We start from the raw sequence: 54,780 nt of genomic DNA, 5'->3' as shown, positions 1-54,780 counted from the left end.
CAACAGGCAAGGTTGGGGGGGGGGGCTTTGGCTTAAGGGGGCCCGTAATTTTTTTTTGCATATGGGCCCGGGACTGACTTGCTACGCCACTGGTTATAGCATAGTAAGCATGTCATTATACACTATTCATGTCCCGGTAAACCACATACGCCAACCCCCCCCCCCCCCCCACACACATCATTTTATAAATAATTTATCAGTGCATCTAATTATATTCATTTTTAATATTTTCCCAGATTCCTGATACTTTTCCTAGGTTTTTTCCAATGTGTTATATCAGTGTGCCTAATTTTAATTGTTTGATCAGTATTTTTAATATATGTGATATATGTGTCTGGAGGTTACAGTGTGTTACACTGCCAAAAAAATCAATTACTTCAAAACTTGAAAATAAGCATGGAAAATTTAATACACTCGATCTCAGTCTGTTTACAGCGTCTGTCTACCCACTGCTGCTCTTTTCTTCAGCTGAAGCCATCACTTGCTAATTGTGTTGTCACTGTCAGCACACTTCAGCTGGCTGCTGCATTGACTGTTCCTATATGTCCAATGCAATTGCAAACATGCACCATATTCAGCATGACAGACAAGATCATTAAAGTACATTTTCAAGAACGGTACTGTAAATCTGTAAAGTACTATAAGTCTTGGCTGTCTTTCTTAGTACACATTAATGTAGTAGATTAAAATGTCCAAGTGAATGTCACATACGCTTGATTATGATAAATACTTATAATGGGCAGAAGTGCAGCTAATACGTTTTACAATTACAACCATTCATCTCTTCTGTTGCTATGGACTACCTGACCTTGAATGCCTGCAACTCACACCAATTAAAGTAAATTATGTTATACATATGTGCCTAGTCTCATTCCATCCATCTCCAGCTGACAGTCTATACGATTTATGCAAAAAATAATCCATATGCTTCAATCATCCACAGATTGTTCTCATTTGGAGGGGCACTTGAGGAAAGGACACAGGTACCTAGTAGTGGGGACCTTCTCAAGATAACCTTTCTTCTACACTGATCTACAGAAGTGTGTAGAGGTCATGCACTCTGTTTGGTTTAATCAGAGCCAACCAGCCCCCCTGCTGCCCCCCCCCCCCAAAAAAAAAACCTGAGAGGTTTAATCAATTCCAAACCATCTCATTTGTCGCGTTCCTGTCCATAACAAACAAACTTAACCCCTTAGTCTCATGTTTAGAGGAAAACACAAGATACTACTTTACTTGAAGAATTAAAAATGCACACTAAAAATACAAAGTACAAAAGTAAGGTCATACCAGGGTGTTTGTTTGAAAACAACAAATCTAAATAAATATTTAACCCTTATATCAATGAGGATTTTTTGTTGATGTTTTTCCTGTTTAGAATTAGACATTACAACAATATCAATAAATATTTTTGCTATATTTAAAATAATAAAAAAATGAAAACTTTGTTGCCTCAAGGCAATATTGTACCAAAAAGGACAAATTTATAAATTTGACATTTTCATGCAAAATATATAAACATATATTTATCGAAAACATAAATTTCTTTAACCAAACACTTAAAACAGATTTGCTGTATCTATTTTTTATGCATTACATATTTCTTATTAAATATAAAGTAACTTATTTTTCAGCTGTTGCCCTCAGGCAACATCGTACCATCGTGGAAGTACTGTATTGGCAAATCATCATATCAAATTGATGACATAACAACTTAATATGATTACGATCAGTGTAGTAAAACAAGGTTAAAAAATAACCATAACCTTATACTGCACCTTATCCTTACAAGCATTCACATACAGGGATGGACATCTCCTGTCCTGGAGGGTCACTGTCCTGCAGAGTTTAGAACCAACCATTATTAAATACAACTAAGATTTTTTACTAGATATCTAAGGATTCTAAGTAAATTACAAACAGTTTCATTATCGTCAGAAACTCTGCAGCCCATTGGCCTTTCAAGACCCAAGTTGCCCAACACTGACATACACACGTACACATGGACAATGCACATACAAAATCTGCATCCTCACTCTCGACCTCTCTGCCAGATTGTAATTATGATTTCATATTCCTCATCAATACCTCACCCTCACTTTCCTCAACTGGCAATGCTACCTGATTTATCTCCTGCATTAAATCATATGTGCAGATATACAGTAGTAGCCTATGTGAATTACTATTCTTACAAATGCATTAAAAAGCATGCAAAAATGCAAATATATTTAGATATAGACTCTTAGACTCTTTCTTTACAAATAAAATATACTTGTATTCCAGTATGCCTGATATGCCCTTATGTGATTCCATTACGGTACAATGTTGCCTCAAGGCAACATAGTTTTTTAAAATAATTTTCTAACACGTGTTCATATATAATATGATGTACTTTCTTTACATACTAAAGGTGACACAGATTTTTTATAGGAAATCATATCAACGAAAATGACTAAATGTGAAAAGGCACATTTAGTTGGAGAATATGCCATGTGACACGAGCTAAAAGTAGCAGCAAAATAGACTTTGAGTCATGTGACCACATTTTTTGCATTTTCATTGTATTTGAGTTTCTTCTTCCTTGTTAATTCATATATAATTTAGTATATAAAAATATACTAAAATAAGATATATTGCCTGAAGGCAACACGGTACCATAGGGGGCTATGTATTTTCTATCAGATAATGCAAATTACATAGGCTACATATAAAGATATGGGTAACACTTTACAATAGTTAACATTAATGTATTAACTAACATGAACAAACCATGAGCAATACATTTGCTACAGTATTAATTAATCTTTGTTAATGTTAGTTAATAGAAATAAAGCTTTTAATTGTTTGTTCATGTTAGTTCACAGTGCATTAACTAACGTTAACAAGATTTTAATAAAGTATTAGTAATTGTTGAAATTAACATTAACAAATATTAATAAATGCAGATCATTATTAGTTCATGTTAACTAAACTAGTTAACTAATGTTATATAATGAACCTTTTATTGTAAACTGTTACCAAGATATGGAACGCTGTGACAAAGCAACACATTTGACATGATGCTAGAGTTCCCTCCTGTGTTTAAAATGTGCTCCTGCAGCTTATTTTACCACAGTGAAAAGTCTTAGCAAGTCTCATATCTTTGATCTTTTTATTATTTTACTTTTACATTACAGAGCTGTGCTTGTTTTTAAATATACTACAAATAAAATAAATTAACTATTATACCATATACTTTTTTAAACAAAATCCGTGCCACCAGACCGTAAAATATTCTGTTATTTCAAGTTTTGGTTAATTTGTTCATTTTTTTAATACACACACATAGGTGATGTAGGTCACTCGTTTCATAATTTTCAAACATTTAGCCCAAGACTGTTATAAAACTCACGCGACAGCTAACGTAACGTTAGTGTGTTTCAACGTTAATGACGCTAAGTTACTTCCCAGTTTCTTTCACTTTCTGTTGGGACGGGTCAGTATGCTGAAGAAGTGGCGATAGACGATCATGTGTTGACGGTGTTTTCGGGTTTTAAGGTAAAATAAGGAGACTCGATATTAGACATCGGAGTTACACGGAGTATCTAAGACATTTATTTGCGTGTTTGGGTCGCACACAACCTCCTCGAGTTTCAGATATGAGCCCATGTCATAAGTGAAACTCGAGTATGTTATGGTGATACTGTAAATACAACACAATTTTTACAACCTTTATAGTAATGGAGACACGAGGTTTTCTGGCTACTTCGAGCATGTGGAGTAACGTAATGTTTAACATTGACTGACGTCGGCGGAGCTAGCGCATTGATTAAAGGACATTTTAGCAAAACTTACGTATATGTATAAAAGTTTTTAATTCAGCAATCCAGACATGCGACGCATGTGGACATTTCTAAGCGACATCAAATGCGTATATTTATTTTGGCAAAATATATAAGGGCGGAAACTACGTTTTTTATTTGTGCAACAAAGAGGAAACGTAACTTACCGAGCACAGAGATGTACTGATTTTTAACGGTTGGCAGCGATTAAGGATGACTATAAGTACTAATCGATGACAGGACATACATAAATGGTATAAATGGTTCTACTTCATTCTGATTCTACCTGGTTGCTCTGAAAAAAAAATCTGTTTCATTATGAGCTCCCAACAGCTGATCGTGAAACAGAGACCAGTGCTTCTGGAAGCACTGTATGCTGGAGGCAGTGCTGAACCTCTGGACTGTGTTCTGGACCTGCTCCTGGCCTGGGAGGTTCTGGTCTGGGAGGATTACCTGAGCATACGAGTCTCTGAAAAACCTCTAAGTTCAAATGCAAGGCATCTTCTAGATGTGGTCTATGAGAAAGGTGAAGATGCTTGCGGCCTTTTGTTGTCAGCTTTCAAGCAGGTCTTACCTGAGGAGCAAAAGGCTGAACTGTGTTTTGGGAAAGAATGTGCTGTTTTGGAAAAGAAAACAGCTGGCTCTGCAGCTTCGGCATTACTGACTGACAGGCCAGAGTTAGTAAGAAAGCTCCGAGATAATATTGATGGGGCACTAAATGTTTTGGTGAAAAATGGCTGCTTCACCATCAATGACTGTGATGGGGTGCAACTACCTGTATACACACCCTCACAACAGGTAATGTAAACACGTTATTGCTTTTGATTAGTGTTTTTTATTTTATTATTTTATTTATTATCTTTATTATCTTATTATGACATACTGTGATGTATTTTCAATAAAAAATTCAATAAATTTTACATAACATTGCCACTGACCATTTCAGACAAATGCTAAAGAAATTTGAAACAAATTCTTTTTTTATTGTATTTTGGTAGGTTCGGAGACTCCTCGACCAAGTGAGGTTTAAAGGGGAAAAAGCCGCGAGGACATTATTACAGTATCTTGATCAAACAGAGCCAACCAAACAAAATCCTGAAGTTGAGAAACATCAACGCCTTGACAGAATGAGAAATTTCTCAGGTGTGTTAACAGGCTGTCTTTGGTTTCGCTCACTGTAATAAAAATCTGTCATGAGACTATATATTACTACTGTCTGACAACCTAAAAAGATGGGTAAAAATCATGAATAAAAAGATTACTGTACATAAAATTTAATTTTTGGTAATAATTTGAATTTATTTAAAGGGGACATTTCACAAGACTTTTTTTAAGATGTCAAATAAATCTTTGTGAAGTTTTATAGATAATTTATTAAAGCATGTTAAAATTGGAACTTTGTAGGCAGTGGTGGCTCTTGACTCCTCATCGGAGGGGCGCTAATTCAAAATAAGTGTTCGGAGTATCATGTGTGTGGTTCCCTTTTCCAAAATATGTGTCCTGCATGTTGAGAGATCCTGTGCGCATCACGTGTTTTGTCAAAATAAGTGCCTGCTGCACACGCGTCGAAACCGTTTATGATAAAAGAAACGCTCATGTTCACAAAATACACGCAAGACACTCCCTTAACATTAACTCTGATTACGCATGAGATTATGTGAGTATCTGGCAAATGCGAGCATCTTTTTTATCATAAACTGTTTAGACACGTCTGCAGCAGGCACTTATTTTGGCAGGACACGTGATGCACACACGATCTCTTAAAGCGCAGAACACATATTTTGAAAAAAAGAACCACACACATGACGGGCTACATACATGTTGTGACGAACTTCGCATCATGCGTCCTCAAAAAAAGAAGTCACCAGCCGCCACTGTTTGTAGGTGAGAGCAGAAATGTGCCGTTTTTGGGTGTGTCCTTTAAAATGCAAATGAGCTAATCAGTGCCGTGGTTGGATAGTGCAGATTATTAAGGGGCAGTATTATCCCCTTCTGACATCACAAGGGGAGCCTAATTTCAATTACCTTTTTTTCAAATGCTTGTAGAGAACGATTTCCCAAAATTAAGTTACTGAGTTGTTTTCTAGTTTAATACAAGCACTGGGGACCCAATTATAGCACTTAAACATGGAAAAAGTCAGATTTGAACCCCGTCTCCCTTTAAACATTTTATTTTTATATAGTACATTTACAATTATGTTCTTGATATATAGCTGACTATAGAAGTTTCTCTTTCTCTTGATAGCTTCTCCCGAAATTCTGCTTTATCAGAAGAAGCTGCGGAGCTCTGTAGCTTCCCAGTCCCACTTCCTCAGCACCTATGGTGGGACAGGACGTTTCTCCCTGGATGACATTTACACGGATGGACTTCTTGAAGTGATGGACGCCTCTGGGGAAACTACAACATTAGAGCTGAAGGATGTGGTGGGTCCTGTGGGAATTCTTAATAAGGATGCTGACACTGCGCTCGTGTCTGGGGAGGCAGGTAGTGGCAAAAGCACGCTGCTTCAACGACTCCACTTGCTTTGGGCGCGAGAAGCTTTGCTCACCGACATTTACCTGCTGTTCCCCTTCAGTTGCCGCAAGCTAAACGCGGAACACCGAACGCTGTCTCTAAAAGACCTCCTTTTCCTGCACTGCTGCTGGCCTGATCGAAGTCAGGATGAAGTGTTTCAGTTTATCCTAGACCATCCTCATTTGGTCCTCTTTACATTCGATGGGCTTGATGAGTTTAAACAGGGGTTCACAGATGAAGAACGCCACTGCTGTCCCACACAGCCAGTGCCTATACCCACACTGCTTTTTAACCTGTTGCAAGGTACGCTAATGAAAGGTGTTATGAAGGTAGTCGCCAGCAGGCCACAGGCTGTGGGCCCATCGCTGAAACGTTACCTCAAAAAAGAGGTGCACCTAAAGGGCTTTTCTCCAGGGGGCATCGACTGCTTTGTTAAGAAACAGTACAGTGATCCTGCTATGGCTAAACGTGTCATTGATTCCCTCCAGGGTAACACAGCATTGCTAAGCCTTTGCCATATCCCGGTCTTCTGTTGGATTGTGACCAAGTGCCACCAGGAGCTTCTTGGTGCTGAGGGTGCCATTCCCCAGACCATAACCGATGTATACCTTCTGGTTTTACAACATTTTTTTCAACGGAAGTCATCTCAGCCCCAAGGAGCTTTGAGAAAGGACTGGTTGGAGGAACACTTGGACACGGTGTTAAAACTTGGACAACTAGCTTTAGAGGGTTTGGAAGCCTCCTGTTATGTGTTCTCAGGATATGAACTGCAAAAAAGTGGTCTTACAGAAGACGATATCAGCGTAGGTTTTCTCATTTACTGCAATGACCTATCTGTGACAGACTGTAAACGCTACGAATTTCTGCACATTACCTTACAGTGTTTCTTTGCTGCTCTGTACATCATTCTGAATCAATGCAATAATCGCTCCGCCATCCCCAAACTCTTTCAGTCTCAGCACAGGCCTCAAAAGTGTCTGGGACACTGTGTTAAACATACTGTAGACGAGACAGAGTCCCACACAGCAGAGAAACCAGACCTCCAGATTACAGCTCAGTTTGTGTCTGGACTTTTGTCCAAGCAGCATCGCAATCTACTATTACACTCCTGTCCAGCAGCTTTGCGTGAACGTAAAGTCAAACAGGTTGTTAAGTCAATATCTAAAGCAATGCAGAGACATTTCAAGTCCATTCCTCGTCCTGTAGAGGGTGAAAAGAAGAGCATGCACGCCATGCCAAGCTTTGTTTGGCTAATCAAATGTATTTATGAAATGCAAGACAACAGCATTGCTCAAGATACTATGGCTAAATTGGATGTCGAACACCTAAAACTCACCTACTGTAACATTGGACCTGTGGAATGCACTGCATTGGCGTATGTGCTAAAGCATCTGCGGAATCCTGTTGGGCTCCAATTGGACAACAATTGTGTTGGAGATGTGGGCGTGGAGCAGCTTCTTCCGTGTCTAAATAATTGTCATTCACTATAGTAAGAACAGAGGTTTACTTTGTGTGGTAGTGTTTGATACTGTATGAGCATTTTCATCAGTAAATACTTCTAACATGTGTTTCTGAATCCCACAGTTTAAGGAACAATAACATAACAGATGACGGTATCCGGAAACTTGTGGAAAAGGGAGTCTGTTGTGAAAACTTTCAAAAATTAGCGTGAGAAAATCAGCTTTTTAATCATAACGATGATCATGCATTATTTGATCAAATGCTGTACTTAAAATTCGAGAATTCATTACTACTTCAATATCTTCACAGTCTTTTCAACAACAAGCTTACAGATGCCTGCACCCAGTACTTTGCTTTGCTGATGAAATCAAAACAGAATTTCCTCTCATTGAGGTCAGTGATGGCTTATAAGGTTATTACTGTACAAGCCCTGATTCCCATCATTACTTCACATTTTATTTAATTGATTTGATCTGTACATTAAAAATATAATTGCTGCGCAGGCTTGGAAATAACAACATCACATCGAAGGGAGCAGAGCAGCTGGCAGAAGGCTTAAGTTTTAACCGGTCTTTGCAGTATCTGGGGTGAGGTCAATAATAAGAGCAAATCATTTCTGTATGTGCCTAAAGGCATTGTGCCCTAGCAATTATCAGTATGATACCATTCCCAATGTATCGTCACATAGAAATGAAATTGTACTTTAATCCTAAAATTGTGTCTTAATTTATTCCCAGGCTATGGGGTAATCACATAGGGGACAGGGGGGCAGAAGCATTGGCAAATGCTTTGAAAAACAGCACAACGTTAATATGGTTCAGGTAATATTATATAGTCCTGTAATGACTTTAATTCTGCTTTAAATACATGAATATAAATAATACCCAACTTGTAACGTTTATGCTTAAAGTTGCAATCGGTAACAGTTTTTGTAAAAAAAATAATCAAATGGCAGTTTTTGAAAGTACATAAACATTTTGTGCTTTAAACTGTCTTCTCTTACCGCACTTTACAACAGTATACTGTAAAAAATTTCTGTAGAAATTGCAGTGTTACTGGCAGCTGGTTGCCAGTAGCTTAGATTTTACATTTATGTTATTTACTGGCAACAGTTTGATTAAAGTTAAATGAACATGAAACATTTTCAATCTTCTACAGTAAGTTACTGGCAACCAGCTGCATAATTACAGCAATTTTTTAACAGTGTAGCCTTATAAAAAGATTTATAATTTGATCTGTCAAGTCAGGCAATAAAAGTTTGGTGTCACAGGGTCTCAAATTAAACATTAAAAGTAACCTGAAATTTTGTTTGAAACAGAAAAAGATCTGTAAAAATTATGGATTGCAGCTTTAATTAGGGACATTTTTAAACTACAATAGCAAATGCATAGGTTTTGGGTACTGAACATGTTTTTTTTGTTTTGTGTCAGTTTGGTTGATAATGGAGTCGGCAGTGCAGGTGCAAACGCTCTTGCAGAACTTGTCAGTCAGAGCAAAACTATGGAGGAATTGTGGTGAGTGCCGTACTTCGTACACCTATTTGCATGTTCACAAGTTCTTAAGATTCAGGCTTGTGGACAATTCAGAATTTTAGAATTGGCCTCCATTCAATTCATGAATTGGAATTGGAATTGAATTGGCTCCGCCCTACAGGAAGTTGAATTTGAATAACAGGAAGTGGAATTAAATTCATGGCAATTCAAAGAAATTCCAGAGTCACACAACAGAAAGAATCTCACATACATTCATTGTTAGGAAAGTTACTTTGTTTGGCAACCATTTTAAATACTTTGTTAAAGTAAAGCATTCTGGGAAATGAAGTCATGTTCCATTGTGTTCCACAAAATTACAATTACAAAAAAAATCAAACTTAAAGGAACAGTATATAAGAAATGTATATCAATGAATCATTAAATGGCTCTGATATGTCACTAGACATGAAGAAATCATGTTCATTTCAAATACTTGTATCACTGACAACAGTGGTCCGGACAGGATATTGTCATTTAAAAAGTGGAGTTGCAGCCCTCAACGGATGTTTATGTTGTCATGTTGTGTATTGGCCACCCGTTGTGTGATTGCAGTACCAGTTTTAGCCACAAGTTTTGCGATTGCAATATCAGTTTTGGCCACAATCCTACATACCGTTCCTTTAATTATTTGTTATGTGACTAGAGTTTTTAACATTAATTGCTGGGGGAAAACATTTCCTGTTAATGGAATCTGTACAAGTAGTTCAAACTAATATAATTTATAGAATATGTAATGCAATCATATCTGACATATACTGAAAGTTTCATGTTTAACACTTCACTTACTGTATATGTTTTTGAATTTCTTTGAATTTCTATTGAATTCTAATTCTGTAATTCTAGATCCTGTTTTTGACATTAATTCAAATTCAATTCAAATTCAAGAATTGAATTGGAATTCAGGAGTCATTCTCAATTAAATTCTGAATCATGCACAAGCCTGCTAAGATTAACATTCTCTTAATCTCTTTTAGGCTAAACAAAAACTCCATCAGCAGGGATGGGGTGGAGTGTCTGATAAAGGCACTTAAAACAAACTCTAAGGTTAAGGAAATTTGGTAAGAATATTTTTTACACTGATATAGCACTGTTTTAATAGTTTATTAGTACAGTAATTAGTAGTTATTGTAAAAATGACTTGAACAAAAAGAATGTCAGTAGAAGTACAGAGGTCTATAATATATGGTGATGTGTGTGTGTGTGTGTGTGTGTGTGTGTGTGTGTGTTTTAAATACTATTAATGTACAGGATTTTTGCTTTTTGCTCCTGTAGGCTGAGGGGAAATAATCTGACTCCAGAGGAAGAAGAGGAGCTGAGTAAACAAGAAAGCAGATTGACCTTCTGAGGGCAAGAATCCTCTGTCATCAACTACTAGATCTAATGCACAGCACTGGATCTATCTACTGTAGTAACAAGTAGCGAACTCCCACACTCCCTCACACACATTTTGTAGACGCCTGTATGCAGTGTACCGCGGCTTTGCTGGTCAAAATCGCTGTCTTGTAAATTGTGATGTGGAGTGGAGACTAGGTCAGTTTGCAGTATAGTCACGGGTTGAAAGAACAGTTGAAGCTAAAGAATTGCTGGGATCCCCATTTATCATTGTGCCTCGAAAAAGACTTTCACATTTTCAATGTGTTAATATTACTCAATTCCAGTATTGCATTAGCAGTGCAAAGGTCATGGGTTCAATCTCCAGGGAACAAACAGATAAAATACTTAGATTTAATGCACTGTAAGTTGTTTTGGTTTCAAGTGTTACAAACACACTGAAATTCTAACAGATGAAACTGAAATTCTAACAGATGAAAAAATAATACATAACATCAACAGGATATTTTGCAATTATAGTGCTATATTTATGTGAATTGTATTTTTGTATTGTATATATTTATTGTGTATTTGTTTGGGTTTGTTCAAATGCAAATGCCTTTTTTATGTTCGTTATTCTTTGAATAATTGCTGTTACTACTGTTACATTTAAGACAAAATGAAGTGTTGCTGTATGGGTTAAGATGTACTTACATAAAGAGAACATTTGCACTGTACAACCTGTCACACAGCCAGTTATTGAAACTCCTCAGCCTAACTAGTGGGAAAACCCCAGGGCGGGGTTTAATAAAAGACAATCAAAACGACCAATGAGAGCCCCGTCTGTCATTCTTTGGCCAATAGTAGAGCAGGACGCTCTCTGAGAACACAGCACGTTTGGTTTACTGTCACATATACAATCACACACTGTAAATAACACTCGCGCCCCGATTTTAAACGAAACAAACGCCGTCGGCTCTGTCAATATTATCGGATTTGTTCGCCTTTCTTTTGGTCTTTCGCTTGTCAGCATTATTTCCAGCGGGTTTAAAGTGAACGGAGCAGGAGGCTGTCTCATCTTTAACCGGTAGTCATGAACAGTGGATACATCTCTCATCCCACCCGACAATGTCAAATAAACACCGTCATCGCTAACAGTGCCACGAGATCTTTACAACAATAATCGCTTTTCACTGTTTATCTACAGTAACGTACGTCTATACGACGGACGGGGAAATACTGGAATATTTAAACATCAGGTAAGAAGAGTTTGACCAGATCAGTCCAGGCTGATGTCACCTGTTTACCTTCATTGTTACAGGAGCAGCTTTAAATCTGTATGTGTATCAGAATTCACGGATTATACATGTCAACACGTTATTTAGTGACAACTTTGTCTCTAAACCGAGCTGTTACAGCAGATCAGTCTGTGTCGCCATTGTCATTTAGTGCAAGGCCTGTACATCTCTGCTATAACCATTCATTCAGCTTTTACATTATGTGATGGTAAATGCTGGACTTAAGTTTAACACCGATGACCTTTTTAGTATCAACATTATGTGTACTGTAATAACAGTACAATGTCAATGTTGTTGTAACATTGGCATTACAGGTGGACGTTGTCTACATGTATGCTGGCCATTCATGATGAGTTGTACACATTGTGGCACTTCACAGATCACTGTCTCATTTTAATGTCTGTCTATGAAAGACATGCAGCATTGTTGCTTTGAGCTGGAGAGTCCCTGCATTATTTAGAGAGGTTGGTGTTTGTAGGTCAGAATACAAATAACATGGGGAACTACAGTGTATTAATGGACAATTTGGAGAGTTTTTCAATGCATAAATGTTAAGACAAGAAGAACTGGGTGTACATTCACTACCTCATTATATGTTTTAGACCGAATGTGATGACACGTGCAATACCAGTAATATGTGCACATTACATTCCTGATATTAGCTGTGCTGCAGTGGTGTGTTTGAATCATTGTTGTGCATACAGGAAGCTCTGAGTGTGATTTAATTTACTCTGTGAATTCCCCTGCTGCTGGGGAAAAACCAAGCAGTCAGACATTTACTTGATCTGTGTATGTGTTCGTTTAGTTATTGTACTAACTTATCTTCGTCATCGATAAAGTGTCCTGCTTATCAAAAGTATTATTTATAACAACATTCATTCAGTGAAATGTTTTGTGCTCATTTCATTAGCATCACAACACTAGAGCCACGAAGGCCTACCTGTAGATGACAAATACATGGTTTAATGTGGATGTCATCATGACCCCTGTAATGCCGTTGGTGACAAATTATGGGACTAAGACACTAAAACCTTGTATTTTGTAGTTGTTTATGGCCTCTAGCCTTTAGCGTGGTATAATATGTGCATGTGAGGCAGAAACACACAGCTCTTAGTATCTGACACCAAATATTTGGCCTGTATAATTGTCTGGCGCCATGGTATTTCCATCTTTCCAAGATGTGTTTCAGTTAAAAACAGAACATATCTGGTTAAATTTAGTATGTGCAACGCATGCATATATAGACACAGTTTTGCTTACTTTATTTGGATAAAGGATGCTGAAAATAGTTTTCTCAAAAAGGCATCTGTGTATAATCTTTGTACTGTCTTTAGCTTTTTCATTTTTTAAAATTTAATTTAATTTGACTAACACCCGGTTTCACAGACAAGACTTAAGGCTAGTCCTAGACTAAAACACATGCTTGAGGTGTCTCAACTGAAAATAACTTGCACTGACAGATCTTTAAATATGCCAGTGACATTCATTTGTCTCAAGATACACACCAGTAATGCCTTTTCTAAGGAACGTTTATTAAATATGCATCTTAATTTAACTACGGCCTTGTCCTTCTAGCTTTAGCTAAGCCTTGTCTGTGAAACCGGGCCTAAAACACATTAAAATGTATAAAACAAAACTGAGCATTTAAGATCAAGTCATATGACCCTCTTTGTGAAATCTAGGCTAAGGTTTAATCATCTAAATTTGGAGATTTGGAGCATCAACTTTAATTTCACTCATTGATTTTACTTTGGCTTAGTTTCACAGACAAAGCTTAGGTTTAAACCAGGACTATGCCTTGGTTTAATTAGGATGATTAAGTTGCTTTTATAAAAATGATTTAAGAAAAACTTTACTGGTGTACATCTTGAGACAAAACAATGACCGTGACATATATTAAGATGTGTCATGTCAAGTTATTTTCCGTTAAGACTGCTGGGACTAACATTAAGCCTTGTCTGTGAATCATTTATTTTGAATATTTGACATAGCCTCTTTCACCGCCAGCGTTTTTAAAAAATAGTTGCCAGCCAGTGCCAGCGTTTTTCATGATTTTCACAAAAGTTTAATGCCTTCCAGAAAATGTTCTTCTTTAAATATATAAGCATACAATATACCAAATGAAAGAACAGACCCTCTGCTTTCAAACAAAAAAAACGTTTCATCCTACCTTCTTTTGTAATCAGCTTTTGAATATGGGTAGGTTTCTGCAAAAACACCACATTTTGAGCAGAAAGCAGAGATATTTCCATTTTTGTGACGGACTTTTCATAGAGTTCCCATTCAGAGCTATCTTTAAAACAGACACGGACATGCAGCCTCTTGCCATAGGCATAGGGCAATACTTCCGGGTTTAAAAAGTTGCGGAATTAATAGCGGTATTGCGGAAAGACGGAAATACTCGTCATTGGCGGGGAAGCATTTTCTCTTGATTGACGAGATATCTCGTCAATGGCGGCGAAAGAGTTAATATTAAACATGTAGGGCTGGGTATTGTTAGGAATTTTACAATTCGATTCGATTTCGATTCTTGAGGATTCGATTCAATTCGATATTGATTTACTTGCTTCGATATCGATTCAATTATAAGTAAATACACAAGCAATTAAGTACCTGAGTATATTTTTAAATAATGTGTGTAGTATTTAGGGATGTCAAAATATGCAATTTCCCATATTCGATGATCATTTAAATTAACGATCAATCAATCGAATAATCGTTAACAGTAATAGTGCAATAAGCCATTACAGCAGAGACATATAGCCAATGACATAAAAGTGTGCGTAAAAATGCCAGCTTCCCCACGCGAATTAAAAGTTTTTATTTTGTCTAAATAACATGCTAGTGGGATTGTAAAATGAGTCAATGTAGTTGGTGTTTTGATAAAAATCATCAATTGAATCTCGTAATGAAATATAATGACTAATACAGTAAACTCCACCTCATAACGGGCACTCCGCACAGTCGGATGAAAGTCTGTGCGTCCATGACAAAATAAGTTTTCATTAACATCAAGTGTTATTTTTCTAGTTGTTCACCTTGCTTTCTGAGTCGTTGATACATCACTTGTTGCAATTATATCCAAGAAGCACACAAAGGGCACTTTTCCCCGTTGTCACCTCAGCTTTAGAGTTTAGACCTGCGGCGTACTTTCAGCAAAGATGCTTATTATGAAGACTTCAACCTTCCATTAGAAAATCCGTTTAGCGTGTAGCGCCTCAGCCAGTAATGATGATGATCAATGATATATGTTGTGGGCGTTCAGAGTGTAACGACAGTCAGTTACAGTTTACATTTAACAGTTTCTTGCCAGAATGTAAGTTTTACATTTTAATCTGTTTATTAAAAACGGCTTCTGGTCTCCTTCCCTGTGTAAAGCAGCGTTAGCAGCGTTGCTATGCTAATCTTGCAGGCTTCCCTGAAGAGGGTCTTTGCTTTCAGTATCCTAACTGTGTTTAGATTTTCGGCATCGGAACCTCTCAGATCCACTGCGGATGCCATTTCGTTGCGTTAGCAGCCAGCCTCGTCTCGAATGAGGTTATAAAGCCCAAGTGAGTGTTTGGCATCAAGTATCGTTGTGATCATGGCTAGTTTAACTTCTTCGCGCTTGTTTAATTTTTTCACTAGCTGTGTATGTGCTTTGCGCAGGCGCCGGACACACGTGCTTGCTTTGTCGACAATCGTTAATTTTTGTCGAATTAATTCTTATCGACAATTAATCGAAGATCGATTAATTGTTAACATCCCTAGTAGTATTACTAATGTTTGATCACGTTGATGGTGCAGGCTTGAAAGAAGTGCTGCTGTTTGCCATCTTTGATCTTTCTGTTTTGATAAAGCGCATCTTGTACAACGCTGAACGCTCTCACTAGAGTGTTGCCCACAGCGCCGCCACTGGCCGGTGGGCTGAGTCGATTCATAGGATTTGATGAATCGATATTGAATTAAGAAACAAATAATTGCAATGCATTAATGAATCAATATTTTTACCCAGCCCTATAAACATGTCAAGGTTATATTTTCACAGAATGTTTTTTACGTTATTTATGGTACTTTTATGTAGAAATCACAAAGAAATGACTTTAGCTGGGTTTTTCACATGCAGGTTTACATTTGCAAAACGTATGTGGTTTGACTGGGTTCTAACCTTTCTTCATTTCCGTATCTGTTCTTTAAAGCCACATGTTCAGCAAACTCTTGAACCATGTCGTATTCAATGTTTACAGCTGTTTGATGAGGGCTGTTTAAAGTTGTTGAGAAGACATTTATGTGGCACATGCATGCTAGCACAATGTTCTCAATTAAGGCCTAGCAGTTGTCAATTAGGGTAATAATGATAATATTCAGGAGTAATTGGCTAGGGCTGCACGATTAATCGTAAAAAAGATCACAATCTCGAATTAATCACCCACATGATCTCATTCCTAACTTTTAATGATTTGTCTGTCTATTAAACCTAACAGAAATCTTACCAGAACATTGAAATATGTATGGACGCTGTTGCAGAGTCATCATGTAAATGTTTTGGGTTGCAATGAAAATTCTTGATTGGTTTATTCACACACCGTTAAAGCATTCACACACTTTGTTTCACAGATTAAGCTGGCGTTCATTGTGCTTTGCTTTCACGGATGCGCAAGCGGCACATTTCAGTCTCATTCACATTAGCAGCGACTAGCAGTAGCAGAGAGACACGATCCCATTGATTTCAATGGAAGCTTGGTGACTTCCGGCGACAAGGGTGACAGTGACCGTTGGCGACTGGATGGGGCGTGTCCAGTTGCTTGACAAAGTTAAGAAAAGTTTAACTTTATGCAAATTATGAGCGACTTTCTAGAGTGACTATCAATGAGAGTGAATCAGAGGAGTTCATGTTATTCATTCATCTCTTGTCAGTAACTGAAGTGGACATTACTTATTTGTTTATGACAACCAGATTTAGAAACACCTCCTTACGACTTCTTTCAAAGAGACGAGTGACAAAAAATGACATAAGTAGTTTGCTTAAAGGACAAGTTCGGTATTTTACACTTAAAGCCCTGTTTTCAGATTGTTTATGATGAAATGGTTTTGACTGAAATTTGGACATATGATGCTGGCCCGAGAATTTTTCGGTTTCTGTTGTATCAGCCCCCACCTCTAGAATGGGTGTTTAGGTGCACTGGAACAATCCTTCCTAAAATGCATTAAACTTTCGTTTACAAAGACGTGAAACTCACCGAGTGGTCAGGGGTGTTCACTGATATGCTCACAAAAAAATGGCTGCAAAAGATGCTTTCCAACATCTGTTTTAGCATTAGTTGTTAACTTGTGGACCTATTTTTCCAAACGCCTCACACCCGTATATTCTTCCATTGAGAGCTTGAATAGAAGACACTCCAGCCCAGTTGGTGGCGATAATCCGCCTTTGCCAATTGCAAGAATACAAACAAAGTTCCCGTCGGCGGAGTAATACCGTACCTCACAACTCATCTAATACAAGTCAATGGAGTTGGACAAAAACTACTTGTCCTTTAACTTTATTTGCAAACTGTGTTAAAGTTAACAACTATGGAAGCCTCTTTAAAATGCTTATTTTACTATTGCTTTGTTTTAAGGAAAATAAAAATGACTCTACTTAAAGGGATTTATTGTTTTTTCTTCTTATACTTTTTAAAATAGATGTTACCTGTCTAGGTGGGTCCTGGATCGAAACAGTTTTTTTAAACAGCTCTTTTCAACCACACAGTATCATTATTTCTTTCTGCATTATATATTCAAAATATTTAAATTATCAAAGAAGAACTGGAATTATAGTTTACAGTTTACATATAAACACTAATGTTTATAATCTAGGGCAAACACAGTTCACAGTTTACATATAAACACTAATGTTTATGACCTAGGGCAGACACAGTTTACATATAAACCCTAATAAGTAAGTCATTGAATCTTTCAGATTTAAAAAAAAAATATTCAAACCAATTAAATATTTTTTAAAGAGATTGCAGCATTTCATATTTGAAATTCGGAATTATGGGAGAATCGTAATCTTCATTTAAAAACTAAACGATTGTAATTCAAATTTTTCCAGAATCGTGCAGTCCTAGTCGGAGCAGATAGTTTTAGGAGCATCTAAGAAGAGCGGTATTCTTCATGTTAAGTAGGCCTTCTCTGTGATAGGCTGTGCAAAAGACATTATTCGAAAATGTTATACAAATCTGTGGTCTTACACATACATCAGACCATGTCAGGGCTCAACGCAAATCATTTTTTATACAAATTTTCACTTGCCCTGCCAAAATTTTCACTGGCCCCAATAAAAAAAGTCAGTGTCACATATTTAAAAATAATAATTCAAAAGTCAAATATAAAGGTATACATACAACAGACATTTTCCAACGGAAAAAGGCTCCCAACTTTTCTGCTTTAGATGTAAACTGACAGCAAATTGTGCAAAATATTGCATTGTTTCTTCGTTGTGTTTTTTTACCCAAGTAAATGTCTGCTTCCAAGATGTAAAATATAATATACATTGATGAAAATATATTTTAGTGACTGAGGGTGAAGCACTGGCCCAATCGGGCAAGTGACAATACTTTTTACTTGCCCGAACGTCTCTCATGCTTGCCCCGGGCCACCGGGCAGTCCTTTATGTTGAGCCCTGCATGTGCTCAAGTTTTCTCTCAGGTGAATATTGAAAAAATGTGCATGTCAGAAAAAAACAAACTTTCTTTGTAAAACTTACTGAAAGCCTTTCTTAACCCTTTTGTGTTGTTTGGGTCTGTGGTGGGACTCGTTTTTAATGTTTACTAAAATAAATATTATACAATTGTTGTGTCATCCTGCAATTCATTGGCCTTGACTCATTTTCTATGAAAAACATAAAAATAAACAACTTTATAATGACTGTACACTGTGCACCCCATACACGTTTATATTACATATGTGGTGTTCGGGTACACTGGACCTGGGACTAATAAGAGTGTGAAAATTTTATGTGCTATGTCAGTGGTTCTCAAACTGGGGGCCGCGAGATGGTGCCAGGGGGGCCCCAGTTTTATGACATTTTATAAAATACATTATTTTTCATGAATTCTGTGTAATTAAACCTAAAACAAAATAAGGCTTATAACTAACCAATAGCACTATTTGCATAATTTAATATGGTTTGTATAATTAAAATATTACGTTTTAGAAAAAAATTTCATAAATTTTCTTTGTGGTGCGCGAAGGAATGCACCGTACATCGTTACTTTCTGGGACACCTGTGAGTGCATGAGTGTGTTTATATGTCTATACATATGTGATGGATGCATGTCAAAGTGTGTGTGTGTGTGTGTGCGTGCGTGCGTGCGGGTGTGTGTGATAGAGAGAGAGAGAGAGAGAAAATTACTTATTTTCATCATTCTAGGTTGTGGCCAATAGCAACTAATTGTACTGCAATGTGTGTGGCATAAGATGGACAGGAAGACACAGTTTATGTGTATAAATGCAAGAAATGCATATGCAACACAGCTACACAGTAAAAATTTGCTTCTTATGTGCTGTGTAAGCTGGCATGAACAGGTTTTGTGTTCAGTGTGGATGATGTGTTATGAACGGCATCTGTTGTTCAGTAGGGGCTTGTGCTGTTTAGACTGACACAAATGTGTACAATTTCAAACTAAAAAACATCAACAGTGATGGAAAACTTTGTTTCATTTAAATTTATTTAAGATAAACATGTTTTTCCCCCAATATCTGGATCAGAATAGAATTTTCTTATTGTATTTCATATTATCACAAAAACGAGTAGCATTTTAATTTATGAGTAATCCCCTACTACTAGTGGTAAATGACAAATATTAACTATAAATTCTGTCTATGTTACTTGTTGAAATAAGGCTAAAGTAAACATCTGTAAACAATATTACATGAATTGTATGACTGCATTGGTTTAAGATAGAAATAATGCTGTGGGTCCACTAGACCCTCAAACATCATAACAAAAATATAAACATCACACGATGGTTAAATTCTTTCTTTTTTTTCCAGCTTTTCATGCAAGTTCAGCTCATCCCTCTTTCTGAAAAGATCATGGAAGCGTCTTCTTTCTGGTCCCACTGACCCATGACAGCTTTTTGAGATTTGAAGCTGTTCCTGTAATCTTCAACCCACTTCTGCTATGCAGCCATGAGCTCTGCGCTATGGAGTCAGGAAAAGCCAGCAGGCGGTTTCCGGGATGACTGGCGCTTCTACATCGTGGTGAAGGAGTGCACCGTGGAAAAGCCAGGCCAGAAGTCCCTGCGCATCCCACGTGGTAGCCTTGGCCAGGCATGCCAGGAGCGCAACAGCCTCGGTCGCACGATCCCGGCCAGCAAAGGTAAACGCAGCCTACGCATCCTGGACCAGACGAATGTGGTGGTGAGCCTGGATGAGCGGGACGTGATGGAGCTGGAGGAGAAGCTGGCAGAGCTGCTGTTTCCCATAACCAACTGTGAAGAGCGTTACAGCCTGCTTTACAACAGAGCACGTCTGGACAGGGCCCGTGACATCAACTGTGGATCCAAAGTCAGAGTGCAGCTGAGATCCGGCGATGAGCCACTTCCAGGGGTTGTCCGCTTTAAAGGAGCTTTACTTCCTGACCGAGCACTGAGTGGGATCTGGTTTGGTGTTGAATTGCTGGTGAGCAACACTGTCTTGTTTAGTGCTGTTTTTTGGTTATTGTTTCGCTTGAGCATATGAGATTGTTGCGGTGTTTGTGAATTAGACGTAGAGTGCCTGTTAGATCATTGTCTGGCATGACATGTCAACAATGACTGTTGTTCATATGCACAATGATGTGTATATGAGTTGTGAAGTTTATGTGGGTGTATGGCGGCTGCTGAAAACGTCTCTGTTCTGTATGTTTCAGGAGGAGGGCCGGGGTCAGGGTTTTACAGAGGGCTCTTATCAGGGCCAGCAGCTGTTTCGTTGTGAAGATGAATGTGGAGTCTTCGTGGCATTGGATAAACTTGAGCTCTGGGAAGATGAGGAGCTGGAAGTGGATCGTGTGACTTTAGTAGATAATGAACCTGAAGTAGAAGGCGATGTCCCACCACTGGAAATTAACTCTCGGGTGTTGGTGCAGACACGGGAGGGCCCAGAACGGGGCACTGTAATCTTCTGTGACGTACTGCCTGGCAACGAGAGTCTCGGATACTATGTGGGTGTTGATATGGTAAGTGAATTGTACTGTTTAAATGGTTGAAAAAGTTATTGCTGCAAAGATGTATAATCATAATACTACTTTTTTATTAAGCAATGCAATGTTGAGCCAGAGCGATGTAGGGCTACCAACGTCAAAATATGAATATAAACTTATTCATGCATCTGTGTTTACTATTTTTGGTTTCTTGGGTCATGCTTTACCCCTTTAGGATGAAAGGAAAGGATGCAATGATGGGATGTAAGGACAAAGGATTTAAACAAATATAAAAGCATCCTCACTCTCTATATAACATTCATTCTCAATTTGATTAAATATTAGGAGCATTCATTTTGAACCTTAAGACACAAAATGTCATTTTTTTTCATTAAAATATCCAAAAATCACTAGCACTGGGTTAAATTTTTTGTTCATGTGCTCTTACATTATCCCAAATGCTTTCAACCGTGTTTGAATCCAGAGAATTAGCAGTTTTTATAAGCACCCCACCCTGTTCTCAGGATTGCTTGTCAATGGCGTTATGCCCGGGTTATCCTCAGTTTTTTCCTGTTGTTGCCATAATAACTGTCAGTGTCTTTGACTTGATGAAGCACTTTGCTGGGTGATCAGCGTATGATTTTAGAGTGATTCGAAGCAGTACTGTATCTTGCAGTACTTTGAAATATACACTGATCAAACTATGCCTATAATATTTGGAGTATAATAGCATGCCACTTTGTTGTTGCAAAATACACCTTTCACTGAACGAGTCACTGTTTTGAGTGTGTGGCTGTTTCTCAATGTCAAGGATACTTCCTTGGCAGGACTGGTCTTTCCAAGTCACTTCCTTCAGAGGCTAGGCGAGGCTCCTCTTTAGAATTTGGAGAACACATAAATGGAACAGGCTAGCAAGGGCACATCATTGCATCATTACGTCAGTACAAAGGTGTCCTTTCGGCGCTGCACGCATAGGATTGTGGGTCATTTGAGAGCGCGAAGGATATACATATGCATCCTTTCCTGTATATGGGATATTTTTAGAACAAAGGACTTAGTCCTTGCTTGTAATTCCGAGGATCCTCGACATTGGAACAGTCTTTCGACGGATGTTCTGGCTTCCGAGGATCCTTCCTTGACATTAAGAAACAGCCAGAGAGTGAACTGAATGACCTTTTACATCTTGATCATAAATGAGAAGGGGTCACACACAGAAAGTGGATGCAATGCAAAAAGAAACTTAAGACTTCTTAAGACTTTGTCTTAAGAAACTTAATCATGTGGTTTTATTTGGGTAAAGTTATAGAAACCAGTTTTTTTGCTGACTTCATTACATTACTTTAGTAATACAAATGATTTTACAACAAAAATCAAGGTTATTTACTGTAATAAAACAGGATAAATTTGTGTTTATTATATGGTTTTATTACAAATCTAATATCCACTATGGTTACATTTTGGAAAAGTACATTTGGAAACAGTACATCTTGATGGAAAAGCTAATCAAACCAAAGTGAGGTGAGCTGACCTGACCCAAACCAAATCGTGGGGTACTATGCAATGGAAAACCGCTATTTGTGGCTATTGTGTTTTCACTACAGCATGATGACGCTTAAACATGTGAAGGAGGTGATCTGGTGTCGCGTTGTGTTTTACATCCAGAGGTGTAAAGAGTAGCTGAAAGCCATACTTGAGTAAAAGTACAGATACCTTACTGTAAAAGTTACTCCACTACAAGTTACAAGTCACCAATTTAAATAAGACTTGAGTAAAAGTCTTAAAGTAACCCAATTTAAAAGTATTTTACTCATACTGAATGTTGGCTCAAAGATGCACTAGTTCTCAACACAAAGAGATATTGTAGGTCAGTCAAAAACAAAAAGTTTATTCATGAGGTTTTATTTCCTAATATAGAAAAGAAATCAAACACCTCAATATTTCGACATGGCAGAACAAACATACACTGTAAATGTTATTGCAGCTGGGTTGCCGATAAATTACCGTAGATTTAAATTTATGTTATTTACTGGCAAGAGTTTGTTCAAAGTTGAATAAATTTTAAATATTAACAAGTCTTTATCTTTACAGAATAAAACTATACGATAACAGCCTCATGCAAAGCATTCTGGGAACCAGAAATCATCATCAAACTTTTTCTGTTTTTTGCTTCAGATTTTATTCCCAGAATGTTTTGCTTGATGCTGTTTTTCTAGTTTTATTCTGTAAAGACAAAGACTTGTAAATGTTTAATGTTCATTTATCTTTGAACAAAATGTTGCCAGTAATAACACAAATTTAAATCTACGGTCATTTACCGGCAACCCAGCTGCAAATTTCTACGGAATGTTTTTACAGTGTAGTCATAGTATTTTGACTAAAATTTTATTTAGTTTTAGTCATATTTTAGTCATCTGAATTGATTTAGTCTAGTTTTACTAAAAACGAAATGCCCCAAGATTTTAATAAACAAAATCTACATTCAATTTAAACCCATTTAATTTTAGTCTAGTGTAGCCTAACTGTTGTGATATAAATTTTATATAGGCCTATTCTAAAAAAAAGTTATAATCTTAATATTTAAAAAATTCCAGAGTCAGCTCAGGTTAGCTGATAAACATCAGTATATAAAACATTTGTGCTTGCCTTTGAGTTGTGGGATGACCCTTCTGCAATCGCGCTTCACGTTTGTTTTGATTGTAGCATCACAAGTTTAACAAAGGGTCCCTTAACAGAATCAAATGTGATATGCATGCATATGTCTGCTCTTTATCTCTTCTCTCAGACCAGACGCCAACTTTTCTGTAAAGTTTATAACATACGCAGCAAGCTGCTGTCCCGAGAAGTAGATTTTTACCTCTGCCTTTGCGCTACTGTGGCTCAGTGCAAGCCGTTCAGCGTTTGACATCAAAGTACCGCAAGATCAGATTTCTCCATATGCATTTATATATTCGCTCTCGCAGTACTTTGATTTTATATGATTGCCCTGCGTAGCGCCACATGAAGTCCCTCAGTTATGTGTGTGCGTCTAACCTCGTTTTTATTTGACGAATAAACGATGTAGCGAGCGAGTAACGATAAGTGTCAGTTCAAATGTAGTGGAGTAAACAGTACAAATTCTCAATCAAAAATGTAGTTGAGTAGAGAGTAAAAGTTGCTTATAATTTTGATACTCAGTACAAGTACAAAGTAGCCCAAAAAATACTTAAGTACAGTTACAAAGTACATTTACTCAAGTATTTTACACCTGTTTACATCTAACACATCTTGTAAATGCTCGTTGCTGATGACGTGAGATAAACGCAAGTGAACCAAGGTTTGATAGAATCGAATGAGTGTGAAACCACCAGACCGACACTGAAGAAGGGGGGCCTGAAAACATCCGCTCTTGGGCTGGACCTCAGCAATGAGCCTAGTGTAAAAACTCCCTAAGTCTGCCATAAATAAACTTTCTCTAGCTTGATAAAGTTTTGCTTAATATTTCACACTTTGATCTGCATGTCAGACATCTGTAGTTTTATAGTCACAATACGTTTTTGTAACACGTCTATTTTATTGTCATAAATACCATAATACCACATAAGACACTCGTGCTCGCCACCGATTGGCATGTTTGTGTAACAAAGAAATGGTCTTAAGCATTGTTGACTTTAACACATTGTGGTTGTTCTATTAAAAAATGTAAAATCCATCCAGCAACATTTAAATCAATATTCAAATGAAACATACTGTACATGTGGCTTATTAGTGTTAAAAGCAAAAGAGAAATCAATAAATAACAGTCTGGCACAGGTCTTTGGTTTTTCCAAATATTTGTAAACCAAATTTAAAAAGTGTCAGCCGTAACAGAGTTCTCTAATAAATATTCATAACCGCAGTGGCGGCCGGTGACTTCTTTTTTTAAGGGCGCTCAATGCGAAGTTCGTCACAACATGTATGTAGCCCGTCATGTGTGTGGTTCCTTTTTTCAAAATATGTGTTCTGCGCGTCGAGTCAACCCGTGTGCATCACGTGTCTCGTCAAAAAAAGTGCCTGCTGCAGATGCGTCTAAAGGGTTTATGATAAAAGAGACGCTTATCTTTCCCAGATACTCGCATAATCTCATGCGTAATCAGAGTTTACTGTTAAGGGAGTGTCTTGCATGTATTTTGTGAACGTGAGCATCTCTTTTATCATAAACGGTTTTGATGCATGTGCAGCAGGCACTTATTTTCACAGGTTCACATGACACTCCGAATATATTTTGGATTTGCGCCCCTCGGATGAGCAGTCACCAGCCGCCACTGCATAACCGTGATAAATATCTGTGGAAATTCTTGTGGTAGATAGAATGGGCTTACTGACACAGCTAATAGCTCTATGTCAGATAGACCCAAAGTTTATCTTACTGTAATGTTGGTGCACTAGCATCGATTTATATTAAGACAAACTCCCCAACCTCGTTTTTTCTTTTTACCTCTTTCTCCCTGTCCAAATAAATGGGCACCAAATCCACAAATCCTCAGATTAAAATCAAGGCCTTGAGAGTTATGCCTAGTTTCTGTCAATGTAATTAAATAGGCATTCTTATACCTATAGCATTTGCCTTTGTTTCTTAAAGATTGCACATTTGCCGAAATCATTGATTGGAGTGGCATATGGTTCCTCCATTGCAATTGTTCAACATGCTCCTGAACACCTAATTTCCTTTCACTCTTTCTTGGCATCGCTCGAAACGGACTTTTCCCCGTCTCCACTTGTACTCCATCTGCATATCAGCTCCTTCTTAACCCCCCAGTCACATGAGCTACAAGAGACAGAGACAGAGCGACAGGCTACCATTCATTTTCAATGGGAGTGGCCGTTTGCTAGCGACAAGCGACGAGCTCGCCGCTACGCGAGCAAGGTGGGGCCAAAATAGACAAGCAGGCTATTTTATGCAAATGCTGAGAAATGTGACAAAGCGACTGCCAATCAGAGTGAAGGAGCAGCGTGACGTAGGTCTGTGGCCGAGTCGGAGAAAATAATTCAAGATGGCGAAAAATGCGTATATCTGTATATATCTTATAAGTTTGGCATTTTATCTCATATATTTTGTTACTTTTATCGAGAAATAAATATTTTTAAATCCAAAAACACCTTTCTTGTAACTTAACAATACCTCTAAAGTGACTTTTGATACCGCTTTTAGAAACTAGCCAAGGAACGCCCATCAAGCGAGTGCGTGTCGCTCACTTTTGTAGCTAATGTGACTGTAGGGTAAGGCAGCAAAAAGTCTTGCGATTCATCTATCGGTAGAACATTCTGTGTACTCGATTAAAGTCCCATAAAGAGCTCATAGGAGTACCGCTAACTTCGTGTTTGGTGTGGGAGACAAAAGATTCCACTGATGAAAAATACAAACACCACCATATAAAATTAGCTTCGCATTTAAAAAAGCAAAATTAGTTTGAATAGGAAATATTAAAGAGCACCTATTGTCCGATTCACAATTTCCTTTGGTGTGTAAATGTGCATTAGTACATGTTAACGAAATGCAAAACTGAAAACAATGTAAACAATGACACAAGTTATTGTCTCCAACATAAATCTCTTTTCTTGGACTACAACAAACACACGGATTCTAGACAACAGTTTACTTCCTGGGATTGGTGATGTAGACAAGACTGACATTATCATAATTCCTTCCGCTTTGGACAGCCTGTAAGTTAACTCCTGTTATTAGGGCTGGGTATTGTTAGGAATTTCACAATTCGATTCGATTTAGATTCTTGAGGCTTCGATTCAATTCGATTTGATTCAATTCGATATTGATTTGTTTGCTTCAATATCGATTCAATAATAAGTAGATACACAAGTAATTAAGTACCTGACTCTGAGTAGCCTATATTTTAATTTTAGCTTTTAGTGCAGACTTGAACGTGACAGACTTGAGTGCAGCTGCTGTTTGCCATCTTGCTGTTTTGGTAAAGCGTGTTTTGGTAAAGCGTGTCTTGTACAACGCTGAACGCTCTCACTAGAGCAGGGCTATTCAGTTAGTTTGTCATGGGGGCCAGTTCATGAAAAGCATCTCAAATAAGGGGTCGAAGATATATCAGTGATTATGATTACATTTATATTTAAACTGCATAACAACAAAATCAGTGCATTGTACAATAGGCTTTTTCTACAAACATGTATTTTCAAACTGCATACAACAAAATTAGTGCATTGTAAGATGTCTAAGTAGGCTTTTTCTACATCCAGACATGTTCATATGTCAGTGGTGTAGTCTACGTGATACGCAGGTATACGCCGTATACCCACTAGAAATTGTCAAGGATTTCCGTATACCCACTAAAAATAGCTTGACGATGCGTAACAGCATGGTTTTCTGACATTTCAAACTTTTAGTCATAATTCAGATGTAAAGCACTGACACTGACCAGTAGCATGCTACACTTGCTATTTTAGCGGGTTGAACTGCATTATATATATTAGGCTATATATTTGGTGTGTTTGAATTCCTGCCGTACTGCGCGATCCGATTCGCGTATGAAATCAAATTACCATAGCGGCGCGAAACTGGGGAGGAGACTGGTGTGGCACCAGAAGAACCCACATGCGAATGACAGCAAAGTACCGCGAGAGCGATTGCATTTATCAGATGGAGAAATCTGCTTTGAATCGCTCTCGCGGTACTTTGACATCACCAAAGGGTCTGCTTAGCGCCAAATGAAGTCGAACCTGCAGTGTAGCTGCTCACGCGACACTGTAAACAAACAATCCATGTGAAGTGAACGAGCTGCTGCAATATAAAATCCGGAGAGTTAACAACGCACATGTGAGTAAACAACATTTAAAACATCAGTCCAGTTTATTACTTTATCTGGAGGTAAGGCTCCAAATGCAATAAAATAAGCCCGTAATTATATCCTGATGGTTTTAGCTTTCAGCATGTTTGCTTGTGCTTCACAGTGTTAAACTTTCCTTCTCTGTGTTAATTTATATATCTACGTTCAAGATGTATATGATCTTAAACTTTTGTGAGGAAAATCATGTCTGCGTTGATGTTCAGTTCAGACTTGCAAATTAAAGATAATTTTCTTCAATTTTGTTTGTGTTTCTAATATTATGGTACATGATGGTGTTGTAATTTTTATTAAGTAAAAGCTTATTTTCATTTTTAGACACGCTTGTATAATATGCATAAAATAAGCTTTTATTTCAAAGACTATGCAAATTAGAGTTAATTCATGGTCATCTTAAATGTGTATTAATTAAAAACATTTACACCAAAAACACACAGTATACTCACTACAAAAATCTAGACTACACCACTGTCATATGTTGTATTTTAAAACTGCATAACAACATAAGTGCACGGTAAGATGCTTTAATTTACATATAAAGGGGTAAATAAGAGCCATATCACACTCATTGAGAATTTAACTTATTTACTCACTTTAGTACACATAAAAAAAAAGTTTACAATATGTAACATAACATTGTTTTATGCTGTTTTTGTCAAAGCTAATTATTTCACTACCTCTATTTAAACTACAACAGCCATCTTAATAATTGGCAAACATTAGTCTAGCTTCTAATAAGAGAAATTATACTTTTAGATTTCGCTAGAGCAGTAAAATCAGGTGTATGTTTGTCAGTAGATACGCGTTCAGTGGTGCAGGTGTTGGGCGCGATGGGTGATTAACTGTTACTAATCGTTTCAATGCGTTTCCTTTTACTAAGACATCTAATGTCATTGTGGATAAGCAAGTCATCATTGAGCCGACATATCAATGTATATGGAAATACAAGGAGTTAAAACAGCCATAGAGTCCGTGGTCTCACCACTGTCGCGTCTTGATATGCGGGCGCGAGCGGCTCGCGGTAGACCAAAGCGCGAATATAAACCCGATATAAACACATGACACAGCTGCTCGCGCCAGTCACGTGACGCGCGCTCTGCATCTCATGCTGTAACAGATGCACGCTCATCAACTCGTAACTGTAGGGCCCGTTGTCCAACTACATTTATTTTAATTCTACATTTATTTCTTCTAGAGATGTCTTTTTCACAGACTACATAAAGGGCCGGATCAAATTACCTCGGGGAGCGGGCGCTAGAGTGTCGCCCACCCACAGCGCCGCCACTGGCCGGTAGGCTGAATCGATTCATAGGATTTGATGAATCGATATTGAATTGAGGAGCAAATAATTGCAATGCATTGATGAATCGATATTTTTACCCAGCCCTACCTGTTATTAACCGAATTTTTTAAACATGGTAAGGAGCGTCACGTTTCCGGCTGACGTCAGAGGTATTCAGGCCAATCACAAAGTACAGATTAGCTGACCAATCAGGAACACAGAGCTTTTCAAATTAGTGTGTTTCAGGAAGAGAGTGAATTCTGGAGCTACAAAAATGTACAAAATGTGGAAATAATAATTTTTGACCATGAACCACGTGAACACATTGTATTATACCAAATACACAAAATAATGTTGTTTAGCAATGAAATATGTGCTCTGTAAACTATTTATTAATAAATAATAAGTCTATTAACTTGTCAAAAGTCAAAGTTGTTTGGATCTGCAGATTTTATACCAGGAATCAACAGAAGGGAATCTTGAGCCGAAGGGATAGCTCAGTTTGCTGTGTGTGTCCACCATAATGGCTTGCTGCCAAAAGCTCACACAAGACTCAACCAATACATGCACACGCCATTCCTCTGTTCTCTCTCTCGCTCTTTCTCTCTCTCTCTCTCCTTTTCTTCTCTGTTAGCCTCCCACTGCTTTCAGCAGCACTGGACTGGACATCTAAACTGTGTAGTGTACATGTGTTTAGGATTTAGATTCTGCAGGTTTAAAGAGCTTTAGATCGTTCTCAGAGCAATACATTGTGACTAGTTTGTTTTAAATAGCATTACTTACTTAATGTTACAATACTTTTGTTAATAGATTGCATATAGTAATGTGGGAGTCTTTAGGTCTATTCAGTATGTTTATGGAAATGTCTGAGGTTTGTTTGAAAGAAAGTAAGTAGATTTGTTAGGATGCGTTAGATCTTATTAGATTGATGCATAAAATAGTATCAAGGAAGAGCAGTACTTTATTTATTTGTATTTTTTATCAAATCAGATCAGGATTACGAGTTAAGGGTCCTAACAGTGTCATGTAAGAGTATGGTTTAGAGTTCAGAGACATTAGTTGTTCTGATGATAGTGTTAATCTAGCTGTTCGAGAACTGCGAGATGGGTCAGCGCAAGATTTCCACTAGGGGATAGAGACAGGCCATCCTTTGTTTGGAAAGTATTTGTTCTGAGGTGATTGAGTTATGAATGACAGTGCTGTGGGTTTGAAGTCTCATGAGATGATCTAGGTCAAGTGCAGTAATAGGGTGCTGTACCTCTCACCCGCAGGACAATCCCATTGGAGACTGGGATGGGATCTTCGACGGTAAACTGCTGTGTAATTTTGCTAGTCTTGAACACACCCGTCTCGTCCCCATCTGTGATGTGATGCCAGGTAAGAGCTCTGTATCATTTGTTTGTTTTTGTCAAATGTGGACATTTCATGTTTTTGTCATCTGTGTGTGAGTGCAAGGTTGCTTGTTTGTATTTGTTTGTTGGTTTTTAGTTTAAAAGTTACCATTACTAGTAGTAATTGTTGTTTTTTCTATAATTGTTTTTATTATTAGAGAATAATGATTAAATAATTGTCTTATATTTGTTATAAACTTCATTCAGGGTGTTTTGCTGTTGCAATGGGCACAGTCTAAACACTACTGTGTGTGTTTGTGTGTGTGTGAGTCATGTTAACACACAGTTAACAGAAGCTCTTTTGTCAGTAGGCCTTGTTTTTGAGAGTGGCGTGTGTGGAGCTTTCTTTGTTTCCTTTATTGATTTGTTTGTTTGTGAGTGTATGCGTGTGTGGGCAAGATGTCTTAAAGGGACAGCTCATAATTTTAAAACTTTTAACACTACCTAGTTACTGTCTTCTCTTTATTAAAACGTTTTTGCTGGTACTGTACTGTATGTGCTTGCAGAATACTCAATGCAGGATCAGAGGCTGCCCAAAGTCTTTGGCTGCAGGAGCGGCAGCGACAAGTCTGGCAGCCAGAGCAAACCAAAGACCAAAGGTATTTATCTGTAATTACTTACACACTCCATAGTCTGGTGTAATATTTTAAGATATCGATTTATTTTATGTCATAAATGCAACATCACATCTTAGCATCACAGATATTTCGTTTGAAATATATAGCTGCAACTGTATAATGAATATTAGCGGTTCAAAAACCTTTTCCTGGAGAAACACCAATTTGGACGTCTCCCTTATCTGAAGAAACTTTTCAATAATGATCTGATGATTTGTACAGTTGTGTACAGTTAGTCGTCCTTCAGGAACAGGTGTTGTTATTTACCAATGCTGTGTATGGTAAGTAGTAAGTGTAATGGTATAGAGAATTTGTGTTGTGGTAGCGAATTACATGAAGGCTCTTTTGTCTTTTTGTTTACATGACAAAGAACTGTTGCTTGAGAAATAATGGGAGATAATGTGTATTATTAAAAATGCTTTATCATAAAAACATGTGGTATTTCTTATCTGTTATCATACAGATACAGAAGTCTAAATGTGTGTCTGTCGAGAAGTGACGTTTTAGAGAAGTTATTTTCTCCTAATCTAACTATGAATCAGAAGAGACATACTGTAGTAAGCTTGGCTGAGCAATGTTTGAGCTGTTTCTCACCTTCACTGTCTTTAATGTTTATAAGCTGTCTGATGCTTTTTTACTGATTTCACTTTTCCCACATATTTTCAAATTCTGTCCTGGGTCATGTGATAGCTTTACCAGCTATTTGTTATCATTCTGCAAGAAACACAACAGCCGTCTCAACGTTATGACAATGTGACATCCACGCACAGATTGTAGTTTACACTTTATCTTCCTATCATGACTCTTATTCAGGGCTAGGCCTGCAGCCTAGCAACAGGAGCAAGTCTGAATTTTATTATACGCTTAATGGCAGCTCGGTCGATCATCCTGCTCAGACCAAAGCCAAAAGCACATGGTACATAGATGAAGGTAATCAATAATCTATATAGATGGAGACTGGGAAGCTTTAATCAAACGTCTTAACAGCACGTTGCCATCCACTAAACATCTAACATCACTTTAGACACTTTACTGTAGGTTGCTTTAATGTTCTTGGCATGAAAAAGTAAATGCTCTTTTGAAGTCTTTGAATGCATCTGCTTTGATTCGAAAAGGCAACTTGCTGCTGAGACGTTGTTTTGGGATCTGGTTCACTGTGACGTGAGTGGTGCATGACATCATAGCATGATATCATTCATCAGAAAACGTAAACAATGCTTAGGGCTTATTTAAGTTCTCTGTACTTCTGACAACCTGGTTAATTTGGCTAATACTACTTATATTAAAGTCTTTTGAAGGATTAGTCAATTTTCTTAAAAAATAAAAATCCAGATGGTTTGCTCGCCACCGTGTCATCCAAAATGTTGATGTCTTTCTTTGTTCAGTCTAGAAGAAATTATGTTTTTTGAGGAAAACATTCCAGGATTTTATGGACCCCAGTACTTAACAGTTTTAATGCATTTTAAAATTGCGGCTTCGAAGGGCTCTGAACGATCCCAAATGAGGCATAAGGGTCTTATCTAGCGAAACGATTGTCATTTTTGGCAAGAAAAATAGTTGTGCACTTTTGAACCACAACTTCTCGTCTTGTTCCGGTCCTGTGATGCGCCAGGGCACACTTAATACGTCATCACGTCAAGAGGTCATGGATGACTTATGCGAAACTATTCCCCAGTGTTTACAAGTGTGGAGAACTGTTCCGACGTTGTTGTATGTCAAATGATAGTAATTCATGTCTTTGTGTCAGTTTATTGTTTAAAATGGTTTGCAAATGTGCGTTTCATATATGTAACTTGCGACCTTTCAACATCATTATGCAAGTACGTGAGGTCGCGCTGACGCGTCGCACAGCCGGGGGAGGATGAGAAGTTGTGGTTTAAATTAAAAGTGCATTTTTTTTCTTGCCAAAAATGACAATCGTTTCACTAGATAAGACCCTTATGTCTCGTTTGGGATCGTTTAGAGTCCTTTGAAGCTGCATTGAAACTGCAATTTAAGTGTTGGGGTCCATTTAAAGTCCATTTAAAATGAGAAAAAATCCTGAAATGTTTTCCTCAAAAAAAAAGACATCAGCATTTTGGATGACATGGTGGTGAGTAAATTATCTGGATCTTTTTAAAGAAAATTAACTAATCCTTTAATGAATAACACAGTCATTTAATCCACACTGTTGTTTAAAAGTTTAGGGTTATTTAAGTGTTCTTTTCACATTTAAGGATAAAAGTAAACACTTTAGAATGGAAATTATATTAAGTCTGAAAAACAAAACAACATGTGTTTTATATTTTAGCATTTGTAATGTAGTCACTTTTTGCAGAAATTTACACAATTATATTATTAGAAACATCATGAGAGCATTATCAGCATTAAATGAGAAGCATGTTAGTGACCCTAAACTTTTAACAGTATTGTAGGTTTTGTATTAAATTTTGTATTACCTATTTTAAGAAAATAAGCATCTTAAATAAAATTATTTTGTTATATGAATTTCTCCACCCATTCATTGTGTAATTGTGATTGTGTGTTTGTGTTATGATATTGTCATGATGGCATGGGAGTTCATAAAAACATCACTTAAACAGTATAATTATTTCTATCTTTCACCTATTGTTACTAACATGCACTGAAGAAAATGATTTTTACACCAGTCTGGGATTAGTTAAGGCGTTTTTATTGTTTCTGTCGGTGGTGCTGATTTCATTTCCATTCACAAGACTCTTGGTCATATTTCCTGTGCTTGATTCATTTTGACTTTTTTCTGAAGTCCATCACAACATGTGATCCCCCCATATTAAATGTGTGGCATCATCATTAAATAAGATGTAATTGTGTGAGCATCAGTGTGGAACAATGATCCTGTCTTTTGAATCTGTTTTTATCAGTATGGGTCTATCTTATGTTCGCAATATTTATTAATCAGTTACTGGTGCTCCACACTGATGCATCATCATGACTTCCTAGAATCGCATCACAGCCTCTCATTTCCCTGAATTTATTTCTTGGCAGTCGGTGAGGATCCTGCCAAGTCCTTGACGGACACGCCCCCCGACTTCAACCAGGCCTCATCCCCTTCTCGAGCTCCGCCTACAACTGCCTCGTTGTCCAATGATAACAAGTTCCACTCCCTGCCCTTCAGCTTGAGCCGCAAAGTGGGTCCCAATGGTAGCATGAGTCAAGGCCCCCTCTCCCTGTCTGCTGGCTCTGTGATGGGTGAGCAGCAGGAGGTCCCTCCACCTGCAACCACACCCGTCCAGAGGCCGCCATCTCCGCCACAAGGTCAGCCGGGGTTAGAGGTCGGGTCAATGGTGGAGGTCAAAGAGAACCCACCGCTGTGTGGGGTTATTCGTTGGGTTGGCCTGCCTCCAGGCCTGCAGGAGCCACTTGCTGGGCTAGAGCTGGTGAGTATGCCTCCTCGAATCAAGAATGGGTTTGCTTTTGAAATGTTTTGCTGATTATTTGTCTTACTGTTGGTGTTAAGGAGGAAGAATGTGTGGGGTGCACCGATGGCACATTTAAAGGGGTTCGATATTTCACATGTCCACCTAAGAAAGCTCTGTTCGTCAAACTGAAGTGCTGCCGGCCTGACTCACGGTTCCCATCTTTACATCATTCACCCAACCCTATAGAAAGATGCAACTCCATAGGTGAGAAACACAAGCGAGTTTTCAAAGAATACAGGGTCGAGCATGAGCTCAGTAAACTAGAGAATCACATTCAGTCACATGCAAACTAACAATAAATTTGTGGCATGGAGTAATTTCGTTCCCCTTTTTCTTCTTAAGCATACTTTTAATTGAAGTGAAACAGGCCAATGTTGTGGAAGGTTGAAAAAAACTTGTTCAACACCATTATTTACCTGTAAAGTTTAAAATGAAAGTAAAACAAATCTATAAAGTATAAAAAAAATAATTCCTCTCTAGGTGAAGTTTGAACAGTTGTTGTCATTCTGGTATAACGTTTAAGTGTTGTATCTGGAATTAAACTGTTTCATCTCAACTGCCTGAAATGCTTTCATTTAAAGGGACACTCCACTTTTTTTTGAAAATTTGCTAATTTTCCAGCTCCCCTATAGTTAAACATCTGATTCTTACCATTTTGGAATCTATTCAGCTGATCTCCGGGTCTGGCGGTACCACTTTTAGCATAGCTTAGCACAATCCATTGAATCTGATTTGACCATTAGCATTGTGCTCAAAAGTTACATCGTGTACTAAGATCGACGGAAAATTACAATTTGTGATTTTCTAGGCCGATATGGCTAGGAACTATACTCTCATTCTGGCGTATTAATAATCAAAGACTTTGCTGCTGTAACATGGCTGCAGGAGGCGTAGTGATATTACGCACTGCCCGCAAAATATTCCCCTGCTATTGAAAGATACTAAGGGGACTATTTTCGGCTGCTGCTGAATATCATTGCATATCGAAACTCTTTGGTTATTTTTTAGCGCAATGCTAATGGTCTAATCAGATTCAATGGATTATGCTAAGCTATGCTAAAAGTGCTAGCGCCAGACCCGGAGATCAGCTGAATGGATTCCAAAACAATAAAAATCACTGATTACAAATTTGAAACTAAGAGCATAACTTTAATGTTATTCATGTGTGTTTGCTGTAGCATTCGGGGGTTACTTGAGTGAAGTAGTTAATGAAAACACTCCTCCTCGGACGGAGAATGATGGCTTGGAGGTAATGGTGGGGAAGAAGAAAGGAATTCAAGGACATTATAACTCATGCTATTTGGACTCCACTCTGTTTTGGTGAATACACATACACACCATCACAGACACACGCACTTACAGTATACACTGTGGCAAAAACACTTGTTTCTTTATCTTACTGATATTTGCTGAGATTAAAAAGCTGCTTTGGAACAGCTTTGAATCATAAATATAAGTAAGATCATCTTGGAAATACCATGCTGTTTTTGCTTAGTTTGTGATTGAGTACAGATGGGGTTTGGGGTAGTACATTTGTTAATGTGTATGATGCATAAATAGATGTGTATTATATTATATATCTGTGTGTGTGTGTGTGTGTGTTCATGACTTGCAGTGCATGTGATACCTTCACTTTCACTTACCAGTTGTTACTTGATAGACTTACTGTTCTGTCTTGCTCTGTGTGTCAGTCTTTTCTCCTTTAGTTCTGTGTTGGATACGGTGCTCCTGAGGCCCAGATCCAAAACTGATGTAGAATATTACAAAGAGACTCAAGAGTTACTGCGCACAGAAATAGTCAACCCACTACGAATGTGAGCTTTTAATTGAAGTTTTAATTACATTAAATCAATTAGCAAGCTCGTAAAACTTGTATACTTTATAGTGCTATCTAAATAATCTATTACTGATTGTCTGTGACAGTCTTGGTTACAGTTCTTTATTCCTCTGTGTATGTATACAGACACGGGTATGTGTGTGCAACAAAAATCATGAAGCTTAGAAGGATATTGGAGAAAGTGGAAGCAGCATCAGGATTCACTTCAGAAGAAAAAGGTGAGAAAGTTCTCATTGTGATTCACTGATATTGTTGTAGAAGGAATGAATTGATGAGACAATTCTGCCCTCTGTTGGCACAAACAGGATCTGATAGGAAGTGTGTATAAATCATTTTCAGGCAATGCTATTTATTCTAGTAGTGTCTACCTACGATTGTTATTATGTATATTTAATTTTAGAGAACCACATAAATTTATATGATTCATTATTAAAGGTGCACTAACTTTTATGATTAATGTTAAAGGAACACGCCCACATTTTGGGAATTTAGCTTATTCACAGTATCCCCCAGAGTTAGATAAGTCCATACATACCTCTCTCATCTCCGTGCGTGCTGTAACTCTGTCTGACGCAGCCCCCGCTAGCTTAGCTTAGCACAAAGACTGGAAATGCATGGCTCCAGCTAGTATACTGCTCCCAATAAGTGACAAAATAACGCGATCATTTTCCTATTTATGTGTTGTGATTTGTATAGTCAAACCGTGTACAAATAACAAGGTGATATGAGACACAGCGATCTTTTAACAGTATACATACTGAGAACTATATTCTCTGAAGACGAAGCACTGCCGCATGGGCGGAGTGATTTGCACAACTCTGACCGAACTCTCTGCTCCTCACCAGGGGCTTCTCGTGTGCTGCGAGCAGATCACTCCGCCCATGCGGCAGTGCTTCGTCTTCAGAGAATATAGTTCTCAGTATGTATACTGTTAAAAGATCGCTGTGTCTCATATCACCTTGTTATTTGTACACGGTTTGACTATACAAATCACAACACATAAATAGGAAAATGATCGCGTTATTTTGTCACTTATTGGGAGCAGTATACTAGCTGGAGCCATTTACTTCCAGTCTTTGTGCTAAGCTAAGCTAGCGGGGGCTGCGTCAGACAGAGTTACAGCACGCACGGAGATGAGAGAGGTATGTATGGACTTATCTAACTCTGGGGGATACGGCGAATAAGCTAAATTCCCAAAATGTGGGCGTGTTCCTTTAATACATCATAAATTAAGTAATTGTAACGATTGCTAAGCAGTCTTTTTATAAAGGCCAATTCACACTGATCCAACAAATGCCAACAAACCTGTCTGTCGGGTCAGGTTGAAACCCCTGTTGGCAGTTGTTGGATCAAAATAAATGAGAATGTTGGTGTTTGTTGGTATTTGTTGGAGTTGGTTGTTGTTGTTGGATTGACCTTAAGGGTAATTGCATTTAAAGCTATGCAGTTCTTTACACTCCAAAAATCTCAATTTTTACTGTTGTTTAATGTTTATATGTATTATGTACTGCTATGTATTATGTATTGCAAGGCTGTCATGTTCATGCATTACCAATTAATTAAATATATTTTAAACTGGTCAGTAATGCAGTTAAAGTAACAAAATCACACAGGTAGGGCTGTCACGATTATGAAATTTGGCTGGCGGTTAATTGCCTAATTAATTGTGATGATTATGACGATTAATGGCCTGTTTTATGGCTTTGGCGGTTATGATGAATTAATTGTCTGTTTTATTGCTTTGACATTTAATTCTCATTCATTTTGTTTGTTCATGGAATAATTTTTTACACGTTGTGATTTATTTAAATTAAATATTTTACAAGGTTTACCTATCAGTGAATATTAAAGGCGGAGTGCACAGTGTTTGAAAAACGCTTTGGAAAAGGAGACGGGCTGACTACCAAAACACACTTATAGCCAGTCATCAGCAGTTAGGAGCATGTCTACTAACCGACATCCTTGCCGGGTTGCGTATGTGTGGGGCGGGTCTTTTAAAAGAAGGTCCAGATTCTATTGGGGTAGGGGCGTCTTTGTTTAGGTGATTTCAAATATCAACATTGGCTTTCAAACATTGTGCACTCCGCCTTTAATACACATAACACATATTTAAAAAGAATTATTTAATTATAATAGTTCATACTGCTTATCAAAGTTTTTCCACTGTATTGAATGGCTTTGCAATGTATTGCGTTACACTATCAGTTAAGGACCGCCATCTGATACTGTCTCGTTTATACAGGCGCTACAGCCCCCCCTTGTGTTTTTTAGAGACATGTGCTATCATTGCGGTGATCTGAAATCATCTCGGTCAAGCAATCATGACAAGACGATTTTTTAATCATTGTGACAGCCCTACACACACGACATAGTAAAGCAGTTTTCATGCAGTTGTCAACAGAGTTAATGCTTATCAGGAAATTAAGAATTTAAGAATAGTTCACCTAAAAATAAAAATCATTTCATCATTTACTCACCTACATGACAAACCTTTATAAATGTCTTTGTTCTGATGAACACAAAAGCCCTATTCGGACGGGATTAGTTTTACAGGGGGACCTCTGAGAAAATCGTGCTTCGTGTTCTTCGGCCATTGAATCCGAATCGGCCATGTCTGTGTTTTTCTCTGACGACCTCCGTAAGAATTCCAGAGCAATTTACCTACTGTTTTTCGCTGAACTCAGAGGTCCTCTGAGAAATGTAATCCCGTCCGGATGCAAATGTCTGTGTTTGCCCGCAATATCTTTTGAAAAAGCGGTTCATTTCGTGTTTTGGCCAACGTGATCTGCCGTAAGGTCTTACTAATGCGCGTATATTGTATTTCCTGAGTCTCACTCATTCAGATATGGATGTTTTTTCCCATTCGGCAAAATAAAATAATTAAATCAAGACGAGCTGAATATCAAACACTGTTAAGACTAGCCAATATAATATCATTAACGTTATAAGGTAAGAAACTCAGTTCAAAGTTGGTTAACTCCGGAATGGTAATGTTAATTAATAAAAATAATAAAACACTGTAAAACTAATGCCGTCTGAATAGGGCTTTTGTGTTCCACAGAACAAAGACATTTAAAAAGGTCTGTAACAACATGAAGGTGAGTGAATGACGAAATAATTTTTATTTGTAACCAAACCGATCAGAAGCCCAATGACTTTCATAGTATTCTTTTATCCTACTATGAATGTCAATAGGGCTTCTGATCAGTTTGGTTACAAATATTCCTCAAAACATCTTTCTTTGTGTTCATCAGAACAAAACAGAAAAAAAGAAAATATATGAAGAGTTTCGTAGCAAAACGAGATAACCACCGTTTTTTTAATCGTTCAGAAATCTAGTTTTTTGGTTGTGCATTCAAATGAATATCAATGCAACTGCAGCTGGTTTGTTTTGATTTAAACCTTCATAACTTAAAAAATACAGCTAAGTAGCACCATAAAACAAAATAATAACATCATAACATAATAATAAACATGTTTTGACAAAAATGTTAAAAAATGGATTTATCTCGTTTTGTATATATATATAGTAAATTATGAATTTTCATTTTTGGGGGAACTATTCCTTTAAGTTTCAATAGATTAAATCCAGATGGAATGGTTGGCATTTGATATTGAAAAATTGTGTATATCACCCTAAAAAATTTATAAACTGCAAAGAGAGTAATTCAAGATTATTTAAATGGATTGACAGAAGTTTTGACTTAATGTGCATTGGACTCATCAAAGTCTCTGTGTTGAGTGAGCTAAGATATTTCTTTCTCCTTAGATCCTGAAGAGTTTCTCAACATTTTGTTTCATCACATCCTCCGAGTCGATCCTCTTCTCAAACTACGGTATCAAGCTTAATCCATGAGAAAATCACTATACCATACAGACACTTGCATAACAAGTTCCTATTTTTTAATACAGAACAAATAAAAGAATAATAAATATACTAGGGATAAATGTATCTATTTGGCAGATTTCAAGTACTGTATATTTAATAAATACCTGCATAATTTAAATTATTGGCTTTCACAGAATATGTGTTATAAACAATAAACATAAATAAAATACAAAAAATGATTTATTGCCAGTATTTGTAGTTTGTTGTATTGCAAAAGAAGACAAGTGATATAATGAAAGTGTTTTGCAGCTCTGCAGGGCAGAAGGTGCAGGACTGTTACTTCTACCAAATCTTTATGGATAAGAAAGATAAAGTGCTGGTGCCGACAAGCCAGCAGCTTCTGGAGTGGTCCTTCATCAACAGTGACCTCAAGTTTGCAGAGGTAAGCACAGTGAAGGTGTGCTCTGTGTCAGGGGTAGGCAACCTTTTTTAAGTGAAGTGTCTTTATACTTGTTAATCCCTGTGTCATCAATGTATACACCAAAATACTATTGTTATTGATTGGTAATGCATTCTTGTCTGTTTGGTTTTCCAGGCCCCATCTTGCCTTATAATCCAGATGCCTCGGTTTGGGAAGGACTTTAAGATGTTTAATAAAATCTTCCCATCTCTTGAGCTCGACATCACCGATCTATTAGATGACAGTGAGTCTGTATTCAATAACTGAATGAACGTGTTTTGTTATTAGGATGACATACATCACACATATATATGTATATTGTTATATCAATGATAATACTCTAGCTGTTTCAATGTTGTGTGTATGTGTCAGCCCCTAGAGAATGTCGGATCTGTGGTTGCTTAGCTCTTTACGAGTGCAGAGAGTGCTACGAGGATAGTGACATCACACCGGGAAAGATTAAACAGTTCTGTGACAAGTGCAATACACAGGTAAACGCACACAGAAACACAACCATACTTGTTTTGCAATACCTTTGAAGTCCACTAGATGGAGATGTTTGCAAAGAATTTAAGACCAGTTTAAATGCATTTACCTAGACCAATTAATGTATGCATTTAAAGTGTGCATGTTTGAATGTCCATGTATTTTCATGTACGTATGTGTGTTTTTATACCTTTAGGTACATCTGCATCCACGGCGCAAGTCTCATCGGTATGTCAAGTTATCTGTCCCTAAAGAGCTGCAGGAATCAGTGTGGAGACAGGGTTCTTACCCTCACCAGCAGATGGAGCTGTTCGCCGTGCTTTGCATCGAGACCAGCCACTATGTCGCTTTTGTCAAATACGGATCTGCAGACTCTGCCTGGCTCTTCTTTGACAGTATGGCTGACCGTGACGGTACGGGAGAAGCCGCCTTTATTTTTTCTCTTTTTAAATATATCTCAATACATGAGCCAAAACAATTGTTGCTCTGAATTGTCGTTTACGAAGGATTTTGTTTCTATTTGTCTTAGTGATCTTTTTTTTGGCAGGTGGTCAGAACGGCTTTAACATCCCACAGGTGTCCCCGTGTCCAGAAGTAGGGGCCTACCTGAAGATGACCCCTGAGGAACTTCACGCACTGGACCCCAAGAACATCCAGGGCCAAGCCCGCAGACTTCTTTGTGATGCCTACATGTGCATGTACCAGAGTCCCACCATGAGCCTCTATAAATAGAGCAGAAGAAAGAAGGATGGAATGGTAAATGAATCAAAAAGCAGAGGGAATAGCAGAGGAATGAGACGATAGAAAGAGGGAACAAGAAGTTAGTACGCAAAAAAAGGGCTGTAGTGGAGTAAAGTGTGACGCCCGAGACGACTGACGCACCCTCGAGAGTGAATAACCCACGTACGGCTCCGGTTGTTTCATCTTCTCTCCTGCATCTCTCTGTACATACCGCAGGGTAAATACGTGCATAAGAGAGAAATCACGAAAGAAAACAAGCTGTTTGCACTGTGTGAGAGCGTATGTTTCGTGTGTGTCCGTTGAAGTGCTGTTGTTGTTTTCTCCTACCTGTGCTGTCTTTGCTGAGCTCAAACTCTCAACATGTGGATCAGTGTATCTCACACCCATCCTGCCTTTCGTGCACAGATAGGATCAGCACTATTTTCACCCCTTTGGCGTATCGCAGACACTCACTAACCTGACGGCTTTATATTCACCGCCTACCAGAACTGACCTGTCGACGGCAACACATTCTTTCCCTGTAAATGAAGCCGTGGATGAATGACAAACACAGGACGGTTTTATTTTGTCTGACCTCCCTTGTCGTGTCCACCGGTCCATCTAACTGCACTGCAGAATCCAGCATTAATTATAGTTCAGATGCACTGTGTGTGTAGTCCCTGTTTATTGCCTTTTTACTTTGCTGTGAAGTCTTTGTCTGGTGTGTCCACATACAGCAGAGCCATTGACTGCCACGCACTGGTCGCAGATCGAGACCGAAAAATGAGGTGTTGATTCAAGAAAGCACACAAATATTTTTGGAATATTTAGTTTTTAAACATGAAGAGTATTATCGAGCTTGAAATAGTAACTATAACTAAATATTTAACAGAATTTGGGGTAACAATAAAATATTTAAACGTGGATATTATTTTGAATCTGTAATCGCTGCGCATACATCCGAAATAAATTTTAAGTAAAGACGCAGGTCAGTTCTTGCGAGATGATACAATAATTATGATATTCCAGAAATTAAAATTTTGCAAAATATGTAAATGTAGCAGGAGGACATATTACTGTTAAAGATACGATAGTCTTGTTTGTACATGAAAGGCTCTGGTTTGAGTGTTAAACGCCGAGGCTGACTGGACAAGATCCGTCTCGTGCTTTACTGCAGTGCTGTTGGCTAATCCACAGTTATGCTGTCAATCCAGATACTGGTTTGGCGTACTGTGCACAAGGTTTAGTGGATTGTTTACACAAGCCTGCTTAAAACAACTAAAGACTTCTATCAGAATGACAAAAGAGACCGATGTACCCGGCACATGTATTGGGATTGTTTTTAATCTCTGCTAATGTTACTGTACACTATGGGAGAGATTGTGTATAACAGGCTGTAATGGGAGAAAGAATGAAGACTCGGTGTACTTGTGTAAAACGAAGCCAGGTGGACTTTATTATCTTTGTGCTGTTCTCTTAAATGTTAACTAAATTAAAACGGCATTTTGAAAACAGCTTTTGTTGTGACTGCATTGCTTTAATTTTTTATTTATTTATTTATGTGATTTATTTTTACTCCTGATAACATCAGTAAAGACAAAGAATGGTGCGAGTTTCACGACAAGAAGGAGTGCGGGTGTGTCAAGTGAATATTTACCTTAAAATCTTGACAGATGTGCCACCAAGTTGTGAAAATGTCTGTCTTCACATGTCACGAAGATGTCTACGACATTTGTGCTTTGATGCCAGCTGTGTTTTCCTCTGCCAAGTGTTTGGGTTCAGAGTGTGTTTGTAGACGGTCTCCACCGGGCACATGGGTGTCGTATTTAGATGTCCACTGTCTTCGGTATTGTCATAAGTCTGTGAGTGTTTGTGTGGGGATTTGGCTGCTGGCAGCAGTGCCGTTTTCACCTGTCACCTGTATGGATCTCATTAACATGGTGTCACGGTCAGGCAATGATGTTGACTCGGCCGCAAACACGCCAGCGTTGGACAGATGGGGCTGATCTGTAGCGAAAGCTCAGTAGCTGGAGACACACACACACACCTTATTGAGTCTCTGCCCTGCGCAAGTTCAAGTTTAGTTCTATAGTTCTATTTCAATTTTTGAAAAACAGCTTTATACCAATTACTTATTAGTACAGAACTTGAGACATAAGGAAAAACAAAAATTATGAAATACACAAAGAGAGATGCAAAAGTCACTAAATGTCAAAATTGAGAATAATATTGACCAAATGCTTTTGGCACCTATACAGTATTATACATTTGTCACTTCGAATTACCTTAATCCTGGCCTCAGGCCATTTAGAAATACATGGTGTGCTGGCAAAATCCTTTAAATGGCACAAATTTTCAGCAAAGTCCTCTTAAGTGCATAGAAGAAGAATTGCATCAACAACATTGTGTGCAAGAGGTTTTTTGTACCGTTTAAAGGTTTACAGAGTATGAAATACAGTTTAAGGATATTGCCTATATGTTTTGAGCCCTATTCAAAAAGGCCAGTGAAGAGTGACTGAAGACATTATTAGAAGTGCACTTAGAGGATTTTGCAGCGAAAGACAAAAAAATTTACATTTCTACGAAATGACTAAAGTGACATTTTTGTAAATAAGACATATCAATTACAGACAAATAAATTTTTTATTGCCATTAAAGTGAAATTACTTAAAGGATTAGTCCATTTTCTTGAAAAGATCTAGATGGTTCACTCAGCACCATGTCATCCAGGGTGTTGATGGCTTTCTTTGTTCAGTCGAGAAGACATTTTTTTTTTGGATGAAAACATACCAGGATTTTTCTTATTTTAATGGACTCCAACACATTCGTTTTCATGTAATTTAAAATGGCAGTTTCAAAGGACTCTAAACTATCTCAAATGAGGCATAAGGGTCTTATCTAGTGAAACGATTGTCAATTTTGGCAAAAAAAAAAAAATGCACTTTTAAACCACAACTTCTCATCTTCCTCCGATCCTGTGACGCACCAGCGCAACCTCACGTAATACGTCATCACGTCAAGAGGTCACGGATGATGAAGCGAAACTACGCCCCAGTGTTTACAAGTGTGGAAAAAGAGGACCGTTGCGATGTTGTTGTATGTCAAATGATACTAATTAATGTCTTTGTGTCAGTAATATGCTCGCTCATAATGTTGCGTCATAGCCGCAGCAAATTTGACTGCTTATGCTATTGTGTATTATGTTATGCTTTCTGTCGTTTTTCTGTGCTTTTACGGCTTCTATTAATGTAAAGCTGCTTTGAAACAATTGAGTATTGTGAAAAGCGCTATATAAATAAAATTGAATTGAATTGAATTGAATATTGTTTAAAATATCATTACGCAATTACGCGAGGTTGTGCTAGCGTGTCACAGGACCGGAGGAAGATGAAAAGTTGTGGTTTAAAAGTGCAAAAAAAAAATTTTTCTTGCCAAAAATGACACTCGTTTCACTAGATAAGACCCTTATGTCTCGTTTGGGATTGTTAAGAGTCCTTTGAAACTGCAATTTTAAACTGCATTAAAACTGTTAAGTGTTGGGGTCCATTAAAGTCCATTAAAGGTGCAGTGTGTAAATATAAGCGGCATTTAGTGGTGAGGTTGCGAATTGCAACCCATGGATCAATCCACTGCTCTTCCCTCACTTTTGAAATGCATAGAGAAGCTACAGTAGCCGCCACTGGAAAAACATGTCATCAACGGAGACAATTTAGAAAAAAAGTTTGTCAATTAGGGGCTTCTTTAGAAACATGGCGGCACAAAATGTCGACTTCCACGTAAGGGGACCCTCTGTGTATGTAGATAAAAAACATCTCATTCTAAGGTAATAAAAACATAATGGTTCATTATTAAAAGGTTTTTATACACCCCTTATAATATAGTTTGGTATATTATTTAGCTTTCCTGTCAAGAGATCCTTTAAAAATTACACACTGCACCTTTAAAATGAGAAAAATCCTGGAATGATTTCCTCAAAAAACATAATTTCTTCTCGACTGAACAAAGAAAGACATCAACATTTTGGATGACATGATGGTGAGTAAATTATCTGGATTTTTTTAAAGAAAATGGACTACTCCCTTAACCTAAACAAAGAGCCTGATAAAAATGCACTTTTACAAGAAAACATGTCAGGCGCACTTTAAAGTGCATCTGAATACATCTTTAAAGTTTATTCAGGGCCATTATGTTTTCAGGTAAACTTGTTGAGATTGCTTCTGTATATAAATGGGCCAAATCACTGATCTGCCACAGTATGCATTTGTATTAGACATCTTTATACAGTAAATATGATTCGTCATAGCTTTGTCTTTTTTCACATTCATGTTTTTCCACACCCCTGTATTTCCTCTGTATGGAACACAAATGGAAAGCTAAGGCATTATGTTCAAGCCTCATTCACCATTCTAAATACTTCTTTTTGCAATTTTAGCTGAACTGTCCCCTTAAATGTATTTACTCAACACACACGGCCACTGCCACTTAGCCTTGTCTTTTCCTGTGCGCTTCAAGGCTGCAAACTGCACAATTGCTGTGCCAGTATTTGTCATCACAACAGCTGGCACACAATGCTCTCTTGTAGCTTTATGCTGTAACATATGCCTGCTGTGTGCTACGTGCTAATTTAACCTGCGATGGCGCTACCTGACCAGATGGAAAACAGTATTGCCATTCTCACCATTAGTGTATAGCCTCGGGGGTTAGTCACAAATAAAATCAAAAGCATATGGATTATTTCTCTGTCTACTTTGATTCTGATCAACCTGCTGTTGTCTGAGGTTTACTAAATAGTCTCCCAATGAGACTTCAGGAATGGAATGATTAGTTGGTGTTGTGTGCTTTTGTTACGTAGGACAACATATTGTCCATGCACAATACAGCAATAGTGATTTAAAGCTTCTGAATTAAGAGAATGGAGCCAAAAAGCATTTTTAACAAGTTTCACTTTGTCATTCTGTGCATCAAATGTGAATATTTTTTTAACAGATTTGCAAGGGCTCATAGATTAAGAGATAATGCTCAATTTGCATATAAGGGAGGCCTACATAGCTATAATAAAGAAACAGATATTGGCTGTAATGTCAATTCTTTCCTGTGTCCGGTTCATAAACATAGCTGTGAAGTTAAGACTGTGTCTTAAGAACTAGTCAACTAGCTATTAGTTAGGGTTAATCAGTTTTATTATTATTTATTATTAGATATACCTTACTAAAAGCAATTATGACCAGTCTTAGGTCATATGCTTTATGCAAGCAGCGACTTATTCACTATAGCACCCACACTGCAAGTTAGTTGAGATTCACTCCCTGAGCTCTTCCTTCTCACGTTCCCAAGGGAAAACATCCACACAAACCAGTGAGCGCGAGTGAGAGAGAGAGAGAGAGAGACAGAGTAAATGTTTAAACCTACTCAGACAACAGGAAAACAGTGATTTCCAGCGGTAAAGATGAAAGGGAATCTCAAGACAGAGCAATTTAAAGCCAATCAGCGCTAACCCAATATAAACCTAGAAATTCGCTTTAACTTCATCCTAACGGCGGCTTTTATTGGCCGTCTTCAAAGCTCAAACGCTTGAGCAGGTAACGCTGGAATGATGAGTGATGATAGTATTAACTCATCTTATTCACCCCGGTCCAAATGATCCCTTTGATTAAGCCTCATCTCGAGCTCCTAATGATCATCTCGATGTCTATGATCAAACTTGGGCTGTTTGTCATTTCTTTTAGTTATAAAACATAGGCTCTACTAATCAAGGGGGAATTTATATCGAGTTAAGTTTAGGAAGAGTGTGAGGTGAGTAAGAGATGAGAGAGACACGCATCATGTGTGCATTTTGTTTAATGCATTTTAGTGCGTCTCTGTGTAGTCATTAATGAGTTGTGTAGCAGATGCTGCTGTTGGCTGTGATGAACAGGTGTTGCAGAACTACATATGCAGCGTGCATGTGTAAAATATTTAACCTTATAACAGGCACACAGAGATATGGCTCCACACACACATACACATTGGCATGTTTAAGGTGCAAAAAGCAGTTAGCGGTGGAGTGCGACTTGTGGCAGTACTGGTGTGTCTGGCTGTACACCTGTACACTCTTCACTTCCTCTATCACTGCATTATTTACACATGTTTACTGGTACACAAGAAAGTGTGTGTGTGTGTGTGTGTGTGTGTAAGAAGTATGTTATCGAAAGCAGATTTTTCTGGCATGCATTTGACCAATCTCTTGGTCTACTTTTGTCTCTCCTTTTCTTAGCAAACAGAAGTAAATAAATAGCATGTAATGTACATTAAATAAAAAAGCACTCTGGAACGCTTGAATCTGATTGGCCATTGGTGCCATTCCAATGTTTGTTATGTTAGAAATAACGTATAAGGTCGGCATTGCAGAAATAAGCCCCAACGTGATTAGGACCCGACCCGGAGCGGACGGTCTTGTATCACAATGAAGGGGCTTATTTCACGATAACATCTTGCTGGCTGTACATTAGCACGCTTAAAGGCGGAGTCCACGATGTTTGAAAAACGCTTTGGAAAAGGAGACGGGCCGACTACCAAAACACACTTATAGCCAATCAGCAGTAAGGAGCGTGTCTACTAACCGACATCCTTGCCGGGTTGCGTATGTGTGGGGCGGGACTATCAACAGAAGGTCCAGATTCTATTGGGGTAGGGGCGTGTTTGTTTAGGTGATTTCAAATATCAACATTGGCTTTCAAACATCATGGACTCCGCCTTTAATACATGGCTATTTACCTCATAATTAAGGTAAGGTTTTTTATTTGCTCATTTTTAACAAATGCAGACATTCCACGAGGAAACCCCACTTATTTTCTGTTGACAACTCGCTGTTTAAGTTTTCAAAAATAATGCACATCCAAGGTGGTAATGCGTTGTACAAAGGTAGTTATACCATGGGATACAACTGGGAGAACACCCCTGGGCGAGTGCTGTTGATTATTACTTCTGTAAAATGCACCTGACTTAAAGTAACCACAAGATCAATGTTTGTGGTAACTGTGATATTAGCGGAATATCACATAATAATTTGAATTATTCGAAAATAATGCACACCCAAGGTAATAATTCGCATTGTGCCTTTATACCACAGGTGAGCATTATTTTTAAATAATTCAAAGGACCGGCTTCAATTATTCCGCTTATACCACGGTTACCACAAACAATGCTCTGGTCCCTTTTTTAAAGGGGACATTTCATGAGATTTTTTAAGATATAAAATAAATCTTTGGTGTCCCCAAAGTATGTATGTGAAGTTTAAGGTCAAAATACAATACAGTAGATCATTTATTATAGAACATTAAAACATTGTAGGTGTGAGCAAAAATGTGCGTTTTTTGGTGTGTCCTTTAACATGCAAATGAGCTGATCTCTGCACTAAATGGCAGCGTCGTAGCTGAATAGTGCAGATTAGGGGGCGGTATTTTCCCCTTTCTGACATCACAAGGGGAGCCAAATTTTAATGACCTATTTTTAACATGCTTGCAGAGAAGGGTTTACCAAAACTGAGTTACTGAGTTGATCTTTTACACATGTTCTAGGTTGATAGAAGCACTGGGGACCCAATTCTAGCACTTAAACATGGAAAAAGTCTGATTTTCATGGTATGTCCCCTTTAAGACATTAGGTGTGCAGTTTACAGAAAATAATCAACACCCATGGAAAATTTCTCAGCCAAATGGAATAAAGCATTCAATAGGCCCCTGGTATAATAAAAAAAGATGACCTGCGGTGTACCACCAGGGGCGGCTGGTCTATTATGGGTGCCGCCCTTCCTACCAAGTGTAAAAGATTTTTTTTTAAGTTTGACAAAAACATGACTTTCTTCTGTACAGGTGTACGTGTTTTACACTAGAAGGAGGGGGAGGGGTCTCATATCATCATAAATGTGTAGTTTTATGTTCTGGTGCCGAGAAAGGGCGCCCTCGCTATCTAACCAATGAAGCTCTGATATGCTATTAAAATGTCACTAAATATGATCAATTCAACCAATCAGTGACGCGCAGTAATAATTCTCAGATGGGCGCTTTGCCTCTGCGCATATTGGAGAATAACATGGAGTTTTACTCTACTTGGTGTGGTCACGTGCCATAGTGATTCGGCAGGCGGAGCCATTCTTTCTTGAAAAGTTGACAATGGCGGCACCGGTGGCACATGAAAAAGAGACCATGCAACCTCTTCAAACAAATTCAAAACAAATACATAAAATAACATATTTTAACTTGTATGCTTGGCTTGTAAGTTCATGATAGAAATAAACATGTGAACAAAAACAATTATTATCATTAAAACATGAAATGACGGATAAAAATTGATAGCATAATTTTTACGTCTTACACAACCTCTGGTGTGTGATTGTGTGCGTGTGTGCACGTGCATGCATGTGAATGATTACCATCATTAGTTTGTCAGGCTACTGATAATAAACCCATATTATACACAAATTCACAGATTCATAGTACATTTATTTCATGCGTTAACAGTTGACTTCAACAGTAATATTTTTAGCATTTTAGCTAAGCAGTAATGATTATTCATCACTTGATAAATGGCTTTTTACTGTCCTGCATTACTACAGTAAAAGTTTGATTATAAGTTTGTTTGCGCCCCCAAATTTTTTTTAGCCACCACTGATTACCACTATGGGTGTGCATTATTTTCAACAACCAATTATTGTCAATTATTCCTTACATAATAACCACCTGAAACTAATAACACAGCATCATCCAGTACTGCGAGTCATCTTGACAGGTGCTGTCTACAGGGTTCTCACTGGTCCTTGAAATCCTTGAAAGTTTGTGAATCTGGGGGGGGGGGGTTCAAGGCCCTGGGAAGTTATCATAAAATATTCATACATCGATACAGGTCATTGAAAGTGAATCTATTTTATGCAATACGTTTTCTGAAAAAAAAATCCATATTATTTCCTGTGTAGTTTAGTATAATATCATAAAATCTTAGACTTTTTAAGCACACATGCTAAACTGTTCGCTTTAAGTGCTTTTATCTTCTATATGCAAATGTTGATTCAAAATGCTTTTTTTCATAGTTGTGTTTGACACATTAAAACGTCTCAGGTTACGTATGTAACTGTTGTTCCCTGAGAAGGGAACGAGACGCTGCGTCTCTCTTGCCATACTTTCTGCGTCTCTGTAAAGCCGTCTTTGGCATTATTTCAGATAGCGATATACTTCCTGGCTCCCGTGTCACCTTTGCGTTTCTTAGTCGTTAAGCCTCACCATTGGTTGATTTTGATATACACATTCAGACGCACTTACCCCTGGAGGTGTCCCCAAAGTGTAACCGCAGTGACGCAGCGCGAGTTCCTTTAAAAGAGAACTGTAACAATTTATCTTAAAAGGTAACACGATGTAACCTTCCTCTCACTTAAAATGTACTCCCACATTTATTCCTTGAATTTGAGGGTACTGGACCTGGAAAGTCCTTGAAAGGTCCTTAAATTTGAAGTTAAATAAGGTGTGGGAACCCTGTGTCTAATACTTACAACTAAATTCAATATAAATAATGCTTAATGAACAACATATATGAGATTATATTTGTAAATGATTAAACCGTATTGATGTTCACCTTGTTAGGGCCTGAGCACCGAGGAGCAGGCCAGAATGGCCTGCACCGTGGGTGCAAAGCCCTATTGTTTTTGCTCAGTTTCTTTTTCTTCTTCTTCTCCAAAATGAATCGCATTTTTGAGGGCCTAAACATGCTTGAAAACTCATGAAACTTTGCACACACGTCAGAAGTGACGGAAATTTACATGTGGTGCAGGCGTCAGAAGTGGGCGTGTAGAAATGACTCTACAGCGCCACCTGCAAAATTTCAAGAAAACAGCTTTCCCGCTACGAAAAACGTACAGATACGAAATTTGGTAGGGTCATCTATCACCTCAAGATTTACAAAAAAGTCCCTTGGAACCAAGCTCTAAACCCCACAGGAAGTCGGCCATTTTTTATTTTCTCTGTGATTTCTGTGCAAATTTTGCCATTTCCAGGCTTCGTACTTTAACAAACTCCTCCTAGAGATTTAATCAGATCATCATCATATTTGGTCAGTGTCATCTAAAGGCCTTTGCGATGTTAAATTGTGGAGCTTTTGACTTTTCGTTGGAGGGTGTGTCCATGGCGGCCTGACAAATTTCACCATTTTTGCATTAAACAGGAAGTTGTTATAACTCAGGCATACAATGTTCAATGTGCTCCACGCATCACATATTTGATAAGGGTCTTGGCCTGAACACATTTCAATGTCAATATTCAGCTTCAGTCATAGCGCCACCTAGAGGTAGCAGGAAATGCCATGTTTTACACCGTGATTTACTGCTCTTAGAGATTTAATCAAATCATCATCATATTTTGTCAGACTGATGTTAAGCCCTTTGCGGTGATAAATTGCAAAGATCTTGACTTTTCGTTGAAGGGCTGTCCGTGGCGGCCTGGAAAAGTCTGATGTTTCGCCATGAAACAGGAATCTGTTGCAATTCAGGTATACATTGTCCGATCTGCCCCAGACTTGACACATTTGATAAGGGTCGTGGCCGAAACACATTTCCATGATTATATTCAGTAACAGCCATAGCGCCACCTAGTGGCAGCAGGAAATACCATGTTTTAAGCTGTGATTTACGGCTCTTAGAGATTTAACTATATAAACGTCATATTTGGTCAGACTAATCTTGAGGCCTTTTGTTATAAGAAATAGCGACGACCTTGACTTTTCGTTAAAGGGCGTGCACATGGCCGCCTGGCAAAGTATGGCTAAACTAATTGCAATTTTGACAGCCTAAACAAGCTTAAAAAGTCATGACACACGTGCACACGTGTCAAATGTGGTGAATATTTTCATTTGATATAGGCTTCAGACCTGGGGGTGTAAAAAAGGCTCGATAGAGCCACCTGCAAAAATTCAAAACAGCAGCCCGCCAGCTATATTAAACGAACAGATACAAAATGCGGTAGGATCATGTAGCGCCCCAAGACCTACAAAAAAGTCTCTTGGAGCAAAGCTCTAAACCCGACAGAAAGTCAGCCATTTTGAATTTTCTCTTAAATATGAGGGCAAATTTTGTAATTTCCAGGCTTCACACTTTAACAAACCCCTCCTAGAAATTTAATCAGATCATCACCATATTTGGTGTGTGTCATGTAAAGGCCTTTGTGATGCTAAATTGCAGAGAACTTGAGTTTTTGTTGGAGGGTGTGTCTGTGGTTCCCTGACAAATTCTGTATTTCGCAATGAAACAGGAAGTTGTTCTAACTCAGGCTTAAACTGTCCAATCTGACCCTCGCTTCACATGTTTGATAAGTGTCCTGGCCTGAACACATCAACATGGCAATATTCAGTAAAAGTTATAGCGCCACCTATTCCATGTTTTACACTTACTGCTCATTAAAATATATTCAGATCATCATTATATTTGGTCAGTCTGAACTTAAGGACTTCAAAATGATAAATTGTGAAGATCTGGATTTTTCGTTAAAGGGCGTGTCAGTAGCGGCCTGGTAAAGTTTGATGTTTCACTATGAGAAAGCTGTTGTAACTCAGGCATGCAATGTCCGACCTGTCACAGACTTCATATGTTTTACACACATCAATATAACAACAATCAGTTACAGTCATAGCGCCACCTGCTGCACACAGGAGGTGTGGCACATCAAAGTTCCTTTGAATATCCACCTGAATACACACTTAAATTTAAATCCCCTTGGTTCGCTGCTTTACTAAGGCTATAGGGTGGCGGTGCACATGCGTGCGAGGGCCCTTCCATCACTGCTTGCAGCTTTAATTATTAAATTATAATTTAATACTGATAATCGGGTATTTTAATACTGTTAAACATAAACAAAAAAGTTAATTGTTTTGAATTAAGGTAAATTTGTTACAGTAATTTTTACAGTAATATTACGCTGCGCGGCTTATTGTTATGGATAAAATTGATAAACAAATTAATTTAACATTGAATGACCACGTGGCTCCCTATATATATACACACAAGCTTGATTAGATGCATTGTGTCTCTACACTTGGAATAAACTTCTTATTATCCTATTACCATCATCTGTAGTTTAGTAGACTTGCAGATTTACAGATTTGCAGTAGCCTAATATTTGTATAAAAATTGTGAAACATTACCTGATTATCTTCGGAGGTGTATTAAAGTGGGAAATTACGACAGTTGCAAGTATTCTCCAGCGACTCTAGGGGTCGCTGTTTGACAAAAATGCCGAAAATGCATAGAGCGGTTTAAGGTCAATTGTTACAGTAATTGATTTGTTTAAACAAATTAATTTAACATTGAATGACTACGTGGCTCATTCAATGTTAAATGAGCCACGTGGCCATCCCACACTGACTAATCTCTCGAAATACAGAAAGCACACATGTTGTGCTCTAAAAGGTGTGTCCTCTCAACCTGAGATCAAGGATACCAAATTCGATTAAAAAATTTGGTAATGTGCTGGAACAATGTAAAAAAAGCAGCATTTTTGTCAAATCAACATTTATTTTATGTTACTTTAACTTTAAAAAATAAGTTAAACAATTTAACTTGATTTTATAAGTTATGTCAACAATTTAACACGGATGTTTTAAAAATTAATGTTTTAACATTGAATTTCTAACAATTTAACACTGACAATTTAACACTGATCATTTAACACTGATAATTTAACACTGATAATTTAACACTGGAACTTTAACACTGACAATGTAACACTGACAATTTAACACTGACAATTTAACACTGATAATTTAACACTGATAATTTAACACTGATAATTTAACA

General features: G+C 37.9%; 2 protein-coding genes across 5 annotated transcripts; both read left to right on the top strand.

The window, feature by feature from the left end:
• Window positions 1–3,401: 3,401 nt before the first annotated feature.
• nod2 (nucleotide-binding oligomerization domain containing 2) lies at window positions 3,402–10,769 on the top strand. The gene is made up of 10 exons (XM_055205779.2): window positions 3,402–4,616; window positions 4,817–4,961; window positions 6,064–7,822; window positions 7,918–8,001; window positions 8,104–8,187; window positions 8,298–8,381; window positions 8,532–8,615; window positions 9,225–9,308; window positions 10,301–10,384; window positions 10,599–10,769. The coding sequence occupies exons 1-10, from the start codon at window positions 4,137–4,139 to the stop codon at window positions 10,669–10,671; spliced, it is 2,961 nt and encodes a 986-aa protein (XP_055061754.2). The 5' UTR covers window positions 3,402–4,136; the 3' UTR covers window positions 10,672–10,769.
• A 748-nt stretch (window positions 10,770–11,517) lies between these two features.
• cyld (cylindromatosis (turban tumor syndrome)) lies at window positions 11,518–43,483 on the top strand. 4 transcript variants are annotated; one of them, XM_055205793.2, is made up of 17 exons: window positions 11,518–11,896; window positions 19,952–20,581; window positions 20,811–21,116; window positions 30,461–30,566; window positions 31,087–31,179; window positions 32,011–32,127; window positions 34,204–34,595; window positions 34,676–34,841; window positions 35,816–35,957; window positions 36,329–36,451; window positions 36,601–36,692; window positions 40,244–40,310; window positions 40,613–40,745; window positions 40,899–41,007; window positions 41,136–41,254; window positions 41,446–41,662; window positions 41,779–43,483. In XM_055205793.2, exons 2-17 carry the CDS (start codon window positions 20,090–20,092, stop codon window positions 41,979–41,981), a joined length of 2,877 nt encoding a protein of 958 aa, XP_055061768.2. In that variant the 5' UTR covers window positions 11,518–11,896; window positions 19,952–20,089; the 3' UTR covers window positions 41,982–43,483. The 4 variants fall into 4 exon arrangements, with proteins under 4 accessions (XP_055061768.2, XP_055061779.2, XP_055061789.2 ...); XM_055205804.2 differs by having other exon boundaries at window positions 11,519–11,896; window positions 41,797–43,483; XM_055205814.2 differs by lacking the exon at window positions 32,011–32,127 and having other exon boundaries at window positions 11,519–11,896.
• The last annotated feature ends 11,297 nt before the right edge of the window (window positions 43,484–54,780 follow it).

The sequence above is a fragment of the Misgurnus anguillicaudatus genome, chromosome 21 (assembly GCF_027580225.2).
Source record: "Misgurnus anguillicaudatus chromosome 21, ASM2758022v2, whole genome shotgun sequence".
NCBI lineage: Eukaryota > Metazoa > Chordata > Actinopteri > Cypriniformes > Cobitidae > Misgurnus > Misgurnus anguillicaudatus.
The sequence above is the reverse complement of the archived record's forward strand: the minus strand, read 5'-3'. Positions and strand labels throughout refer to the sequence as shown.

What these genes read in the sequence shown, in the direction of transcription:
- nod2 (XM_055205779.2), top strand. Translation starts at nt 4,137, where the DNA reads ATGAGCTCCCAACAGCTGATCGTGAAACAGAGACCAGTGCTTCTGGAA. An exon ending in TATACACACCCTCACAACAG is followed by an intron (nt 4,617 to 4,816) that starts GTAATGTAAACA and finishes GTATTTTGGTAG; the next exon opens with GTTCGGAGACTCCTCGACCA. An exon ending in AATAATTGTCATTCACTATA is followed by an intron (nt 7,823 to 7,917) that starts GTAAGAACAGAG and finishes TGAATCCCACAG; the next exon opens with TTTAAGGAACAATAACATAA.
- cyld (XM_055205793.2), top strand. Translation starts at nt 20,090, where the DNA reads ATGAGCTCTGCGCTATGGAGTCAGGAAAAGCCAGCAGGCGGTTTCCGG. An exon ending in GGTTTGGTGTTGAATTGCTG is followed by an intron (nt 20,582 to 20,810) that starts GTGAGCAACACT and finishes TGTATGTTTCAG; the next exon opens with GAGGAGGGCCGGGGTCAGGG. An exon ending in CATCTGTGATGTGATGCCAG is followed by an intron (nt 30,567 to 31,086) that starts GTAAGAGCTCTG and finishes ATGTGCTTGCAG; the next exon opens with AATACTCAATGCAGGATCAG.